Source organism: Lytechinus pictus, chromosome 17, assembly GCF_037042905.1.
Source record: "Lytechinus pictus isolate F3 Inbred chromosome 17, Lp3.0, whole genome shotgun sequence".
Classification (NCBI taxonomy): Eukaryota; Metazoa; Echinodermata; class Echinoidea; order Temnopleuroida; family Toxopneustidae; genus Lytechinus; species Lytechinus pictus.
In genome coordinates, this window is record NC_087261.1 from 14,074,008 (window position 1) to 14,146,096 (window position 72,089).

The 72,089-nt window shown below is 37.0% G+C and overlaps 3 protein-coding genes and 3 long non-coding RNA genes across 8 annotated transcripts in view; 1 reads left to right on the top strand and 5 right to left on the bottom strand.

Annotated features, from left to right (window-relative positions):
* Window positions 1–475: 475 nt before the first annotated feature.
* On the bottom strand, window positions 476–22,338 carry LOC129280271 (uncharacterized). Its single transcript, XM_064112226.1, has 5 exons — window positions 22,275–22,338; window positions 5,728–5,925; window positions 5,262–5,349; window positions 4,141–4,340; window positions 476–3,450 (listed from the first exon to the last, which is right to left on the bottom strand). Exons 1-5 carry the CDS (start codon window positions 22,336–22,338, stop codon window positions 2,819–2,821), a joined length of 1,182 nt encoding a protein of 393 aa, XP_063968296.1. The 3' UTR covers window positions 476–2,818.
* Window positions 22,339–27,580: 5,242 nt separating this feature from the next.
* Window positions 27,581–39,039, bottom strand: LOC129280269 (retinol dehydrogenase 8-like). Of its 3 annotated transcripts, none has more exons than XM_064112042.1 (4): window positions 38,945–39,039; window positions 33,341–33,473; window positions 31,030–31,123; window positions 27,581–29,487 (listed from the first exon to the last, which is right to left on the bottom strand). In XM_064112042.1, the coding sequence occupies exons 1-4, from the start codon at window positions 38,975–38,977 to the stop codon at window positions 29,151–29,153; spliced, it is 597 nt and encodes a 198-aa protein (XP_063968112.1). In that variant the 5' UTR covers window positions 38,978–39,039; the 3' UTR covers window positions 27,581–29,150. The 3 variants fall into 3 exon arrangements, with proteins under 3 accessions (XP_063968112.1, XP_063968114.1, XP_063968113.1); XM_064112044.1 differs by having other exon boundaries at window positions 33,341–34,524; window positions 38,945–39,031; XM_064112043.1 differs by lacking the exon at window positions 38,945–39,039 and adding an exon at window positions 34,256–34,321.
* Window positions 39,040–39,657: 618 nt separating this feature from the next.
* LOC135157181 (uncharacterized) lies at window positions 39,658–48,773 on the bottom strand. Its single transcript, XM_064112041.1, has 2 exons — window positions 48,684–48,773; window positions 39,658–45,585 (listed from the first exon to the last, which is right to left on the bottom strand). The coding sequence occupies exon 2, from the start codon at window positions 44,627–44,629 to the stop codon at window positions 43,430–43,432; it is 1,200 nt and encodes a 399-aa protein (XP_063968111.1). The 5' UTR covers window positions 44,630–45,585; window positions 48,684–48,773; the 3' UTR covers window positions 39,658–43,429.
* Window positions 48,774–55,118: 6,345 nt separating this feature from the next.
* Window positions 55,119–58,963, bottom strand: LOC135157325 (uncharacterized). Its single transcript, XR_010296329.1, has 2 exons — window positions 56,648–58,963; window positions 55,119–55,769 (listed from the first exon to the last, which is right to left on the bottom strand). It is a non-coding gene; the product is annotated as an uncharacterized LOC135157325 (long non-coding RNA).
* A 2,967-nt stretch (window positions 58,964–61,930) lies between these two features.
* LOC135157155 (uncharacterized) lies at window positions 61,931–65,272 on the bottom strand. Its single transcript, XR_010296196.1, has 3 exons — window positions 64,919–65,272; window positions 63,478–63,568; window positions 61,931–62,583 (listed from the first exon to the last, which is right to left on the bottom strand). It is a non-coding gene; the product is annotated as an uncharacterized LOC135157155 (long non-coding RNA).
* Window positions 65,273–71,789: 6,517 nt separating this feature from the next.
* The window catches only part of LOC135157156 (uncharacterized), a 3,321-nt gene continuing 3,021 nt past the window's right edge, over window positions 71,790–72,089 (top strand). The window contains exon 1 of the long non-coding RNA XR_010296197.1: window positions 71,790–72,089. This exon is cut by the window's right edge and continues 29 nt beyond it. This is a non-coding gene — a long non-coding RNA (uncharacterized LOC135157156).

Consider the following 72,089-nt stretch of genomic DNA (forward strand, 5'->3'; position numbering starts at 1 on the left):
GCAACTGCATGGTGGACCAAGTTGGCCCTTCTCGGCGACCAAAGACAAGGCAATCATGGAAATCAATCAATGCTTTAGGACCAATCACACTAACTTAATATCTTGCGAAGATTGCGGAAACATTGCATATGCTGTTGGAATGTGTTTTGGTCAGACATGCTCCTAATATACTCCAAATCAATTTGGAAATCATACATACATACCTAGATCACTATCAAAGTGGGCTTTTGCATGATTTATTTAGTAATAGTGATAAACCTAAAACAATAAACACTTGAATGCATACCGACGGTATTTTCAAAAGGTTTTGATCGCATCAATCATATGATGGAATTTCATCTGTAAATTTATGATCGAACTTGTGTAATGTCAATGGTAATTGACTTCTCATATTATCGTCAACACACTTTGGGGCATAAAGATCAGCTATCAGAATAAAAATTCAGTGATACAGGAGTACCTCAGGGTACCGAAGTTGGTTCATTTTTTTAATGATTATAAATGATGCCTGCAATGATAGCACCTTGTAACATTTTTATATATGTTGAAGAGTGGAAACGAGAAGAGATTGAGAGGCGAAAGAATACGAAACTTTAAAATATCACAGATATGTATGAACATAAGTATATATTTTACACATGGTATGTAAAATTGTACAATAGGCCTATACCTCAAAAGTCTGTATTGGCTGCCACATGCATAAGCCATAAAGAAATAAACAAAATCTTTGATCTAAATGGAAGACATTTACAAGTTTGGGATTTACATTGTGCATCCTCAAACAAACAGCTTAATCATTGGAGCTTTTCATGAATTGTAAAATACTAATTTGCTATAGTCCAATTTTAAAAATAGTCATTTCTGACCGATTGCAAGCCAAAGCAGACAAAGAGGAAGAATCAGATGCGAGGATTTTACATTAGCTTATAACATCTGTCGATTAAAATCACTGATAGAACTTTTTTTTATGAAACACTCCTCAGACCAAAATCGATGCACCTGACATTGACAGCATAGTATAACTTGGGATTTTCATATTTTACCAGACCATGACAATAAGGGTAAACATTGCTTTGGTTTGCAAGATAATGGGCAATAGTTTGATTACTATACAGCAGAGCGGCCTAGGATAATACAAAGGACGGCAGATTTGCAAATATTCCTCTCATGCATATCTGGACCTGTATTTTTTAATCAGCCTTGCTATGGCAAGCCAACAAAGCCAGAATTCGTTGTAAGGGTATCTGCATACCCCCGCAAGAGGATCACGCTGATGGACCGCAATTATGACAACTTTTGAATGTTTGTCATGATAATAGCTAACATGATTTGACATGACATTTGTATTCTAGGTGATTTTGTCACTGGTTTTTCGTACTCGAAATTAATAAGACCCCTTTATAAGACGGGTCCAAATCTTTTATTGCATATCAAATCAAATTAGCATTCAACATTCACACTGTCAGGATTTGTTTGACCAACAGTTGGTTCAAATATGAACAGGTCAACTGTTGATTAAAACAAAATTTTATGCCCAATGAATTAGGGTATTTCTTAATCAACAGTTGGCTGGAAGTCTGGTACTTATATAAGTTGGCTAAAAAGAATTCTGAGAGTGCGTGTTTTTTCTTCTTTCCGCATTGGTTCAGACCGCGACTTGTTGTCTGGATGGATTTTGCTTGGTCGATACTTTGAACAAAATATTCTGATAAAGAACGTTCATGGTTTTATACTTGTCGTACCCCCCCCCCCGAGAAAAACCACATCGTGCCAGCAAGATGAAAACAAAATTACAACAATATAATCTCTCGAATCCAATGGGAATATAATAAACCTGCTTCACCTCCATTTAAGATATAAAAAAAATCACAGATCTTTGATAATTAAAAAATGTCTCTGAAAGGGTTTGATAGCTATCGTACGTTTCTAATTGCAATTATGTATATTACAGAAATAAGCACATGTATCTACATTCACCACTATTACCTCATAACGAAAGACATAAACGGGAAAATTCCGGTAATCATTACAAACACTGCATATATATTTTTTGTTACTTTTTAGTGTATTTCAATTATCTATTGTGTAGCATATCCTAAGCATTATTCTTTTATTATTTTACATACATGTAATAGAGAATAGTTTTGATATAGTTATTATTCTTTATCATCAACGTATCACTGTTATCAACATCATCATAATCATCATCTTTATTTTTAAAAGATTATATTTCATTAAAGAGGATGCATGTACATATGAATTACTAAACTTGATGGCTACTTGATTTGAATATTTCAGCTGAAAGATATAGGAAAACAAACTAATTCGCTAGTCATAATCACGCAAAATCACGAAATTTCTCCTTCATAAACGTCACAGAACATAATCGGCAACGACACACAGACATGTACAAAATACATCATTATTCGGATCACTCTATCATATACTATAGTATAAACATATTCAATGCATAAACAATACTTGCTTTATAAATGCTTTAGAAATATATAAAATGTTCTTTGACACAACCATGTACAGAAAATTAATTCACTAAATGCATAGTCTTTATTTAATAATCCACGCTGGAACTGTTTCATAATTTCTGTTTAAACAGTATTTTTTCAGTAAATATCCGGAATATAATGTATATTGACGTATTTAATCGAGATTGTTGTGGAACAAACGCTCACAATGTAAAAAAAAACCCGAGCAATAACCCGAATATAACCATGTTTTCTGCGTCTCCAATGAGACAGTTTGATCGTCATTTTTGTGGAACGTCTCAGCAGTCGTTTGAAATCCACGTTTGTTTGTTTGTTTACTTCTGAACCTTGGCGTACAGGCCATCAAAATCATTTTCCTCGGGAACATCTTCTGGTGTTTCCTCAACGCGTTTTACAACGGCATAGTCATCCTCTTCGTCTAAATCATTCCTCTTGACCTCCGAGTACGGATCATCCGAAATTGCCTCTTCATGAGCCGTGAAATTACCGGACGAACCGACCGCCGAGTACCCGTCATCCTCGATCATCGCCTCGACCTTCACGCTGCCGTTTGAGTTGTTATCATGTGTCTTCCTTGACTTGTCGACAGCCGCGTAGAGGCCGTTGAAGTCGTCTTCCGTATCTTCATTCTCATCTGTTGATCTCGGGGAGATCGAATCGGGCATTGGGAGCGACATCTCCATGGAGTTTGCAATCAGCGTCGGTGGCGCCATGGCGTTCATTGCCGATCCAATGTCCTTGAAGTTGTATGTGCTCGCATTCTGCGCGCCAAATTCGACGTCGCCGATGTTGGGGTTGAGATGAACGCCGCTGGGTGTCTTGGTGGGCATGTTGTCGGTACGGCTTGACTGCGAGGTGGCCGATGACTTGCGGCTTCGCTGAAGAACGGCGAATTCTTCCTCCTTGGTGACTTGTCCTCGAGCTGATGGCGGACTCCAAAGAAGACCTGCATGTAAAGTTACAGAAGTTTTGTGAATGTATTGTTTGTTTTCATATTTTATGTACTCGTATAGAAAGTTTGTCATCAAAGACCTATAATTGTCATCATCATCATCATCATCAATGATCATCATCAACAGCAGTAGAACCCGCACCATCATCATTGTCATTATCGTCGTCACCAGTTAGGAGAATCATCATATTTACCGGTAATTACTTAGAATGATAATTCACAGACATTGTTCGTCGTCGTCGTCATCATCATCATCATCAGTATGATCAGCATAATATCCATTCACTAACATGCAGTGGCATCAACTATGCAACAATCGTCGAACCGCCATCATCCTAGTTATCAACACCTTGCTATTAATAGGAATAACATATAACCAACACGATCATTGTCATCATCATCATCACCATCATCATATCCACATCCCCATCATCGTCGTCATCATCATCATCACCACTACTACCACAAACAACATCTTCAATATCACCACCACCACCACCACCATCATCATCATCATCACCACCACCATCATCATCACCGCCACCACTACCATCACCATCATCATCCCAATCCCTCTCGACCACTATAATAGTATATCTTTACAGTTATCACCATAGCAACAACCAGCACCACCATTACCACTTCTGGCTACTCCCCAACCCCTCTCACAGTAACAACACCTACCATTCGGACCGTGCCCATTGGTACCGTTCCTCGACATCGTGCTCCCGTTGGCCCCCATCGGTATACCCATGCTATCCATCTCGATTTCAGTCATGCCGTGATTGACGTTACCATCCCTGGTCGAACCTCGGGGTTCATAGTTGCCGTATTTGTTGGAGCTGGCCCTCTTCTTGCGGATACGCCTCGAGTCCCTCTCCGCCCTGTACGATAAGAAGAGTTCATGGGTAAGGCAAGATAAAGAGAGAAAGAAAGAAGAGGGAGGGGGAGAGTGTTAGCGAAACGATGGTGGGGAGAAAAAGAAAAATATCATATATTTCAACATGTTCAACAATGGTGTGACTTGATACACTTTTGATGAATTGACGTTCAAACGCTGAAACGTCATTGGATATTTTTTAGTTTTATATTTATGACTTTAAATATTTTTCTTGATATTAAATTAGCGACTTAAACTTGAACTTTGTGAATATTCGCCTGGTCTATTGTTGTCTATGTGGTATTTGTAATCACACTAAGGGTTAAGCACGCAAATGTTGTTGGACGAAAATGAAAATCTTCTTTAAAGGAGATCTTTTTAAAAACTGTGATATTGAATATTCGTTGATGTTTAAATGTTACTTCTTCGTTGCATATTGTCGATAATCATTTGAACACATCCAAAAACGGACTTAGTCCGACTTTATTTTTTTTTTAAATCACTGATGATAATTCCTGGGGTCCATTTCATAAAGCTGTTCGTAAGTTAAGAGTGACTCTAAGAACGACTGGTGATCCTTTCTTACGCGCTAAACCATCGTCAATGAACCTACCCTTTACCACAAAAAAGGATCCCCAATCGTTCTTAAAGTCGCTCTTAACTTACGAACAGCTTTATGAAAACACCCACCTGATCGATTTAAATACGGTATTGCAAGAAACTAACTTTCATTCCAAGTTAAGCGTATAGTTTACGTCCTTTCATTAAATGCATATTTAAAGAAAGGGTTGGTTTGGTTTAATTGCAAGTCAACTTCCTTCCCTTCCCTCTCTCCATTATGCTTGACTTTACGCTTGATTTCCAATTGAGCGTAAGTTTTTTACAATGTCCCATATGACTGCTGTAGCAATGACTAGGGTATTACCTTCTTTTCCTCAACCAAATGATGGCAAGGACGAAGACGATGATTCCAACCAATGCGACGACGATGGCGATAACGAGGGATACAACGTCTGTGAGTGGTAAAAGAAAACACGGAAAGCTTTAAGCAGGCCTTCTGGAAATTATACGCACTTTGGAATGAATAATAAATGTATCATTTTCCACACAAGGTGGTGTTATATAGCAGGCATCGCTTGTACTTATTTATGTATTTATTTTAACACACTAGACTAGGCAAGCTAGTGTTTTGTCAACATTATTGTCTGACAACTTTCATTGACCTTGATTGGCTGAGAAGCACTGTTACTATGGTAACTGTCGGATAAAAAATCCGACAAGTCCTTTCATGAAATGCTCCCATTTTTTTTAATACAAATAAAACTAGAGATGACACTCGTTTATAAAGTCTGATTAATCTTATCATACGAATCGATATTAATTGTACACACCTAAATCACACGAAACACTGGGTGGATTCCAACGTATGTCATTGCTGATGTCGATACAGGTAATAGTAGGTGGGTTGTAGTTTGCTTTGTAGCCGGTGTCACAGGTAAAAATAAGAACATCGCCTGGGCTGTAGATCGCAAGAGTCCCGTTGTGACGGGTACCAGAAACGGGTTGGGGTTCATTACAAGCGGCTTGAACTGTGTGAGGTAAGAGAGAAAATACTACGTTAGTGATAGGGAGTGGAAACGAAATCGTAAGAGGGTCTCACACTAAGCTCGGTGCACACTACACGATCCGATGCGATCCGATTTCCAAAGACACTGTAATAACATTTGCTAAATGAACATTAGAGACTATATCATTCCAGGTAAATATTTTTGAAAAGTGGTATGAAAAACATCAGAACCACCGACGGATCCGGGGGGGGGGGGGGGCACAGCCGGCCTGTGCCCCCCCCCCCTCCTTGAGAGGAACAATTAAAGTTTGTAATGTGAAAATGCCGTTAAAACAAAAGTGCCCCCCCCCCCCCTTTGAAAGTGAAGAATTTTTTTTTTCGTGGACGAAATACCCTTAATATTTGGTTAAAAGCCTTTTTTTTTGCTTGTCAATTTTTTTCGTGGACGAAATCCCCTTATTTTTTGTTAAAACCCCACTTTTTTTGCTTGTCAATTTTTTTTCTCGGGAAAATGTGCCCCCCCCCCCTTTCGAAAATCCCTTGATTCGCCCCTGATCAGATCCAATAAATCGCAATGGCGTCATCATCGGCTACGACTTGAAACCGATCTGGACTTTACTCCGACCACACGGCTAGCAGCAAAAAAGCAGAATTCCAACTTTAGTATTCCGAGCACCATGTCGAACTTCAAATAAGATAGATTTACTAATTGGAAGTTTCATATTTAATGCAAAATGCGATTTGTTCGAAAATCGCATCGTATTAGTCGGATTGAATGCGACGGGATACAGTGAGAGTCGGTCAAACACGGCTGTGTGACACACTTGTCCGTTCTGCGTCGATATTGTTTTAGAACGGTTCTTAATTGTTCGGTCTACAACGGTCCAGAGTCGTCGTTGACCCTCAAGACCAACACTCGACTGCTCAAGGCGAATGAAAGCATGATGGCCATCTGACAGGCGCGTAGCCAGGGGGGTGGTGGGGGCGGTCGCCCCCCCCCCAAACGTCCCCAAAAAAAGAAGGCAAAAAAAAGAGAGGAGAAAAGGAAAAGGGAAGGGAGGAAAAGGAAAGAAGGTAGCTTTGTGTTTTTTTTTCTTTTTATTCTTTTTTTTTTCTCAAAAGAGAAACTCCTTCACTTTTGCTCTAAATTTATATATGAATTTTACTTCCGCGCTGCGCGCGGTTAAATGACGATATTGAACTTCTCCTTTGATTCCCCCACCCTTTCTCTAACCCTGTTTTTCCACCTCAGCTATATGTGTTTGTTGCCAGTTAAAGTTCAAATGTATACATTAGGGCATGGAGTTAGAGTAAGGTTGTGCCGAAGTATATGAAGTTATCTTTTTTTTAATTGATGGCGCAACTTCTGGTCGGGTCGGCTCCGGGCGGGTAAAATCTTTATATCAATTTCTGCCGTCATCTCCATAAAGTCAACTTCTCCCGCTTTTCAGCTCATTACTAAACAACCATAATTTTGGGGCAAACAGGTTCCTAATTTAAAAAGAGGAAGGTATAAAATTTGTGTCGTATTAAATAAAAAAAAGTACAATATATTTTTTTTATCAAATTCTATTAAACTTCATGTCCCTGCACATTCATCTCATGTCCTGTTTTGCGCCCTCAGTTTGAAATTTTGAATGACACCTAAGTTTCTTTATAATTCAAAATGAAGCGCTTCAGGATAAGTCAAAGAAATTAGGCATCCTTTTTTTTTTATATAATTTCAATAAATTACAGAAGTTTCAACTTTTTGAGCATTATTTTCCTTGTAATGAAGTTCAATAATCTTAGAAAATCAATTGAATTAAAGCCGATGGGGTATTAGAGGTATCTGCATTTGATGAAACGTCCGCCCTTTGAAATTTCAGAGTTTCATTGCTGTGCGCGGGGAGGAATATTTTCCTCCCGGTATATACACTTCTTCTCCTCTGTTTTGCGAGTTAGAGATATGCACTGTCGCTAAATTGTTTGTAATCAAATCTGATCTTTCCAAGGGAAGTATTCAATATATCTTTGAGAATACCCTTTTCTCGGTACCCTTTTCATGGCCAAAAAATGATAAAACACTTTGCGCGTTTTTGTGCGTTCGCAATCACTTTTGAAAACAAGGTTCATGAAAACAAGGTTCAAAATAAAAAAAAATAGTCAGCTGAATTGGAGCTGATATAGGCACTAGAGACAAGAGAGACGGCTCCTTTTCATTGTAATTTATGAAACACCAAAAGCTTCGCGCTTCGCACGGGAGGGGGAAACTCCCCCTCCCTGCACCCACCCCCTAGGAAGCGCGCTTCGCGCGCTCTGTAAGTGTTGGCACGCTTCGCGTGCATTTACCGCCCCTTCCAAAATGAAATCCTGGCTGCGCGGTTGCCATCTGAGGAGCATTTCTTCATACATTTTTGTCCATCAAGTTGTCGGATCTGAAAAATTTACTTTTATTTGATTGACTGAGAATCAAAATTACTACCGCAACGGTAACTGTCAGATAAAACAAGGTTTGTCTCAGTGGCGTACAGATTGGGGGGGGGGGGGGGGGTAATTGCATAATTATGTAAAACTACATGATAAAAGTTACATTGTTGGTAACTATGGTAAAGGACACGACCGGGAACGATTTGGGCAGTGGTCCCAGGCAGTTCATGGTTGTAATTATTTTCTACAAGACTGTTGTGTGTTACCTAGAGCATGTAGAGTCATTATAGTTAATCAGTAAAAAAAAATTCCTGGCAACTAACATATCGAAATGCCTGAAGCCATTTAATATGTTCCAAGTTCTTCCAACCATAAAGACTGGGACCAACCTCGAAAATCCCACTTTCAGATCCTTGAAATATAAAGGTTACAATTAAACGTAGTGCAAATATACATTATCATTATATTGATTATATCCAAACACAATGATAATTTTCCTCTTTTCATCAAATTCACCGATTTGGAAGGCTGGGGATCAAAAGGCCCATTTTGAGAGAAAAGTCAGAACGCATTCCATAGTACTTTTTGAGGAGTATAATGTGAATTAGTGTTTGTTTGTATTATTCGACATTAGAAACTTGCTTTAAGATATTTCATACTGTGTTTGGAATTAATGTAGATATATAGAAGCTCTCGACAAACTGAGTTTTTATTTCATAGTGAGCTATAAATGGGAAATTACAATAAAAGTAATGATGATAATCATGATGATTATGATGGTGGTAATAGTAGTAATGATATGATAAAGCTGATGCTAATAGTAATACCCTGCTTGTCGTTTAACGGTTTCAGAGATATAGCAACGTCAATCTGGCGCTGTACAGTGGCTGCAGGGCCCACGATAAATTGGGCAAAATTAATTTTGGAGTATTTCTGTTTCAGATTTTTAGCTTGAACAATAAATAAATGAAATATGGATTTGATGATAATACTTATGCTGATTTCAATAATGCTGAGAAAAACCCGGGATCTTTTGAAAGGAGTGGGGGGGGGGGACAACAACCAAGTTTTTTCTCAATCGAGTTACAGGCATGGCAATGGTAACAGAGTTACACGAAATAAATAAATGAATAAATTAATAAATAAAAAAGCAAAATACATATTTATCTCTATATTATGTTTCATTTGTGTGTAAATAGTGTAATTTAAACAATATTTTATTCCTTAATAAACACACAAATATAAAATAATACAGTTACATGACTTGACGACTTCCTCTCTTCTTTATGCTCTTATTTCGTTTTTTCTTTCTTTCTTTCTTTCTTTCTTTCTTTCTTTCTTTCTTTCTTTCTTTCTTTCTTTCTTTCTTTCTTTCTTTCTTTCTTTCTTTCTTTCTTTCTTTCTTTCTTTCTTTCTTTCTTTCTTTCTTTCTTTCTTTCTTTCTTTCTTTCCTTCTTTCTTCCTTCCTTCATTTCCTTCCTTCCATCTTTCTATCTTTCCTTCTTTCGTGTTTTCTTTTCTTTCTTTCTGTTCTTTACTTTGCAGTTCTCTTATTACCCTAGTCTAAAAAAAATCAGCGGGGCGATGATCCCTGTCTCCTGGTTGTACCGTCTCTGGCAATCTTCCAACGATTCTCAATACTGAGGTACAATTAATATGAACAAAAAAAGGCCATGCAAAACAGCCAAGACTGACGAAAGAGGAGTGAGAGTCCAGATCTATATAGCTAGTTCGACGACTGATCAAAATAAGAAGAAAAAAAAATTGGTAAACCTGCGTGGTAGAATAAAACGAAGAAAAACGTTGAAAGGTTAGAATTCCCACAGTAATTGTTCCGGTAAAGAACCAATATTGGGGCAGGGAGGTTTTCCCCGATTCCCTTACTACTTGAAGCACCCATACGCACATAACGCTGTCATTCTCTCGACTGTTAAAAGTATTTCGATAAACATTATTCATTTAACCATTGATTCTCTGTGCTTTTGTGATGAACACGTATATCAGCACTTTTAAAATCCCGCCTGATTTACCAAAATGGATGCTCAAGTATAAAGCCAATTTTGACATACACGCAATAAAAACACGAGTATAAAGGCGCGAATATTCAACGCGAGAAGGACCCCCCCCAAAAAAAAAAAAAATAAAAATAAAAATAAAATAAAAAAGGAAAAGGGAGAAAAACTGGAGGGAAAATCGGAAAAAAAATCTCGTTTCGTAAAATATCACAAACTGGGAGAAAGTGCGATTTAAAAAAAAAGTTACCACTAGAACGTTTAGTTATTTTTACTTTTAATGCCTTTATGACTGGATTATTACTGCCCGGCCAAATACGATTTTATCATCGACTCCATTTCGCCATTTGTTTGTTATTGTTCTACGAGAGCAAAAAACCTATATATATGCGCATCTTAGTTTGAACTGCCTTTCTCTCGTTACGTGCTGGCTTAACAAGAAAATGTAACGAATCCTTTTTAAGGCTCTGTAAAAAAAATGACAGAGATTTCAAGCAAAGATTACCGACAAACTGACAATATCATATATTAGGTGTACATTCTAGGCACTGTCATGCATGTCTTCAGTATTGTGAGGAGAGAGAGAAAACAACTACGCTCCATTTGTGCCGAAATACATTTTAATTTAGAATGGCGACATCAAATCCAGGCATTTTGATCATGTTCATAATAGCCGCTGAGCAAAACAAAACGCAAACTTTTTTTTGGCACAACACAACCACAAGATAGTAAAGAGTACAGTATACATTTTATTTTCTTCTCTCTTTTTTGATATACCACGATATAGGCGCGTAAAACATGAAGAAGGCGTGATATTATATATATTAAAAAAATAACCTTAAAAATGATGTGGCATCCAATGCATTCAATGCAAACTTAAGGAAATTTGGCAAGCATTTATTGCAGAGTGGTGGGCCTATTTTTATGGTTACTCCTCAATCAATTAAACATGTAGGCCTATAGCTACATTGGCGCATTTTCTCTGGCATAATAGAATTATGACCTTCTTCAACAACACCTCCCTGCGGACCATATTCGGTTCGATCACTAATTCAGGGGCAGTAATTCAGTCAGTGGGTATGGGTCACCGCCACCTGATACTATTCAAGTAGTTAAAAACCGAGATAAGGGGGGGAAAGAAGAGAAATCTGGGGACCGTTTCATAAAGCTGTTCGTAAGTTAAGAGCGACGTTAAGAACGACTGGTGATCCTTTCTTGTGGTTAATGATATTCACCATTAAATGTTCATTAGTGATTATTTAGCGCGTAAGGAAGGATCACCAGTCATTCTTAAAGTCGCTCTTAACTTACGAACAGCTTTATGAAACGGCCCCCAGGAAAGTTTCAAAGAATATATATATATACATATATATATAATATGGCTGCACAATTATCCCTACTAGCATGATTTAATTTTTTTAAATATATATTTAGAAGAAAAAAACCGTCACCTCCAGACTCCACGATCATGTCCCAATTTAAGAATACCCTCACGCCGCCCTCCTCTGATTTAAAGTCTATACCATAATGTGGAGGGCTAGATTTATGGCACCACTTGTAGGGACGTAGAGGTACATTAAACAGGCAAAAACAAAAGAGAAATTAAGCGAAGAGAAACAGAGCAGAGGGAATTAAAAACATACAACAAAACAAACAGAAAAGAAAAAAGGAAGAAGATTGAAAATGCACATCGAAAGTTCAATCTGAAGTTCAAATGCTTCTTCCATCTGAAGAAGCAATTGTAACCAGCGACACTGTTTTGAAGGAGACTCAAAGGTTCGAGGACGCCGTTTATCCCCGATACGCCTGCTTTAGGACCTTTGATTTTACGCGGGATTCCACATCAGTGGCCAATAAAGAATTCTACCCTTTTTTTTCCTTTTTATAAATAAATGACGTCCAACGAAATGCATATCTTTTGTTGCAGATTTTTTTCCCCAACACTAACACGTGTCTGGGGCATGACGATTGAGCATAGCTGACGTTTTAGGTGGCAATAACATTTCTGAATAGGTTTATATCCTTAAAATGCCGCAGAACACTTTGCGTAATAGAAATGGGAATGCATAATCAGTGTTAAATCATGCCTTATGGGGTAGAAAGCTATTATGTTTACGGGGCGTCAATGAAAAGACTGATAGTGTAGGAAAGAGCGAGTTTTAAAACAATATTACTTATAAAAATGTTCGATGTACAATCAACTGCATAATGTTTGTCTTCAGAACGATGCTGTTATACTACTTTGTCTCTTATCATCGTTATATATCATTCACATTTTTTCAACCTGTAATCATAGAAAGGCATGCATTACATTAACGTTATTACCCCCCTACAGATTTGGAATTAAATGAAGTATTATGATTATGAAAATATTTGACACATTATGAAAACATTTGACAAAAAAACTTCCACTTACATGCACATGTATGCCTAACTATTTTTTTTCTGATTTTAGATCACCTTGACATCATTTAAAACTAGTATTGATGAAAACGAATACTGAATGGAGCTGAAAATAGCTGTGCAACGTCACAACTAATTCACAGTATGGTATATTCGAAATATCATGAATATATCGACCCAGTCATAAACTATAAACAAGCGTTTTGGTTATAAAGAGTAATGTAAATATAAGTGAACTTAAAATGACCATGAAAAGTGACAGCTCCTCATCCCACGTTTGACACGCCTGGCTAGTCTGTGAAAAGGCCCACTCTAAATCCACATGTTTGCATAAAATAGCCCGTGCGTATATGCAGTAATCACGCCATTTTCCGTAGGCCTATATGCGAGCAATACATGTATCTCTCGTTCCTATATAAGAGTAAATTCTGTTACCTAATTTCTTCATTCTGTCTACTTTCTTCATACTTATTGTTATGATTATCTAAATCATCATGCTAATAACTACTTTTAGATTATGGCAATGATCATTATCACCATCATCATCGTCGTAATCATGCGTCATCATCATTTAGTAGGCCTATCGTTATATCGTCACCACGTACGAGGTGCCGTGGCCGATTGGTCTAAGGCGCCTGACTAAACATGAAAAGTCTAGGGTTCGATTCCCGGCATCTATGCCCGTGAGCAAGGTTTTCAATTATCAGTGCTCTTTTATCCTGCTTTCAAATAAATAAAAAATGCTCCATTAGTAAAATATAAATAAACCTTTTTCCTTCGTCACAATTAATAGCTTTGTTGTTAATACCCCTTTTACATGAATGACCAAACCACTTCTACAAATTACACGCTATATTTGTATCAAGATTTTCAAATCAAAGCAAATTTGGAAACATCCATACGGGCGGCATAAAGGTATATTCCGATAAGAAGTGATACAGTCCTAAACAAGTGGCTTTATTTTTCTCTCAAAGAGAAATATACATATCATAATTTATTAGCGCAAAACCCAGCGCACTCTTATTCAATACTATGATTTATTTTTATTTTTGTACTTCTTTTTCCCCGATACTCTTTTCTTTTCATTTCCTTAATCCATCACGTGGTGGCACTGCCCTTGATCACACACACCACAAAACATTACTTCATGTAGAATTGGAGATCACTATAAGATCATTTTATGGGCGGATTAACTCAATATTACCGTAATGAGACAACATGCAAATCAAATTGACTTTTGAACTCTGAGATGGTTTGTCTCAAACAATGTAATATTACTTTCCATCCAATTTGTATAGCTTTGGTGATAAAGAAGTCATTCCCTGACCTATAATAAACTGAATGATTTTTTAAAGGAATCAAACAAACTCTAAATCAGTGGAGGACTATAGAAATATTTTATATTTTAAAATATAAAATACACAAAATATGGATGTGGGGCAAGTCGACTCCCTTACTGTTGCTTGCATTACACCGATGGTGTGAAAACAAGTGAACAATGAAAAAGCTGAATTCTTAGGTTGAGCTTGCCCTTTAAGCGTTTTATATAAATATAAAAATAACGCATCAATTTTGACAAAGTGTCAATGATGCTGACAGGGAGGAGAGAGACATGTCCTGTTTAAAAGAATTTGTCAAACTTTCTTGCATATTTGACATTATACCCGCCCATAAAGTCTACATAATTCTATCCCTTCTGTGCTCTTACTGGGGAAGCATTATAGTCACCCAAACACCAATGGCAAACATCTGATGTCCTTCGTTGAATACCACATCAATAAAGAAGATGCAGTTTTAAATACCAACAGGGGAAATCAGCAAATAGAAATGACCAATATTTGTTCGGATCGCCCCCGGACGGGCGAAATCTTTGAATACATGTAGCTTAGGTGACAGTGGGAATACGGACTCTGCAAGGCTCAGTTATCAAATATTATTATGTTTGGTTACTTTTTTGATGGACAATATTAAGAAGTTTTATTCGGAGAGGGTAATAGTAATAATGACAATAGCTGGATTTATAGAGCGTTTTTATTTTGCCAGCGGACACAAAGCGCTGCTATTAGCTTTTACCCCGACTATAGCTCGCCTACCTTTAGGCGCACAAGCATTCGAAGAAATTCTTCCTACCGGGTATCCATTCACCTCGCCTGGGTTGAGTGCAGCACATTGTGGGTAAATTTCTTGCTGAAGGAAAACACGCCATGGCTGGGATCGAACACGCGTCCTTCAGATTGAAAGACGAGAGTCATAACCGAAGACCACGACGCCCCGATAACTGGTAGTATCATAATCGCAAGGGGCAGATCGGGGGAGGGAGGGGTGCCCCCATTATCTGCCAATAATAATGTGATTTTCGACAAAATTACGGGGCTGTAAGCCCCGCCTCGCCCCTCACTGCCAGTAACTGTGCATCAGTGTGTTCATGAACCTACATGTGCCATGACATAAATATTGGTTAGAATAATCATGATAATAAAAAAGACCAGGAACTGCCGGTGTTCATGAAAACTTAAAGAATAGGGTGGATGGGTGGTATGAAATGTCCCCTATTCTGATCGCTCAATATGCTTCTGACGTAAACCCAACATAACTGTCGAACAATGTTCAACCTGCTTGAGGGGAATTTCTAGCTAGACCCATACCCTGTGCTCTGTGACGTGCGACGAGAAAACATGTTCTCTTATTCCAATTTAATGCACAGACTTTTGCAAGGATAATAGAAAGCGGAATGCTTCAGATAATTTCCCCTCCTAAATCATGGTTCTTGAAAACAAAAAATCTAGGGAAAATGGCCCCCGCGTGCATGGATGCACTGTGAGCTAAACCGGCAAGTAAAACTTTCTAGCCGTCTCTTTTTGCGTACCTGGGGAGTGTTTCATCAACATTTTTGTCCCACAAGTTGTCAGATCCGACATCTTTCCTAGATTTTGATTGGCCGGGAGGCACTGTTACTATGGAAACTGTCCGACAAAAAGGGACTTGTCGGATAAAACGTCCGACAAGTCCTGTCAAGAAACGATCCCCTGATATTTCAGTTCATGTGTACATTTATTGTTGTCGCTGATATATGTAGAAGTCATGTTGAATTATTTACTGTTGGGGTTTTAACTTACCCCGCAATGCTGTGTAATACTGCAAATTTACAAGATCAAACAGGAGACGTTTGAAAGTTCAACATGATCAATGGCTCGCTCATGAACAGTCAACAGATACGTGTTATCTTTCTATAAAAATATATGTTTTTAGACTTCAATTACTGTCTGAAGTACTCGGCATTTCTTTTTTGCGGTTAATGCTTCCCTGTTGAACAAATGAACACACCTTTTCTGTTTTACAACTCCTCCTATTTAAGTTTTTCTCCTCTTCAATTTCTCAATCATTTAACTTTTCATATACATTTCTTTTCTCCATTTCTCTCACCCTTTACGTCTCTCTCACAAACGTGAAAACAACTATAAATATATATATTCATTACATTCTCCTAAACCTATACGCAAATATTGCCATGAACACTCTTCTACGCTTGTCAAGGGCGTATCGGGAAAAAGAAATACGTTTTGTTCGGAAGTAATGTTGCGAGACAGTGACACTGATCATAAAAATTAATGCTCATATTGATTAGCTTTCTGCATTCATCATGATCAACGTACCATACTGAGTTGATTATTGAGATAGTTACTTTGCATTTTCTCATGTGTTTGAAAAACAAGTCAGGAACAATTATATAAAATCATCAAGATACAGTATGCTATAATATGCTACTGATCACGATCATCATGATCATTATGGTGTGGTGATGGATGTTTTTTCCTATAAGCGAATAAAATGAAATCGATTGTTTTCCAGGATATTATCAATGAATACAAGAAAGAGAGAGGAAATTAACCCAGTGTCAAAACAATTACAAAACATTCATGTAAATTTATACATGTAGATTTATAATTCTGGAATATTTATTACCTCTTGTAGGCCTTCATGTTTCATTGATAGGACAAACTGCTCGAAACATACATGTCGTTTAAAATTAGATATAAAGAAAAATATTGATTAACCCCTGAATCAACACTGAACATCACATCAACCGAATTTGTCGACGAGTATGTACTCTTCCATTTATCAGTGCGTGCTTCCCCCCCCCCCCCCCCCCCCCAGTCTGGGAAAATTGAAACGAATCCCAGTCTTGCAAAGAAACCATGAAAGATAGGAAAAACAAAATCGCACTCTGCAGGTTGTCGAAGTTTGACCTCAAAGTGATGCCTTTTGTGACGAATTCGTGCGCGGAACGCAGGCTCTGTCTGTCGCAATTCTTTCACGTCGAGGATCCTTTTGTTCAAATTTAGAAAAGGAAGGTAAACACATTCCAAATCTGCACGGCCAATTGCTGACTGTTCCCCCTGCTTCGGCTGGCACCAAAATTAATGAGGAAATACTTGGCTAAAATATGATAATCCACAATGTTGCAGGCAGAAGTGTTGGAAATGACTTACTATTTTCCAGTTTGGAATATCTTAATTTTGGTCTATGCACTACTCTGGTGGAAGCAAGTCAGATACTGACTTTACTAAATGTGAAAAATTACAAAAGGTAGAACATACATGTATCCAAGGGTAGAAAATATTTTTGAGTGGCATTTGATTACTTTGAAGCCCTTTAAATGTCGTAATTCTACAACTCGCATTCTTTGATAATCGGGTAACCATTTACCCATATTGATGAAATGCAGCCCCGCCCCTCTCGCAAAAAAGAAGACCTAATTAATCGTTCTCAAGCATGCACTTACGCACGATGCCCATCGATACGCCAGCAGGAAGGCCTTTTCGTAGATTGCGGACTATGTACGTGTGATCTTGAGTAGATTCGTCGTCAAATTCCAAGGCCGTTTTAAAATTTGAATTCACACATTTCTTGCCGTGCAGATTAAAGTATCTTTATCTCGAGTGTATCAACAGTTAGCACTCTTTATCGATGCTTTTTTTTTGTGTTCACATTCATTGACAATAAATAGATGGGCCTATTTGCTTTTCAACGTGGTGACGGCATTGTAGTTACAATAAGAACTGGCGCGAAAATATTTAATGAAATATAAGATAAGCTTTAAACTCTCAAATGAAAAGGGAAACCCGCTATTGAGTAAATATAAAAAGGCATGATTGTTCGGAAAATAGTTACAAAAAGGCGTGTTTCAAGAGTAAATATTCACCCAGCATTTTGTAAAATTTACACATTTAGAAATATCTTACCAATCAAACATCTATTTTCCCTTTAACTTTATATTGGTCAAATCTTTCCGATTAATTTCAGTTTTCGGTCAGGTACTAAGCTAATCAATTAATGGAAATGGTAGACCAACGCTATATTCAAGAAATGTGCTATCTAATTAAGATAGATGACGTCTTTAACTTGTGACTACCATTGGCGGCGGAAGCCAAACAATTTAGGGGGGTCCACCTGAAATTTTGGGATGGACACAGGTAAAAAAAAATTGACAAGCGAAAAAGAAAAAAAAAGTTATACATTTTTTTTAGGGGGGACCGCCCCCCGTCCCCCCCCCCTGCTTCCACCGCCTATGCTATGGTGACTACATTGCATCTCTTTAATGTTTAGTGTCGTTTTCATTAAGTTTTGTTTTGTTGTGTCTTTTTTTACGAATCTCATATCAAGCATTATACAAATTCTTGAATGCATATGGCCTGGCCAATCATTTTTACCTTTAATGCTTTGCATTACACTGTACACTATAAAAATGAAAGATTGGAAAGAGGTAAGCCACTCTTTAAAAGGGATGAGGAATGACAGCATTTTTAATAAAAAGCGGAAAACGCTATCCTTTTCCACCCTTTTAGCGTTTTGTGTCTTTAGCGTGTAGATGTAATCCCGATTGGATGTGAATAAACCAAAACCTTATTTAAACTTTTGCTCATTTTCACAAAACTTTCTGTTTAATGAACAATATGGAGGCTATATGCCAACGAAGGAAACGACAACATTCCAATTTCCTCTGCTATTGTAGTTTTGAAACATAAAAATAATAATTGCAACTTTCTACAAGATCTGTCCTTCAAACATTGGAATAACCATTATTAATTTTACTTGATCTGATGCTTTTAAGAGCTTCTTCATTGTCAGTTCTACAAGGATATCTACGCTGCTCACGTACATGTATAACATTTTATGGAATTAAGAAAAAGAATTAAATGTAATTAATGTTGATTGTTGATACATCCGATCTCTATTCATATTCTTTGTTGATTTTTTTTTTAAATAAGTTGTACGCTACATGGAATCCTTCTGATCATTGCCCAAAGGCTCCAGCGGCCATCTTGCAGGGGAGGGGGGGGGGGAAGAGGCCCTAGTTCCCTCTCAAATTTGGGATACATATGGGAGAGGGCTGTCTCGTCACCCCATCCCTCCCACATATAGGGGCCCCAAACTCTCACGAAATCGTCTCGCATGGCCAAGGATGTTAGGCCTACCATATATTTTTATCACAAAATATTCCAATAAATCTACAAATTCACTATTATCATAGATATCCATGCTGGAATGTGTCTTAAATGTAATTTTTTACATGTAGCTTTTTAATAGTGCAGGATGTCGTCGGGGGACGTCTCTTCCGCGTTTCTTTTGGAATTATAACGACCCAGCTGGAAACAAAAGATCGATTTCTCACCCCAGTGTAAAGAAGGTCATCAATGGTAAGTCTTATACCTGTCCATTAAAAAACCTTTTAGATCATGGCAATGGTGTTAAGTAAAACCCCATAAAATCAATAACTCTGACGATGTAAGCATGCAAAATTGTTTGGAACTTGAAGGTTATAATCTCACAAGGTATAGGTACATGTAACGATATTGACAAGCCTATTTAAACGATTATCAGAGGATCATGATTTATTTGAATTTGTTCGTTACATTCATAATGAAAGTTACAGTGTATGTCCTCACTATACAGACTGAACAATAAGATCATTTTTTTCGGTTGTGAAATAATGTTGATGACGATAGTGATGATGATGATAGTGACAAGAATGGTGACCATAATAAAACCAATAACCATAATGGTGAAAACAATAATGATAATAATCATGATGATGATCGTACATAGATGGTGATGATAATGACGATAGTAATGGTGACATACATGTATGTGCCGTGGCGCCTGGCTATACATGGAAAGTCCGGGATTCGATCCCCGGCCGCGGCACCTATGCCCTTGATCGAGCAAGGCATTTAATCTACAATGCTCTTTTATCATGCTTTCAAATAAATGGAAATGCTGTATGCATAGGTGTGCACTTAATTGTCTTTAAAAAATAATGATAAAAGAAAAATAATAATAATAGGCCTAATAATGACAATGATGAGTAGTGGATTATGATATCAATAACAGTAAAAAATTACACCAATGTGATTATACTGATAAAGATAATAATAGCAACAATTAACCCTTTTTTATCATTATTACCATATTCATCAGCATAAGTTTAATGCCAATATAATTATCCAACTTTATTTGAACAACATCAATATCTTCGGCATACTTCATCATCATCATCAACAAAACTAACAATATTTTTAGCCACTTTTTTTTTTTTCATTTCCAACGCCATACGAACTTTTCATCCCAATCATCAACGCCGCCACCGTCATCTAAATTATGTTGCTAATGATGAGCAACCATCTTCATCTTTATCTTATTTTTTTTTTCTTAAAGGAGGCGGAAAACACTCGTGCTCATATAGGCTGATTGTGTTATTGTAGTATCCACTGGCGTAAATCCCGGGGGGGGGGGGGGATGGGGGATATATCCCCCCCCCCACTTTTCGAGGAGGGGGGGGATGGCCTGTACAAACATCCCCCCCACACTTTTTACGAAAGAAATGAAAAAAAAATCACAAGAGATAATTGTTTTATTGGTGAAAATTCTTCCAAAAATACCGCTTAACAAATAAAATAATATTATTGAATCATAAAATGCAAATAAAGAGCCAGTTCACCATTTCCAAACGAAATACTTCCAATTCATCAATGTTGGGGTCTTTGGGAAGGGATTAAGATGGAATGTCAAAAAAAAATTAATGTAATCTCTAATAAACCATTAAACCATCATGGGGTAAAAAAGATAGTAATATTGGAGGGGTATTTGCCATATGGACATACAGTGGCGTAACTACAGGGGACATGGGGGGCACACCCCCCCCCCCCCCCATCGGCTGACCAAAAAAAAAAACGGGGAAAGGGGGAAAAGGGGAAAAGGAGAAAAGAGGGAGAAAGGAAGAGAAACTTAGTGGGAAAGAAGAAAATATTATTCATTATAATGTTATATTATATTATAATTATGTTAAGTTACATTACATAAGAAACATTTTTATCATAACTTTATGAAACATAATTTGCCCAGGGCCTACGTCTCAATTGTTCCTGGTGCTCGCATTGTCTGTTTAACGAGATATATAATCCTGTTGTACCAAAACATCCCGTTTTCAAGTCAATATAAACCAAATATATTTCCTAGCACTTGAGTTATCATTGTTTTATGTAGTGACATATGCTTTTTTTTTCATGACTCAAAAGTGATTGCCCCATGTTAAGGTCTTCGTATATATGAAACATTTCCTGTCCGTGATTACGTTCGCATTTTTCATGGATTGGTGAGATATGTCTACTCTTCATGAATTCCTAAAATCAGTCCTTAAAATGTCCCTTCTTCTGATCTGAATATAAAAAATTTTCAGCTCGCGCTTCGCGCTCGCATCATTTGGTTAATGAAATACGTATGGTCCTGGTTAATTCCTACAAAGAAAACTTAGAATGCCCCACTTCAGGTCTGAATTATCTAAGTTTTCAGCTCGCGCTTCGCGCTCGCATTGTTAAGCGAGACAGGTACCTATCATGATTACACAAATTTGATTATAATGTCCCTTTTTAGGTGTGAATATAAAAAAAATTCAGCTCGCGCTTCGCGCTCGCATTATTTGATGAGTGAGATACATATCCGTTTGACATTGTCCTTAAAATGTCTCTATTAGGTCACTCACTCAGTCATTCAAAAATTTTGCTGGTGCCCCCCCCCCTCCATGCCGTGACCCACGGTACGCCACTGTGGACATATCAATGACAATTCCTTGCATATCTAAAAACATGATTGCAAAAAAATGCCAAAATATTTCAGTCATCCCCCCCACCCATCAACACGGATTTACGCCAGTGGTAGTATCCATTATGTATCAATGATGATGGACCTCTCTCTCTCTCTCTTAACTGATCCCTCCACTTCTTTGGAGATTCCTGGAGTCCAGATAAAATGTGAATGTATGTAATCACAGATCCGTTTTAGGTTATTTCAAGAGACGTAGAACGGGAGGTATGGATTTTGTGAAGAAAAAGGAGGGATAGTAGGAGTAAACTTTTGTGAACTTCAGATGACAAGCAATGATGGACTATGTTAAAATCATTTTGTAAAATATGTTTGAATACTATTATGGAATATATTAATAACGCATTTAAGACATACATGTAAATACATTTTTTTTTCGTTGACTTACCATGGCGCCACGTAGCAGCGAAGAAGGCATACGTTAATATCCCGATGGTTCTCCGACGATCCATACTTAATATCCTCCCTCTTATCGTTCCAGAGAGAATGTCCTTAGAAGGAAAGTCGTGCCACAAAACACAGTCCTTTGAGTCCTGTCATGAGGTCTTTTTTTCTCCCAACTTTCGCTTACGGCAATTACATGTACTGGTTCAGACTGGCAAAGAAGACCAGTACTCAAGTTCTTGCAAAAACAACAATGCACATGGAAGACAGCGTAACGTGTACACAGTCCACACAGAAAGAATCAAAAGAACCTGTTAATTCATTTCATAATCAATTTGCACGCCCAGATTATGATAACATGCACGATGACTGCATGCTTAAGCTATTTCTCTCTCCATTGCTTGCTGTATGTACAGATGGGCGAACACCCACACTCCCTCGCAGCCCAACACAATAAAACGTTTTGTTATCTCATGGGCGCTTTAGAAAAGGTGGATTTTCATATGCAAATGCCTCTCTCAAAAGGGTCCCATGGTCTCGCTCTGTTGACTCGCAACCGATCACACAGTCTCCATCCAACGAACGCAGGACTCATTTTGTGCCCCACCAAAGGTCTAGTCCTACCCTTTTCTTTTATTGTTTACCACCACTCCTCATGATTCATAAGGTGCGGTTAATACAATGGCGATATATGGGAGGTGAGTTAATCACTGTTCCTAATAATAGATCTCTTGAGAAAAGTTCATTAAAGAAATATATTTTGCCTAAACATGCCCAATAGATGCAGGCCTATATAGAAGGTTTGATTTTTGTATTACTTGAGGCGCTTCCAAATGCATTAATTTATTAATTGGCCCTTTGGGTTGTTCTTTTCTTTACAATTTCTTTACAATAACTTCACATTATATTGTACGTTTCTCATAATTATGTTTGTTATGTTTGTATTATTTGTCGTAGGGCCTCCAATTACAAAAGTATGTATACAAATTACTGATGGAGCCAGCCTATTAAAATAAGACTTTGAATAAATAAGTAAATAAATCTGGTAAACTATAAATTTCTCTGAGTACGTTTTCAACTTGAGTCCAGACTGAATGACGTCTGATATTAGTAGATCAACGATTAATGGCATTGAATATCCCTTCAGTAGTGGCTGCAAAATAATTTTAAAGTGTGTGTGTGTGTGGGGGAGGGGGTAGTGAATATACCTCTCACCCCCTAAAGGGATGGGTATCTTATATTACTATTTCGAGCGCGAAGCGCGAGCAGATAATTTTTTATTTCCTGATCTGGAACTGGATTGTTTAAGCACTTTTAAATAAAGGAAAAGCTGCGTATATCAATAAATATGCGTGCACGCCAGGAAGTCATGTGCTGACCATGATTTAAGATTGAAACTTGACAATGCTTTGCTTAATTGAAAGACAGACAGACATCAACGAGGTTCCTTGGGGTCTATATCAATGATCAACTTAACTGGAATGATCACATGAAACACATCAGTAAACCAATTTCTCGAAATATAGGTATACTGTATAAAGTTAAGTACCTTGTACCTTATAAAATACTTACACGTTGTACAATACTCTCATTCTACCTTATGTGTCACATTGCAATATTCTATGGGTAACATCAACGAGTGTCACAAACCCAATTCTTTTGTTGCAAAAGAAAGCAATTCGCATTTGTGCTGGAGTTGGTTACCGTGATCATACACGCCCTCTCTTTATAAAGCTGCAATGTCTTACTGTTGATGATGTCCATTTTCTTCAAACTTCCCTTTTTGTGTACATGTATCGGTTTAATGCCAAAATGTTACCTACCTGCTTTTCCAATATGTTTCAACAAAATAATGCTATCCATACCTACCACACAAGACAAACATCTAATATGCATTTGTATAACCCTCGCACACTGTTGGCTCACAAATCTATCAGACATTATGGACCTGATGTTTGGAATTCGATACCTACTATTACTAGGAATATATTATCAGTGCATTCCTTCAAAAGTGCGGTAAAACGCATATTTGTCTCTAAGATGTAGACACATTTTATTGTGCTGTACATTTTAAACTTAAAGATTGATATAATTTCAATTATTATTACGCCTCACACACTCCTTGTAAATATTTGTAAATAGTTGTGGAACATAGTAATTTGTTTATATTTTCCCCTTCTTTGTGTAATCATTAGTTTTTACTTTTCAGTATTGTTTTTTTATATTCATGTATGTATTTCATATATCCAGAGGTCTGACAACAGCTCAAGCATCTGCTTATTTTGTCATACCACGGCATGTCTGCAGCCTTGTTATAATCAGTTATGTTAATGTTATGTTAATCATCATAATTATACATTAGTATTATGTAAAACTTAATGTAATCAATTTTGTGATGGTCACACAATGTACATTGTCATGACATGCAGAAACAAATAAATAAATATAATATAATATAATATATATATATATATATATATATAATAATAAATATAATATATATGAATTAGATTTAGACCATAGAATTTAGACCAACAAACATAGAGGGCAGCAACACACGTGTGTTACTGCCCCAAGTGTGGTGCTGTCCTCTACGTTTGTTGATTTAGACCTACAATCTGGACATTCTAAATATTTTTTTTTTTCATCCTGAATATAGATAACGAGAACGCAAAACGTGAGCTGAAAATAACTGGTATACTCATCTGAAAAGGGAGCACTATACCAAGCACCTTGTAGGAAAATTGTAATGTGGATAAGGATCGCAAATGATGCGAGCGCGAAGCCTGGGATGATATTTCTTATCATTATTTTGACCTGGACTGGGCCATTCTGTTTAAATAATTCTATTTTCATATCCCACTTTCTTAGCGCGAGATGACACTTGTCGGTATTCCATTCTGAAAATGGGGCAATTTAGTTATGAAGAATTCAATAATGTTATTATCTTATCAGCCTAATGAGAGCCCGAAATTTGTTGATAGTTTATCTTTGGCTGAAATTCTGCTAGATGATGAAGTTTTCCACAACCTGAAGATTGTGGGTTTTATCTCTCAGGTCAGAGACAGCGAGTACCCTTTTTAACAATTAGACGGACTTTGCAATGATCAGTGATAAGCTACATGTTTTCCATTGGGAAGCTGAGTTTGCAGACAGGTCTGTTGATGAATCTTGGCTCTTTTTTTTCAAGCAGAAGTTACATGATGCTGTCGATAAATACCCCCAAAGACTGACTCAAAGAGGCGTCAACGAAAGACATCATGGATGGATGCAAAGACCCTCGACCTTGTGCGGGAGAAGCACAGACAGTATAGAAAACTGCGTGATATGTTAAATTTATTGATTCATTGATTCATTCATTTATTTCCACACTTCATTAAAAAAAAACAATACAAACAGTGTAAAGATGGTATTACAGAATACAGTACAATATATACATATGAATATTCCAATGCATAAAGAAAACATACACTACACGAAACAATAAACCAAAATCTGAACAATACTTAGATCAGACAAGAAGAGAAACAGTATATGTAAATGTGGGGGATCATTTAAAAAGTTAAAAACTTAATACATAATCCCAATTTTGTCAATCAATGTTTGAGTTTTGCAGAGAGAGACTAGGGAAAAATGTAATCGAGGTAACTTAGTCTACGGAATTGAAGTTTTTTGTAGAAGAAATGATTTGATTTTATATTTAAATACATTAAGGGATAGTGAACTTTTTACATCTTCAGGGAGACTGTTCCAGAATACAGGTCCATTACGAATAATTGACTTTCGGGATAAGGATAATGTCCCAAATGAAAAGCTAACCAGATTTTACTCCAGTATTATAATACTGAATATCATAATTTTTACAAAATAAAGAATAAAAAAATATTGGAATCAATTTCTTGTAGTATAAATACCTAAATATACCAAGATTATAACTATATAATTCATACACAGGCAATATTTTAAACTTAAGATAGAATGGAGCAGAGTGAGCTCTGAAACCAAATAAGATATCATTCTGATTACTCTCTTTTGTAAAACTAAAGTTCTATCTAATCAATATTCATCTGAAGACCCCCAAACAATAATTCCATATCAATTTAATATTATCATATCGCAATTATGAAATTCTCTTAATGCTTTTAATGCTTTATAACACTTTTAAAATGTTATAAAGCATTAAGAAAATATTTTGTGGGACAATTCATGTTAAAACACCTATATTTCTAGAAATGAGGGAGTTTGCCGTTTATATATCTTTTACTTGACTTCGTTGGCAACGAATAATAAAAATAGGAAATATTGGATAATGATCAGAAACATAACAGATAAAAGAACCATAATAAAGGTTACATGAGTTATTAACAAACATATTATTGATTAAAGTTCACGAAGTTTGAGACTAATTAGTGGGGAAAAATGACATCATTTCAAGAAATTCGTTAACATAATTCAATTGATCCATCTTTTTTATATCAATAATGTAATCACCCAAAAATATACAATATTTCTTCTCACAGTTAACCTTTTTAACAATATTGGTAATAGCATTAATAAATCAAATGATTGGTTTTTCAGGGGGTCTATAAACTATATGAGGTTTCTACCCAGGTTAGGAATTTCAATAAAGCAACTTGACATGTATCACAAAAAATATTAAGATCGCATCTGTTTACAAAAATCAATGCTATTCTTTATAACAAAACCAACACCACCACCATGTCTTTTATGACGGAATAATTTGACATATCTATAATCTTTAAAAGTATATTCTGGTGCAGTGTTCTCTTTTATCGAAGCTTCAGAAAAAGCAATTACATCGAATTGATGATGTAATGAATATAGTAACGTCTCTATTTCAGAATAATTTCTATTAAAGCTTCTACAGCAGCCATTCTCAATTACTTTTTTTGAAGCGCCACATTTCTTGTTGAGAATCTGTAATGCTCCACTATCCATTACGCAAACCAGCAATGTATCAGCAGAGGGGTCCAAAGGCCCCTGGTGGGGTCGAGGGGGCAGAGCCCCCATAAGTTTTTTAATATAATGCCTTTTAAATTGCCCAGAGGGGCTCTAATTAATATCAACAGAAGAAATACAAATGCCAACAAACTATATTACACAATATTAATATTAAAATAAAAATGACCAGTGACTTTTTCACAACATACCAATGATACCACTAGTTCAGACTGTTCTGCACCAGATCTATTGGCTTAAGCAAGTGGCGTAATGAGTAAAAAAAAATGAGGGGGGCTAGATATGGCAGCTGAAGCAAAAATATTGAACTTTTCAATACAAAAACCTATATTTTGACATAATATTAAGAAAATAATATTCCACTCTTTCCCTTTCCTTTTTTCTTTCCTTTTTTTTTTTTTTTGTCTTGGCCGTGAACCACTTGGGGGCCCCCAATCCCCACCCCCATCTGTACGCCAGTGGCTGAATAAGTTACGTTCCCAGATTTTGCAAGGGCTGAAATTTAGGCGTTTCATTGCACTAACGCCCCAAACTGCCCCTCTTTCTCTACAACTCACGTGCAGTATCATTCATTCAATTCGTATTAAGCAAGAGTGCATGCAGGCAATCACGGCAGGCAATACATCTGAGCATAATGTATTTCACTTTTACAACTTCGGATTTTAATCGGCTCCGGAATCAAAGCTTGTTATGTCCCATATTCATAATCTTTTATGATCAGGATGTTCTTTGAATATCATACTATTTGATGTTTAACTCTTAACCAAAACGTATGCTCTGGAAATGCAAAATTTGTCGCCGTTGAAATAGAAATCCTACAAACGGAGTTTTCAGATCACTTGTGTGGGACATAAACTTTGTACAGCATAGAATAAATAAAAAAGGAGAACACCATCGATCCTCCATAACAGGGGTTATCGAGTGTTAAATTGGACAAAATCTGAGGAAATCAATTAGCAATTAAGTGTCAAGTAAAGAGTTTTTGTTTTCTCTTTGTATTAAAATGATCACCTAATCCTTATTTCCAGGTTACTAATAAATACATTTTTTCTCCCCAATTTTCCCTTATTTTTACTTTATTTTATACCGGCTCCCGAGCGCCACTCCGCAAGGCTCGGTGCGCCACAAATGGCGCGCGCGCCACCATTTGAGAATCCCTGTTCTACAGTTAAGGTGCATATGAAATTTATTTTGAGCAAACATAGCAAGCTCAGTCCTGAGATGTTCATGGATTAATTGACACTCACTCGTCATCATTTCCATTAGAATATTTCCTCAAAAGAAGATAAAGAAGGAAGTAAAAAGGGTAAAAATATATGCAAGTAATTCAAATCAAAATATGATGTACAAACATAAAAATTGCAAAAGCAATGAAAGTTAAAAAGTAGGAGCACTAAATTCCTATAGTCAAGGAACCACAATTACATTGAATTAGACCAGAATTTGTCAGCGTATAATGTAGCAAAAATGAATAATTTGAATATGTCATACAGGGATAAATGTTAATAATTTATAGGGAAATTTCTCGGCCCACCCATCCAAAAAGGTATTATTCATTATCCAGCATATATTATTACCCTGTAAAAATCTTCTTTTTACAGGGTAATAATATATGCTGGATAATGAAGTATTTAATGCACAGAAGAAAAAAAGAAAATAACAGATTTATTCTTTATCAATGTTATGATATAACATTTTCTGCAATTCGGGTCTGTTTAAAAAAGACCCAAGAATTCATTACATAAAATTTGTAAGGTTCCATACAACAAATACCAATATTCTGTAATATTAAACAGTGAATGTAAGATCACAGAGTACAATAATTAAAATTACAGGTGTGTTCTAAACTCTGTTTCAGGAACTTCTGTTAAATTTTTTTAACAGTGTAGATGTGTAGAAATCAGAGCATTCTCTGCGAACTTGCGACAGCTTTCTCTCCAGTCATATCTGCCAGCCCTGCTTGTACGTTCTCGTAAAATTCCTCTGCAAGGAAATGCCTCAACACCGATTTCTCTAGGTCAATACACCTTGTCATTATGGCCTCGGCGACAGCATCAGACGTGACTCTGGTGGGGCCCCCGGTGGGGCCCTTATCTGCGACGATTATACCCATCAATCTTACGAGCTGACGACGATCGTTTTCTTCAATGGAGCCATCTTGGAGTAGATGTTCGACGCTTTTTACTGGTTCTCTCAGTAGATGAGTTTTGACTCCTCCAGGCTCGACGAGACAAACTCTAGGATAAAGAAAAACGAGGAGGGGAAATGCTACAAACAGTTTGTTTAGCTGTACCTGAATGTTGCAGGCAGGAGGACGTGCGGCGATATCTTGATGTATTTGTCAAATCTGGAGGGGAGGGATCGGGGTGTGACAGAAGAACTTTTCTCATTATCCCAAGTGTCTGTAGAAACTTTCAAAGTTCCATAATCCCTTACCCCCTGTCGCCCACCCTCCCCAATGTCCTCACCCCTCTCCCATGTCCCCCTTTACCGTGAATCACCTCCTATATGGCTACGAGTCTTTCCCTAATTGTTAGAGTGAATTAAATGAATTTTATATTATGCGTGGTTTTGTGTTCTCCATCGACTAGATAATGCTATTGATATTCCGGAGTTACGGTGATTCGTTTTGCTCTCCTTGATGTCGAATGCCGATGGAATGACAATTCTCTCTAAAAAAACACTGTAATAATCCACCCTTTCCCAAGATTGCAATCCTCCATCAGAGGATCTCTTCGTGTCGCGTAAACCGACATTTCTTAACCATGGTTGGCAACATTGGACGACATAAGAAAGCCGGAAGAAATGATGTCAAAGTTTGAGATCCCCTTCGAACTCTTAATAGTCAATATGCTTCCATTTTCATAATACCCAATCATGCAAGCCTGCGTGATCACGGTGTTTCGCAGGCGTACGAAACTCTGTAAAATATTCCTTTGGTAAGTCCTTGATCACTGAGTGGAATGACGCCATTTTGGCTCCCTACGTCTACGAAACTACGCGAATATTTCAGGAGTGTTCAAAATATTCGAGTGAACGATCAGGGCAGTAACAGATCAAGTTAGACTGACGCCGATCATGCTAATCTTTCATGCAATTGCCTTGCCCAACTATACAACAAAGAAAACGAAGAAATATCGTGATTTGAATTTATCGATTTCATCAGATTCCCGGAAAGTACCCACAATTAACCACAAGGACTCATATATGAACAAAGCTGTCGCTCGCTACCTTTCTCAAAATAGACTAGTTCGTAGTTACTTCATGGACAATTTTGGTCAAATGACCTTTCATTTCTTTCATTATGATAGGCAGATTTCAAAGCAAGATATTACGTAAGCTTGCCATGCATAGCAGGATGAAGAAATTGAATAGACCAGGTGACTAGAATAGCACACCAATGAACACTTTATGAAGGTGTTTGTTGCATTCCTACTTTGAATGCATAGCATGTTGCACTATGTACTTGGCAAACTGTGAAATACCAGTCGTTCGTGGACGCACTGTTGTTTTTTGTGGATGTAAATGAAAACCACAATTTAAAAGAATATATGAATAATCAAGACATCAAAGTTGGTGCTTACCTCATTACATTTTAAACCACCATGTCACTTTAGTACAAATGACCTTCCTCTGATCATGCGTAGAATCTTTTGATCATGCGAAGAAAAGAAATACGAACTGGTTTATACCATGGTGTTTTTTTTTCATAAAACATGTAAAAAGTCGGGTTACGCGATTTCCGGGCCACCTGATTGTTCGAAGTAGGCCTGCCTCACCTGATATTAAATGCACGTAGACCAGCAGCAAGGGCCTCAAAGTATCCTTCCAATGCGAATTTGTTCGAGCTGTATACTTCAAAATAGGGCCATGCTATTGAAAACGAAAGAGAGAAGTGCAAATTTCAATCAAGATTCTCCTTCAAGAAAATTAATCGAGTTTTTAAAGGAAGTTTCATTTGTAAGACTATAGAGAACGCATTGAGAAATATAGGCTAAAATAATATAGACCCGGTACGGATATATCTTTCTTAAAGATAACCAGTGAATCCTCCCACTGGGCATTTTACCCGATATTACCCGGGTTGTAACAGGTAATAACGTAGTAATTACCACGGTAACACCAGTGGGTAGTAACGGGGAAATAGTAGACCAATCTTTCCCCGTTATTACCCGGACCCGATATTACTCCATTTACCCAATATTACCCAGTATGATGTAACCGATATTTCCAGCATTTTAATGATATCACCACCTCATATTACTCTGTTTACCCAATATTACCCAATTAATGTCGGCTCATTAAAAAAACAATTAGTGTCATTAGGGTCATTGAAGCACATTTTTACAACTCCATACTCTAAGCCATTTCATCTTATCCTATCCTAAAATCCTACATCCTAATCCTAATCCTATCCTACACCTATCCACCAAACCCTGTCATTTACTTCTATATATTGAGCGAGTTTACAACACTTGACAAATTATGGTTAAAAATTATTCAACCCTAAAACATTTTTCTAAAATTAATGTCATGTTTATGACTAATATGATATATAAACTACACATTTTTCTGAAAATTTTCTGGGTGGAATAATTGCATAAACATAAACACATTAATTATTACAGCTATATTAGCTAAAATTTTGGCCATTTATTGTAGTAATGAATATTCATGAGTAACTAATATTCCCAGCATTTTCCTGATATTACTCCATTTACCCAATATTAATGGGTTCCGCATGGGTTGGAGGTCTCGTTTCCATCTGAGTCCTATCTGGGCACCATGTGGGTTCAAGTATATGTTTTCATCTGGGTTCCATGTGGGCCCATATGGGACCCAGATATCCCAGATAAGAACCGTATGTGATCCAGATACTTTGCTGTCTGGGAATGGAAGCGTTTCAACATTACCCATTACCCCTTATCAACCTGTTTGTAACTGGGTAAAATGTTGGTTTCATCAGGGTGATAACAGTAATTTTTTGGACTTTGAATATTTCGCTGGGATTGCTGTAAGATTGCTCTTATTACTAAAGTTTGCAATGTTATAACCAATCAAAGTCATTCAACATTACCCTTATTACCCCTCATCACCCTGTTGTAACTAGGTAAATGTAGGTTTCATCAGGGTGATATCAGTAACAGGTATCAACAGGAATTATAATTTCGGTAATAACATGGTAATAACGGTAATATTTGGTGTTACTCAAATTTCCGGGTGATATTACCGGTAATAACCGGTAAAATTGGTAATCGGTAACAAATTGCCCAGTGGGCTACGACATATGTAAGAAAAGACCTAAGTTCGTGGTGGCTTCGCCAATAACCAGGGCTCAGGAGCCAGCCATATTGATATTTTGTCAGAACACATCACATCTACAACTTTGTTGAACCTTTGATACCGTATTATAGCTTTGCGACAACTTTCCGGGACCTCATGTAAGGTTAGTTAGTGACTTTTAACAACTTTCATTTAAAAAACACTGGAAAACAAAAGATGGGGAAAAAATTTTACAAATCCTTGGAAAAAAAAATTATTTTCACTTTTACTTGTTGAAAATATATAAATAAGAAAATCAAAATGACATCTCAAAAATAGAATCTGAACATCTCAAGTTATATTTTGTATTCAATAATATTTTGCAAATAGTGTTGTTTTTTTCACGGATATTCACGTTATGATCAGAAAATCATTATTTTAGTCTTTTATACAGACTTGTTTATGTCATTAGGAATGTCTGTGTCGAATTCGACAATGGATGAGATCAGAACTCCTCAACACCTTCGAATTAGCCCAATCCTAATAGAGATAACGTAGTGCTATTCAGCAGTACTGTGACCCGGGGGGCCACTTACATTGACGAGTGGATACCATGCGCGACCAAAAAAACACGTAAAAAGGATGTCTTTTTCACGATAGGGCACGTTACGTACGTAACGTGATAAGGGTGTCAAAAACACAAAAATAATGAAAAAAGGGTATCTATTTCGCTAGGACAAATACGTGTTTAGGGTGCTTTTTGAGACCACATGGTATCCACTCGTGAATGGAAGTGCCCCACCCCCCGGGTACTGTGAGAATATCTACCTGTTCTTCCTACTATACTTGAGATGACGATGACCTTTCCCGCCTTTCTTCGTTTCATCTGAGGTAAGACTGCCTGAGTGAGTCTAATCGCACCAAACACATTCACCTTGAACATCTTCTCCATCATGTCCCTCTGCACCAGCTCAGGAATATTGACGGAGCAAATACCGGCGATATTGAATTTAACATGTTTAAGGTTTAAGAGAAGAATAGCAAGGGAGATTTGATGAAAAATAGTATTACATCACATATGCATATTTTACAGTCTTTTCAATGTCTAAGGTCCCACTTACGTTGCGAAAGGAAGCCTTCATTTTGGTAGAAAATAACTTTCCCGATGGAAGGAAGGGTTTCACACTGTGGAGGGGCTCAGAATAACACGCAATGATGACCTCACACTTTGGATATCTGCACAATACGACTGTTCATAGTGTATTCACATAGTTGGCTTTGTGTACACGTCGATATTCAATGGGTTCAATTTCAGTATTCTATCACTTTGAAGAGGATTTCATGTTATGTTCCACACAGCGGTCACATTGTAGAAGACTCTGAGTTCTCTCCAGGACGGGTGTGTAAAATTTATCTTGATTTCTTTACCGTTAGTTATTTCTTTCATATATATTTCTTATGAAGCAATCGAATTGTAAATATTCACTAGTGTGAATCCATAGTCATGAAAAAGCCCTTTGAAATCTCCATTTAAAAGAAATATAGACCTACTAATCCCATGTTACGCCGTTAAGAATTAGTCCTAAGACACTTGGTATAGTCAGTGTCGTTAACTGTGGTCATACCATGTCAAAAACATCTTTAAAGTGCTTTTTTCCAGCACGGCAGCAATCTTTCTTTTCTTTGGGCCTGTATACATGTATTTTTTTATATGAATTACAAAACGAAAAACAAATGACTTACGAAGGATATCTATTCTCCCGTATTCTGTGAGGGTTCTCTCAACTACAGTTGTGATGTCAGTATCCCTCGTCACGTCTAATTCCTCAATAAAAAATTGTTTTGTTTAGAGCGTCCCCTACAGCAGTTACCAAATCGTTTTTCTCCGACATCGCGATAATGGTAGCGATGACGATGTATCGCTGATCGGGGTCCAATGAGAGACGTATAGCTGTGGCAAGACCAATACCCGCTGAGCAGCCAGTCATGAGAACGATTTGACGAGACATTTTCTTTACAAAGAAAAGGGTTGGTAGATTGATTTTTCAAGACATTCTCATAAAACCATAATAAGTATAGTACTGAGGTCGAACTTTGAACAACAACAAGAATTAATACCCAAACTTCTGATTTTTAAAATTAATATGCCATGTCTTTTAAAGGGCTTTCACAATCGCTCTTGCGACCATTTGCGATCATTTCCCAGGTAACAATACAGCGTTGGACAAACGTTGGATCAACGTTGGGAATTTTTTCCCAACGTTGCCTCAACGTTGGCAGGCAAACGTTGCATCATCGATAGAAGTGCACGCGCATACATCGTCAGACCAACAACATTTCCAACGTCAGTTCAACGTTGTCCAGCAACAATGTTCCAACGTTGTCTGGCAACGTTGATCCAATGTTGGCTAAATAGTAAAATACAACATTGCTACAACGTTGGTAAGCAACGTTGCATCATCGATAGAAGTGCACGACCATACATCGTCAGACCAACAACATTTCCAACGTCAGTTCAACGTTGTCCACCATCAATGCTCCAATGTTGGTATCATGTCGGCAGAGTCATCAATAACAGCGTTGCTGGGCAACGTTGAAGCAGCGATGGATGTGCACGTGCATACATCGTCAGTCCAACTATGTTTACAACATTGGTTGAACGCTGTCCCAGCAACAATGCTCCAACGTTGTCCGGCAACATTGCTCCAACATTGTTACAGCGTTGTCACAACGTTGCTCCAACATTGCTCAAACGTTATTCCAACGTATGGCAGTAATTAACAAAATGTTATTTGGTTTCAAGGTGAAGTCCACCATTACAACTCTATACTCTAATCTTTATCATGTCTTATTCTATCCTAAAATCCTACATCCTAATCCTATTCCTATCATCCTACACCTATCCAATGAATTCTGTCATTGACTCCTATATATAGAGCAACTTTGCTATACTTGGCAGAATACAGTTAATATCATTTTCCACACTTAACCTTAAAAATTTCACTTAGAATAATATGTTTTGATTATAAATGATATGGTAATGGAGCCACATACTTTTCTGAAACTTTTCATGGTGGAAATATTGAATAAACATAAATACTCTAATTATTATAGCAATATTACCTAACATTTCGGTCATTTACTGATGTAATGAATATTCATGAGTGCATAATCATTATGTCCAGATGAGGCAGGTATGGCAGCGTTGGTCCAATGTTGGTCCAACGTTAGGTGACGTTGATCCAACGTTGGTCTAATATTGGTCCAATGTTGATGGAAAGTTGATTCAACTTAGGTCCAATGTTGATGGAAAGTTGATTCAACTTTAGTCCAATGTTAGTCCAACGTTGCCGTAAACGTTGATTCAATGTTTATCTAATATCGGTTAAATGTTGTTGTAACATTGATTCTCTGTTAATCTAATTTTAAACAAATCCAATGATGTGCCATCTCCATCAAACAGTTTTCAACACTGTGCCATCATCATCTGTAACCTGTTCATGATTCTGTCAAAAAAACATTACAACTATTATTACAGCTATTCATTTCTTTTCATTCTTACTGTTACAAGTCTTTTCACATAATTAAGAGGAATCAAGACAATTACGTGTGATATTTAATTAGGCCTTTGTAGCATTCAAACTTTTTTGACATCCTCTTTTTCTCAAACAAGACTAATACAAAAAAAAAACATATGCATATGTAATAAGAATTAAGATGTATTACATTTTCTTGCGAGTTGCAATCTCTGTTTCTGTCTACAATTGTTTGATGACTCGGTATGCAATGCCAATTGCAACGTCAGTAATCATCACAAAAACTCACATGTGTAATTGCAGTCTCTCAGTACTAACAAAATCTAAAAAGGAGGTCGCGTAACTAATTGGCCTCACTCAGAGTAACGTAGCTACGTACTGCCTACTGTAACTAAAGAGAGCCTCTTTCTGGTTAAGATAAAAGTCAACTGTTATCTCAATATGCATGGCCATGGCCTAGTCTCGCTCGTGCCATAACTCTTAAATGATATTTCAGCGTCAAGTGTAAGCATGCCCCCGGGTGGGGGGAGGGGGGCACTCGACAAAAAAGTGGTAGGGGTGTGCCGCGGGCGAGACAAAAAAACGGGGGCCTTGGAGCGGGCTTATTGTAAAAAGGAGGGTCCTCGGAACGGGCTTTGGAACGACAAATGTTTGTAAAAACGGGGGTCCTTGGAACGGATCGCCAGCGTGTGAATTTGTATGCATCCCTATGGAACGGGCATGCGTGCATGATGCAGCTAGCTCGGCGGCACGGCCGCCAAGTGCGCTCGCGCAGAGGCGATGGTCGGACAGCGCTCTCTGCCGCTTTTCACCAAAATTTCAGCTTATTGTAGCCGAAACGGCATAACGAAAAATATGCGAAACATTGGAGCGGATTTCTTTCTTCCCTTTTTCTCGATAAGAAGAAAATGCTATGGAGCGGCTTTCTTTGTTCTTTTTCTCAATAAGACAAAAATGCTATGCCTAATTGGAACGGAAATTTGAGTGTAAAAATGGGGGTCCCCTCCGCGGCACATACCCACTATGCATTATATACTGAGTGCCCCCCCCCCCGAGCATGCCTCACGTAGCAACTACATGTTTGACTGCAGTTGGAAAACACTCGGTCCAGACTATGCCAGGCAGGACCGACCAGGTCAATTCAAGCCAGCGTATATAAATAAGGCAGGAATGCCAGGTAGCAAGTCATTGGGTGATTTCAAGTACGGTGTACGGTGTTGAGAGCGCGAAAGGGCTGCTGAACTGAGCTCCAACACCACGTGTAATTAAATTTAAGATACTTTACGGAGATGGTTCGTCATGTTCGCCCCCTAGCTGTTCGTGAGCTACAGTTCATCATACACCAACACCGAACTTTAAATCACGATTCTCCCAATTCCTGGGGGTCGGTGTTACTGAATGGGGAAATTGCATGTAGATCATCAACACCATGCAGCCGCAGTGCAGTGTTGGGTTCAGCAGATGACAATCAACACCAGCCTTCAACACAAACTGCCAGAAATACACCATATTTTCCAAGGTAAACATGGTCAATCTCAACACCAGCCTGATTCAAGTACGGTGTTGTCACAACACCAACACCAGATTTCAACACTGTACGGACTTGAAATTATTGAAATCACCCAATGGGCCGTATGCATAAAGACAAGCAATTGCTTATAAGCAAATGCTTTAAGCAAAAGCAAGAGCTGGTCAAGCAAAAGGGCAAGTTCAAGCAAATGCTTAAATTCGTATGCACAAGCTTTTGCTTGTGCTGAAACCTTTTGCTTGCACTGCCTAAGCAATTGCTTATAGTTGGACAAAGGATCGTTACGGTTGTGCGAACATCGCACAGTAGGACAACGACGCTTCGTTCCCGACCTGGCAGAAGTATTTTTTATTACGCAAATAGGGGGAAAACAGCGCAGAGCATCAGGGGGGTTTCTGTGTAGATCGATGGACAAAAATTGCCGTAAAAAGTCTAAAATAACAGGAATTTGATTAGATATGAAATCACAACATAACCTCTGGAATATGGAGCTTGAAACGGTATGAAAATTTAATCCTTAAACGAGAATGCCATGAGTAAGCAAGAGCTCAAGCTGGTCTAGAGGTGCTTGAAAAAACGCAAGCAATTGCTTATCAAGACAAGTAAAAGGTTTCTTTTATGCATACGGTTTTAAGCAATTGCTTGATCTTTAAGCAATTGCTTGCGGACATCAAGCAATTGCTTGTGCTTGCTAGCAAAAGCATTTGCTTGCAAGCAATTGCTTATCTTTATGCATACGGATTCAAGTAAAAGGCTAGCACAAGCAATTGCTACTTTTTATGCATACGGCCCAATGACTGTTGCCTTGCCCTTGGTATCGCATACTCGTTTCCACTCAGTGTTAGTCACTCACACATGCAAGTTAGAGGTTAGTTAGTATGGACATAAGTGATATAGTCCCCAAATCCAAAAGTGGGATTTATGAGAATCACACCTACCAGAACGCATGAAAATCACTTCCTTTCTCCAGAACACAGTCCCCAACTCTCGCACAGCTAGCTCTGTAGCAAAATGATAACACACACAAATGAAACACACACTGTATATAAACACTTGGGTTCTCTCCCTATTATATACTCGTGATACAGTCCCCACTCAACGGGCAATCAAGCTTGATTTTCACGGCGATGGGGACAGTTTCAACAGTATAGTATACTGGTACTCGTGATCCAGTCCCCACGCTATGGGATACACAGTTCACTTTGCACGCAGTGGGGACAGTTCCAGCAGTATAGCTATACTTGTACATACCACCATGCAAACCTTCAAACAACATCTGACTCAGCTCTACGGGGAGCCTACTCAACGCACCGCCAGGCAACTTCAACGCGACGCAGTCAAATCAGCCAAGCTTACCAACCACCTCACCTTCCTCAAACGCTGCCGCGACTCCGACATCATCCCGCCAGGACTTCAACTAAAGTCATCCGTTGACACACCGAAAGCCAGACGCATCCTGCACCAAGCCAGCTTAGACCTTATTCGTAACTCACCCCGCCGTCTACTCACCGCGTCCGCATACCACGCCAACTCGTTTCCCGCCAAAACCGCCGACCCACGCACAGAGCGCCACCTACGACGTCAGCCCGCCGTGACCGCCGGCCCAGCGCTTTCCCCCACGTCCGCACGAACGCCATAAGTACCGCCGCACGCCAAGCGAACACTCACTCCTGAAGACGGACAGTCAACCTGCCCGAAACGTCGAGTCTCTCTACTCGCCGACTCAAGCCAGCACCTCCTCACTAGCTCTACTACTCAAGCTGTTCTCAACTCATCAATCTTTCCTGGTTTACAGTCCTTTTCAGGACTACTTTCAAGAAAGAATACTCTATATATGATATAGCGGAAGTCAAAATTGTGTGTCGGGGGGGGGGGGGCTTAACGGAGAAAGAAAAAAAATAGAAAATTATAGTAAACAACAGTTCAATATGTAAAATCACTTGAATTTAGGGGGATATATTTATCAGCTATGTATTAATTGTTTACCTGCCAGTCTATTAGGATTACCGCTATCTATTTCACATGAGACGTTAGAGGGCTTCCAACGGCCACCATCCATACAGGTAATAGTCGGTAAGATAAGATAAGATTTATTTTATTTATACACGGTTAAAAAGCCCAAAAAGTTCACAGACTGATTTCCATTGGGGCCGTGTGGAACATACAATTGACAAAGTAAACATTTTAAAATCAGTGTATAACGATGGAACAGAAGCATCAATGTAATATTACAAGGCAATCATTGAAACGTGAAGAGGAGGGGAGAAGAAGAAAAAAAAAGGAAGAAGAAGAAGGGAAAAGTGAGAGGGAGACGAAAAAGAGAAAAGACAACAGAGAAGATAACAGAGGAAGAAAAGAAGAAGAAGAAAAAGAATAATAATGATAGTAAGAAAAAGACGAAGAAGTTATATACCGTAACATCAATAACTTACAACATGAAATATCTATCGGTAAATTGGAACAAAGCGGTGCATACATGGTAATAGTAAATATGTACATGGTAAAGTAAAATGTCAAAGTAAATACATGTTTCTATAATGGACAAACGAGTACAAGAAAATGAATACATGATTTATCAATGATAAAAACTAAACATACAAAAATGTCTGGAAAATGTATGATAACTAAAAATGCACTGAAAATAATTATAAAACTGATATAGTTAATACTCATGCCATATAAAAGCAAAACATATGAAATGGTTGGAAAATAATACATGTTCTGGGGACAGAAAATAAAAATTGTCTGTTGATGTTTGATAAACACAATTAAACAGAAAAATAGTCATTGTGATCCATATCACACATATAATCTCTTAAGACCTGTTTTGAAATTGTGTTCCGTTTGTGCCGCTTGAATATTCGTGGGCAATGAGTTCCACATACTGGCGCCTCTGTACATAAACATGCGCTTTGCAGATTCAGACTTTATTTACATTATTTACAAATTGAGATTTCCACTTCTTGTGTTATGTGATCTTTCTTTAAGGGAAAATCTATTGATTAGATATGAAGGGGCTAAGTTATTGAGTATGTTAAACATCATTATTGCAACACTTTCATTCCTTTTCTTTTCAAGTGTATCCCAATTTAGTTCATTTAGATTATCGTTTCCGGATGAATCCCAGGCGGTATTATTGAGAACGCGAGCTGCCCGATTTTGAATCTTTTGGAGCCTATCTTTTAAACATTTGCCGCAATTTCCCCATACTATATCACAATACGACAAATGAGATGAAATCAGGGCGTTATAGACTAGAATCATTGTATCCTTGTCAACCATACTTCGTATCGATTTTAGCATAAACAAACCGCTACTACATTTCTTTTGCACATTTTGAATGTGTTTTCCCCATGACAGATTTTCATCTAAAATTACTCCTAAATGTTTACACTGTGTTTACAGTGTTTACAGTGTAAAATTATTATTACACTGGGTAACTCTTGTTAGGGGGGTTCCATCAATGTGAATATTTAGCAATTCATCTTTGAATAGTTTCAGTCGATTTCTAGTTCCTAGGACAATATATTCAGTTTTTTTATTTTCAAACTAAGCTTATTGTGATCAAGCCATCGTTTCACATTTTGCAAATCTTCATTGATTTTGTTTTCTAGATCAGAGTAGTTGTTACTTGCATAATATAAAATAGTGTCATCTGCATAATTACATACTTATATTGCAATTTCTAAGAACTAAAGGTAGATCATTAATATGTAAAATGAAAAGAAGCGGCCCTAAAATGGACCCTTGAGGGATTCCAGATTTAATGGGTAAGAAATCAGATGATATACCATGCACTGTCGTTTTCTGGCATCTTCCATATAATTAACTTGTAAACCATTCAATTGAGTGATCCCCAATTCCATATTGCTTTAATTTCTGGATAAGCAATTCGAAATCAACCGTGTCGAATGCTTTTTTTAAGTCTAGCATGACAGAGCATACTATTTTGCCTTCATCAAAGCTTTTTAGCCATTCATCTGTTGTATTGAGTAATGCCGTTGCTGTAGAATGTAATGGCCGAAAGCCAGATTGGTAGTCATTATTCAAATTGTTCCTGTTCAAATATTCATACAATTGATCAAACACTATATGTTCTAGTAGCTTAGATAAAATAGGTAATATGGAAATTGGCCTGAAATTAGAAGGTTCATTTGCACCGCCTTTATGTAAGGCACTAACTCTTGCCTTTTCCACTCCGTAGGTACACATGCAGTAGTAATAGACATATTTATAATATGTGCCAAGGGTTCAGTTATACATGGTATCGCTATCTTTATAAGTTTCATTGGTATCATACCACATCCCATCGCTTTCCCACTAGACATTTTCAATAATTGTTTCTTTATTTCACTTACAGTTACTGGGACAAGTTGAAAGATATGAACTAACGAGTGCGGGTGAAATTGCATTGCATTATTATTTTCATTTGCAGACCCTGTACTGTCGATTGTATCGGCAAGTCTAGGGCCTACCTTTACGAAAAAATCATTCAATGTCTGTAATTTTTTTTAGACTCATGAATTTCTTTCTCATCAACTATCAAGCATTGAATTTCTGTATTTTTATTCTTACGTGGTATCAATATGTTAAGGTTTTTCCACGTGTACTTCACATTTCCTTTTGAATCTTTAATTTTCTTTTGGAATCTTTTGCGTTTGTTTTGCTTTATTTTGTAAGTGACATAATTTTTACTCTTTCTATAAGCTTTCCAATTTGCACGCGTACGCTTTCGAGTCGCTTTATCTTTCAATTTGTCTCGTTTACGAATTAGATCAATAATTTCAGTATTTATCCAAGGTTTTCGGTGTTTCTTAATACGGCTTTTCCTAATAGGGGCATGAAAATTACACAATGAAGAAAATATTGTTTGGAATTGAAGAAGAGAATGATTAACATCACTAAATGTTTATACACTTTGCCAATCGATGGCTTGTAGATCAGAAAAGATTTTCATCGAAATTCTTATAAGTTCTATAGGTTCTATACACATGCTTTGAAGATGGTTTCCGGATTTTACCCCATTCAATATAAACAAGGGAGTGGTCGCTCATTTCTATGTGAAGGACGCCACTTTCGACAACTTTCATACAGTTAGAGGTATAAATTAAATCAATGAGCGTGGATGAATGAAGAGTTACCCTTGTTGGTTCGTCTATCACTTGAGTAAGAGAATAATTCTGGCAAATATCAAGTAATCGTTTTGTATAACAAGACAATGGGTTTCCGTTGATATCACAATTGAAATCTCCTAAAAATACGACATCCTTTTGTTCTTCATCAGTTTTTGATAGAACGTTCTCAATAACATTAAACAATTCAATGCTTGATCCAGGTGGTCTATACCATGCCAAAACAATTATAGACGATGAAGTTTGTTGTTTTACTTCTATAGCTATAAGTTCAATATCCTTGTTCATAAGATCGGGTCTTGTGGCTAAGCTTATTTTCATTGACGTATACTGCCACTCCTCCACCTTTGTTATTCCGATCTTTCCTATAAATACAAAAGTCTTTAATGTGTAGCTGTTCATCATGTATATCACTGCTTAATCTAGTTGAATTCAATGCAAAGACAGGTCTAATTTAAGATCTTCAACCATAAGTTGTAGATTGTCGATGTTTGATAATAAAGTTCTTATATTTAATTGTGCTATTCTAAGCCATGTTTCTTTTCCTTTATATGACATGATCTCATTTCTGTCTGACATTTGTTCAGAGAGATTCCACCGTCGGGTTCGTAGGGTGGAAATGATTCATTATCCATATGGTCCTCAGGATCATTTTCAACGGAATTAATTTTCTGAGTGGGTTGTTGATCTAAGATTGAAGTGGATTCATTTGTTTGGTTATCTATTGGTGTCTGGGGTTCAAGAGCTTCCTTGCCGTGGACAGACAATCTACCCAGTCTCTCGGAAATTCTCTGTTTGCTGCTTTGCGTCGAGACCTCGGATAATACTCATTCCACGGTAAAGGGGGAGGCTGGTTCATCTGATTTCCTCGTTCAGGATCGATTGAAAAGTAACTTCTGGGATAGGGAGCGAATTCTGGATCAGCTTTTGAGCGTGGTAATTCGCTATGATTAAAAGGTGGGAATGCCTCATCATAGTTTTGTGACAAGTTACGCAGGAATCGAATGATGTTTTTCGCGAATGCAATTATTCCCCGCCGATTTAGGTGTACGCCATCTGCGTTCAGATGGAGGACAGGGTCGATATTACTGTCGTTGATTACCGACCAACTACGCTGATTGGCTGAAAGTTTAATTGCGTCATTCACCTCCTCAACTTTAGCATGTTGACGATTCGTCTCATTTAACCTATGTATGATTGTTGATACAGCAATTGATTTTACACCAGGGACTTGATGGACTTGATCAAGAAGTGAGAATGTCTTTGCAATTATTTCATCAGACTCGTCACTTTTCAAGTTGTTCGTCCCGAGATGTACGATTACTTCGCTGTCTTCGCATTGATGTGCAAGATTACATGCATCACTGCAGGCGTTTTCTATTTTGGCTCCATTCAGAGTTTTACAGATTACCTTTTTCCTTCGTGAGAGTTTAGATGGTCTGATCTGTTTTGTCATTGAATCTCCGATGATTAGCACGTCTGCTTTCATTCGAGTCTTTGTTAGGGTAGACTTATCATGGTGTTCATTTATGGTCATTGGGCTTTCAATGTTAGACGTTTCGTAATTCTTCATCACGGTGTCTATTCCAGTGTCAATGTTAGTATTATGAGAAGCATTGTCATCTGCTTCGATTCGACTGTTCTTCGTCAGAGCGTGAAGTTTCTTTTGTTTGATTTTATACTCATTGAGTTGATCTTGTAGGGGAACGTTGACAGTTTGGGGTACTTTGAAGACTAGGTCTTCATCATATTCACGATCGTTACGTTCTTTATCCCTTTTGTTTGTATTCTCGTCTTTGGCGGGAGTATCGATTGACTTCGAGTTTACATCTATTGATTCATGATAATGCTGGTCGTCCAATCTAGATGCAATGTCAATGATTGCGGATTCCAGTGATTGCATTTTATTTGGCAGATTCATGCAATTTTCACAAACTACATTGTTACTGATTGTCACCTCCTTTTTACATATCAAGCAACTTCCAAAGTCAATGCTTTTCCTAGAATTTACGTCCCATTTCGTGGCATAGTTGATTTCATGTGTTACCTCTTCATGCTCACTATGAACCAAACTAAAATGGCGGCAGATTGTACGATTCAAGTTAGGGTAAACTTTTACCAGGTTATTTTCAACAATTTAATTGTCTATGTCTGAATCACTGCCGGGCAATCCTGAGTCATAAATAAGCTTTATAGCAAAACCAATGCTCGAAATTGTTATTCCTTGAGAAAGTTTGTATGTGAATGAGTTTGTACCTGGGTTGCCTTTGCATTATTTTGTTTGTGGTAACACTAGGCGCCATAATCCTTCCGGAACATAAGGCTGTATAATATCACGCAATATTGATTATTCCAAGGAATTAAACAAATTCCAGGTTGATGATTCCAACAAACATACGGAGTAAAATACCATCCACATAAAATAAATAGGATACAAACGAGTTTATCCTGTGTTATGATTGAAGAAGTTTATCGCGACGATCAAAGAAGACCAGCACAGTATTGTACAAACGGGACTATGGCGCAGTATAGTTCCCACAGAGTACACACAAAATAATTAGGTCTCACTCAAACAAATTCCATAACTTCGTCATATTCACAAGTTTGCCAATCCTGATTGCACAAGAAGTAGAAATACGATATATTCTACACAGATTTAATCGTATGATTATAGATGGATATATATAACAAAACAGCAAAAATGACTATACATTCGAGCAAGAAACTGTAAGTCACCGTTAATGCTTCAGTTGCTTCAGGTGGTTCGAAGTTGACTTTGAAGCCGGTGTCGCACATAATTTCCAGAACATCACCCGGGCTATAGTAGATCGCCATGAGTACCGAATCGGGGTTGCGGTTGACTGCAAATGGTTTGAACTGATTAAAACGAAATGTTTGTATCATACCAACTTTAATACATTAAATCACGATTTTGTCACGGGCGTAAACACTTGACTCAACCCTATTCAAGTGTGTGTGGGGGGAGGGGGGGGGGGGGCGTGAGTACCTCTCAACCCACAAAAAATTTTGCTGCTTGAATTTAGGCCAGTGACTCGTTCCTCATCTATGACGTTGTGAAAGAGATAGGTGTGGATGTGTTAAAAGAAGTCGTTTTCCTATTTTCGGAAATGAAACACTTTCCGAAAGGTCATGCACGCCCATGTTTTTTTTGTTCAGTATGACATAAATAATTGCGCAAGACAAGGAGAATTAATTAAACGGGGTGAATGGCCAACGGTGCGCATTAATTGTCTCGCATTTACTGTGTGTTATTTCTAGTCTTAAAGGGGAATCCAGCCTTGGCCATAAAATGTTGTGTTGAGAAGGAGAAAAATAAATTAAATAGAATGACGAAGGTTTGAAAGAAATCGGACAAGTAATAAGGAAGTTATAGCTGCTTTAAAATTGAGATCACTAATAGTATGTAGATTTCAAATTGGCAACTGGGTAAGTAAATTATGACAAGGGGCAAGGACAACTTTCCCATAGGCCATGTACTTTATTATCAGGGTTCTGTGGTTTTCTCCTAAGTACCCATTCCCCTGGGGCAGTAATCTAAATATAATCCAGGTAGTATATTGTTTTATTTCCTCATTAAAGAAAAATATAATTTGAAATAAAACTTTTGGGAAAAATGACATTTTAGCCATAATATGTATTGGAGTACATGGAAGAGTAGTCCTTACCTTACATCACTATGACATCCCATATGCGGCCAATTTGAAGTCTCCATGGGTATAATGATTACCAATATTTACAACTTTTTAAAATTCATCACTTTTTTGTTGTTTGTCCAATATTGATCAAACTTTCACCTATCAACTTGTCTGATTTTTCTTTTTCTTATATAAACAAGTTTTTATTTGGGTTGGATTCCCCTTTAACATACTTTTGAGATAACAATTTATTAGTACTGAGTATAAATTAGCGTATCATTTTATTTATGTTTTATTTATTTTATTTCTGTACAGCCGTTGTGGCTCTGTGAATAAGTCTTAGGACTTTGAACCACACGGTCCTGGATTCAAATCCTTCCGCAGCTCTTGCGTCCTTTGGCAAGGCGTTTATCTACATTTGCCACACTTCACCCAGGCATAGTAAATGGCTACCCGGTAGGAAAGAATTCCTTGAATACCCGATCAGGGTAGCTGTGCTTAAGCCGGGGTAATAGTAGTATGCACTGCTTTGAAACATTTGTATTAAGCGCTATATAAATTTTGCATATTATTAGTATTATTACTATTAATATTATCATGATCTAAACTATTTTGTGAGAGGAAAGGTCACCGTTTCGCTTGGTAACATAATTATTGCGATATGAATGCATTGAATGGTGAATCGTTCAAGTGGGCCCATATTTATGACAAGACTACTGACAAGAAAGGTGCATTATGGGTACTACACCTGGCTAGGTATGAATAGATGAGGACTCGGATGAGGCTTTTAAGGATGCTGCACGCCACAACTGGGCGTTGCATCGCGTTATGGAGTGCACATGTAATCAAAGCTACCTGTGGACCTGTGGACGACCTGATGCAGAGGTTCGAGCCCTGAGCCCCGTTGTACAAAGAGTTACGATTGATCCGATCAAACATTACTCTATGGAAATCCATCAGTGTCATATTTTTGTCTACAGGAAATTTGCAAAATGTCATTTGTAATAAAAAGAGAACACCCCAAATTGTCAAGAAATCAATGAATTTATGTATATGGATTTCATATCTAGATTTTTTTAACAAACATGCATTTCATATGTTGACTTTGCTGGCTTTCCATCGTTGCAATTGATTGGATCAATCGTAACTCTTTGTACAACGGGGCCCTGGTCACATCTATCGGAAGGTCTGTCCCAAACGTTAATATTAGTTTTTACAACAGCCACGCTGATGCTTTCTGTAGCGTAGAGAATCTGTTATAAAATGCCCTTTGTGAATAGTCGAGGGTCGGTGAATTGATATTTTCCTCCACAAAATATGGGACTTTAGGACATGATAACTGCGCGAATTCACTAGGACGATTTTCAATCCACGGTTCAAACATATTTCATCCTTGACTTAAATGAACATAAAATTACTTACACGGCATGGTGGAAACTGTACCATTGACCGTGGCCGATGATGTCGTACTTACAACAGTAGTCGGCGTTACTGTTGTTGCCGATAAATCTTAGTGTGTATGGAAGTGCAATTGAGTGAGGATAATTATGGTTATTATGTAATAATTATTTAATATTGACTGGCCTTGAGGGAACATCAAATATATTGTCCACAAAAGAATCATATTGGCCCGAGTCTTTAGACGAGTACGTCGTAATGGTAAAGTGCAGAGCCTAGACCCTGATATTAACATGACATAATATAAGTTTATTTTTAAAATGAATATTACCATTATTATGATTTTTTTCTAGATATCTTATTTGGATAATAAAAATATTGACTGGCTCTTCTTTTGATGCCGAAACGTCATTGAATATTTTTGTTTTATCTTTATAAATTCAAATTTCTAACTTGATATTGAATTGGACTTGGACTTTGTGAATGTTCGCCTGGTCTATTGTTGTCTATTTAGCTTCTATTAAATGTTGTTGGACGAAAATGGAAATTGTCATTAAAGGAGATCTATTTCAAAAGTGTGAGATTGAATATTCTTTGATGTTTAAACGTTACTTCTGCGTTGCATATTGTCGATAATCATTTGAACATATCCAAAACGGACTTCGACTTTTTTGTTTTAAATTACTGATGATAATTCCTGATGGATTTCAATATGGTGTTGCAATAAAATAACGTTCATTCCAAGTCAAGTGTATACGTCCTTTCATCAAATGTAAATTCAAAGAAAGCGGTTGGTTTGGTTTAAATTTATCAATTGCACGTCAACTATCTTCCCGTTATGCTTGACTTTACGCTTGATTTTCAATTGAGCGTAAGTTTCTTTCAATGTCCCATACGACTGCTAAATGAGGATGGTATTACCTTCTTTTCCACAACCAAATGATGGCTAGGACGAAAATGATGATGCCAACCAATGTGACGACGATTGCGATAACGAGGGATACACCGTCTGTGAGTGGTAAATACAAAAGCCGAAAACTTTAAGAAGGCTTACTGGAAATTATAAACACTCTGGCCCGTATTCTGAAGTCGGGTTTAACTTAAACTCAGGTTTAAAGTTGTGGTGTAAGTATGGACAGCCAATTGTTACATAAATCACTAACGGTATTTCAGCTCATTTGGCTCTGCAATCATTCATAATTGTCTAGGAAGTATATATAGATTATTGTCTTCACCATCGATGAATCAGGAAAGAGCACAGTAAACATAAGAAACGTACAACTTAATAAAAAATTTGATACTTTTGGCTTCCCATACTTAAACCACAACTTTAAACCAGAGTCTAAGTTAAACCTGACTTCAGAATACGGGCCTCTGGGATTAAACAATGTATCATTTTCCACACAAGATGGTATACAAATAGCGAATAGGCATGAGTGCGATGGTGCGAGATTTCGCATGAGGTGAAAGAAAGATGCTCTATTCAACGAGGCGTTAGCCGAGTTGAATAGAGCGTTTCTTTCTTTCACCGAATTATTCATCATGAAACGGGCATTTAATTTTGATTATTATTTTTTCTCTCTCTTCTATTTGCCACTTGTTAGTTTTTTCTGCCTTCCCCTTTCATGCTTCTATCTAACAGCTCTTCTGCCCCCTCTCTACTAGCTATATCTGTCTGTTCTTGGTAATTTTTTTCTTCCCTTTTTCTCTTGATTCTCCTCCTTTATTTTTATCACAAATTTTCTGCCCATGCACCCTCTCCATTTATCCTTCTTCCCTCTATAGCCATCTAATGGCTCTTGGAAATTATTCTTGCCCCTTTTTCTCTTGAATGTCCCCATTCTCTTTCTTTAGTTTTATCCAACATTGCTTCTGCCCAACTTCTCTCTTTATCCCCCTCTCCCTCTCATGTCATCCAATAAATCTTGGCAATTATTTCTGCCCCCTCTCCTCTTGATTTCTCTCTCTCTCACTTCTGCCAGTTCTTTTCACCCATCTCGTTCTCTTCGTTAAGTGCTGAATTTGTATTCGCTCACTTTGCTCGGAGAATCCAATTCTCTTTCCAATTCTGCCTTTCTCACTACCTCCTTATGTTTTTAATATCTTTCTCCTCTTCTGCCTTTTTTTCTATTTGCTAATAATAAATGTCAATATGAGCAAGTCAGTTAATGGCATAAAAAATTGATTCCATGGTTTCAAGAGTTTGATGTGAACAATATTTATTTCTGAGCTGTGGCAATAAGAAATGTGATAAAGATTCTTGTTAAAAATACAAGAAATGATAGATAAATATACTGCAGAACAGCACACAAACAAAATAGTACTGAAGTGGTGTACAATACATGTATATTTTCAGGAAATGAGTTGACTCCACAAGATCACAAGTCGTCCATAAGCCAAACGTAATCTTTACGAAAAACCAATCTGAAGCTGAACTTCATGCAGTTACAGCAATAAAATCAACTTATTTGTGTCAATTAACTGCATAAAATCATTAAGGAATACCGTTCATCGAGAAGTGTAAAAACATCTATATTTAATTCGCATACTGTACCTATCCAAAATTTCACAGCATGTTATATGTATGCTGTACTAGTATGAGTTTGAGCAAATATTGAATATCGTATGATAGAATCAACATAGGAGTACAAGGATTCGGAAGTACATGTGTGTATTATTGTGCACGTAGAGTATACTGTAGTTTCCTTTAAACTTGGAACATATTTAAACTTATCCCACCAGTAAAATCAGTTAAATAAAAGAAAAATCAAACAAAACATAGATTGTAAAACACTGAAAAAATTTCACTTTCCATCATAAACAATTATAGGTACAGTACATCCTGGTAAGTATGCAAATGGGGAGCATCTGCCTACAGGTGCAACAGTACTTCAAAATATAAAAATGATATCTAATTAATGAGCACTAATCACAAGAAATCTAAATGAAAATGTGATTAGAAAAAATAATTGAGTTATTGAATTCCAAATTTTGGCAACTTTTTCTGAAAACAGCTTTTTGCATGCCATGAAGAATATGCAATAGGTGGGCTGTACATGTATAATTCCTGTGGTTGTATTCCTCTTCCAATACTTATATAATTTCAGTGTTTTGTTTGTCAGATTTGCCTCTACTTGTTCACATATTTTTCAAGCGTGGAATATGTACATGTATTACTTAAAAAATAGTGAACATATACATGTACATTTCAAGGTATGTATAGACTAATACATTTAGCTGCTTTCAAATTTTCACGTAAAAGTATTTTTTGAGCGACTCAAACATCCACACCACAGTCGCACTCAAAGTCAAAGAAATTGAAGCATATTAATTATTGCAACTTAAAACTCAGCTCTCTACACGAGGGAAACTCAATCTAAAAAAAAATGTTAAAAAAAAGGCCTAAAAATAATCAATTTGAAGTTAAAAATTAAGCCCCCAAATAAAACATTTATTATTGATGGCTACCCTCAGCCCGGCATGCCCACACATCTACACTGCAAATATTTTTTCACATTTCGGGGGCAGGAGTGAATCGCCCCGAGCCCCCACCCACGTAAAAGTATTTTTTGTGCGACTCAAACATCCACACCACAGTCACACTTAGTCAAAGAAATTGAAGTATATTAAATTATTACAATCTTAAAGCTCTACACCAGGGAAAATAAAAATAAAAAATAAAAATATATATATAAATATTTACCCCAAAAAAAGGCAGAGCCTATGCGACACTGCCAAGCTTCAAGCTCTAGTTCACTCTCTCACTCAGTCAAGCTCAGCTCTTTGACTGTGCACGCCCTCTTCCATTGGGGATTCGGGCTGAATCCCACCCCGCCAGTTTAGGCGGCCGAGCTACGTAGAATTGCGATGAAGAGCAGCGGACCGTTCATCGGTTGTTCGCTTCTTGCGACCAGAGAGAAAAGGTGAAAAACTTTAACAAAACCGTGCAAATGCACCAAATTTTATCCCTGTGATGAGGAAATGGAGTTAATGGAATACAAGAAAGTCCATCTTCTGCGATAAAAGTGGTAACTTGAGGAGAAATGATCACAAAATCAAGTCAGTTGTTGAGCGGGGCCGAGCCGAGCACCGACACAGTTAATACACGCGCGCCTATGGGAATCGCGAGCTGTCGAAAAACGCCTAAAATTACACTTTTTTTTTTATGTCAGCGAAAAAAAAGTGATAGAAAGTGAAGAACATTACCATCAGACCATATCTCTAGAAAATCTTTACAAGAAATTTCGAAATGACGGAAAAATCTCGTAATGGGTGGGACAACTCGGCCCGCGGTCCGAGATGTCCCGTGGTCCGAGTTGACCCGACCCCGACGAGTCCTGCGCTCTGAGTGACACGCTTGGGACCCGGAGCTCCACATCATGATCATCGTCATGCACATGGCCTGGGCTGGGTTAAACAAACATTATTTATTTGAACATGACACAACCAGTATTCATTCTAATTATGTTCATCACTTTCACACGCACAGGGCCAGGCCACCCACCCAGGCCAGGGAGAATCTCTCTCGAGCTCTCCCTCTTCAGTGTCACTTGATAATATTCACACAAACACAAAACATAACGGATGGGACCGAAGGTCAGTACTGACTACTACTGGCGTGCAATGCGCGATGCGTGAATACAAAACGACTAAAACCTATCTTTAAACTCTTATTTTATCGATTATTTGTGATTAAAGTACCACTTACTTGTGAAATGTTTTTCCTGACCCTTTCACGAGTCGATTAGTACAGTTGATTGCGGCACAAGAAGGCATTTTGAAGGATGATGATGATATCTTTCATTGTAAACATGGTAAAGCACGTACGATCGGATGCTAATTCTTTTCATGCGCTATCCAAGATGGCCGCCGGCTCGCACCGGAGGAGCCAATCAGCTGCCTTTATAATCCTTCTACCTAGTTAACAATTCGTTGGCAGTATTGCGTATTTAGCAAAGACAATACCAACGAACGTAGAGGGCAGCAACACACGACAGTGTTGCTTTTAGGAAGGTCCACTCCGCTCAGATTTTGTGACCACTTAAGCCCCGCCCCTCACTCAGCGCACTTTTTTGGTAGATTGTAGAGTTGATTTTTTTTCGTTTGTTCAATTTTACTATTTTTTATGGATACTGAAAACTCCAGGAAATAATGTAAATATTCTTTAATAACTGTTCATTTATTTTTGGAAAAAAGTAAGACAAAATGTAATCATGATTCTTGTAGTTTGCACATCAATAAACATACATAGTCTGATGACATTGAATTACCCAGGCCCCCGAAGCTCCGCCATTTTGTCGGAGACATTTGGGCAAATCCTAAGCCCCCATTTGCATACACATGAATAATTCATCAGTTCGCTGCTCCACACATCCCAATAGACTCTTTATATGACGAAGCAGAAAGTGGAGATCAGCGTCACGCATGCGCATTGAGCGAGGTCAACTTTGCGTTAATTATTCATGAAATTTAATATATTCATCACGTGATTAATCTACTTCTTACTACTATTGACCAATCAGCGTTCTTCACTACAATGAGTCATCATGCATGCATCGTTTTTCAATCCGTGCATAGAATGCAGTTTACATGCAACGTACACTAGCCCGCAGCCTGACACTTTTCTTAATCTTGTTTAACCTGCAGATGGGGGGGGGGGGGGGGGGGTGAATCAGCTTGTTTTTATCTTCTTTTTAACATCGGTGTAAATGAAAGGGGAAGATATTTACGAACTAGTTTATTTCATAATAACAATACGCCAATATAAATAATAACAATGTATTTCAGTTTGAACGTTTCACTTACTGCTTTTAATTGTAATTTGGTTCTTTCATTTAAAAAAAATATGACCTTTCTCTGCTGTTCTCCAGATCAGAATCACTAGAGGCATGTTTCACATCGCAGTGTAATCGTTAGTAATGATATAGTAAGAACAAATTTTGAATCCAAAATTTCTTTAGAAAATAGGATTGGATTTAATTAGAACCTATTTATTTTCTGTAATTAATAGTGTGTTTTTTTACGCTACGCCTTCCCAATTATTGATAATGATCATTTAATTCTTTTTTTTGGAAGGGGGGGGGGTAATCTAATTTATTTGTGTTCACTCTTTTTAAGAGCACAGATAAGTGACATGTCATTACCAAACTTCATCAGTTTCAGGCAGGGCGGATCTAGGATTTTTCCAAAGGGGGGCACATTTTCCCCAAGGAAAAATTTGACAAGCAAAAAAAAAGGGGGGTCTTCACTTTCAGAAGGGGGACTTTACATTACAATTTTTAATTGAGCCTGTCAAATTGGGGGGGGGGTGCACTGATCGGCTTTGCCCCCCCCCCACACACTCTGATTGGCCTAATCTTTGTCTTTAAAAGTCATATCTATTCATCTTATTCCTCTTCCCCACTCTTTATAAATTGTTTCTCCCTCATTTATCCCCGCCTCCTCTCAAAATAAATAAAGAATAAAATGGCCCTTTATGGTTTCTCCTTGTGGGTAAATTGTCAATTGGCTCTGTCCACTCTCTTGTGCACCCTATGCCCCTTCACATTATTATTATAATACATTATCTATTCTTTTAATCTCTCTTCAGCTCTCTCTTTGCCATATCGCACTTTCATTATTAAACCACACACACAACTTTTTCTCTTATATTTTCCACCTCTCAGCTCTTCTCGCAATTCATTAAAAAAAGAAAATACACTGGGTGATTCCAACTTTGGCGTTGGTGTTCGTAGCACAATTTAGTTCTTCCTTCCTCCAAAACCTAATGTGAGTTTACAAAAATAATTCAAATCACATTAATAGCTCAACATCAAGTGAGATGAATCTATGAATCAATTTGATTGTAATTTTGGTGCTGTGATGATGATGTAAAACTTGTAAGACGCCACACCAAAAGTTTAAAAGCAAACTTGAAATCACCCATGTATCTTTCTCATTAAAAAAAAATATATATTTAGAAATTCTCTATCACATCTACATAACAGCCATGGATCAAAAATTCTTTAAGGGGGGTCTTTTGCCCTCCACCTTAAAGGTCCTGGTTCTCAAAAGGATTGTTTTCTATCTTATTTTCAAATTTATTCATTTTTTTAAAAATATCTTTCTATATTATTTGTTATGTTTTTTAATGGGGGTGATTTTTACAGAGAAAACCTGCAACTACCACCCCCTCCAACCTTGATCCATGGCTGCAAAATGTAGGTCTCATTACTCTTAAATTTATGCTGCTTGTTCACTATTGCTCGTCCATTAATTCTACTAGTACTTTCAGTGTCTCCTCAAATATCTTGATTCACCTAAACTCTCAGCTAAAAGAATTATAGAAGACTTGTTAATTCAGTGACAATGACAAAATTATTATTTCAATTCATTTTATTCCAAATACATAAATCAGGTAACAATTATTTTCCTCTTGAGTTTAAAGATCAAATTTTGATCAGAGCTCGTTCCCATCTGCTTAAGATGAAATGGTGTGAAAGAGACTACTGTCCTCACAAACACAGATGCAATGTCACATGCCCCCCCCCGAATTCATTGATCATTATTTTTGTTAAAAATTCTTCATTGCCAAAATTGTTACACAATTTCATGTGCATATTATAGTGCTGAATTATCATATTTATTCATCATTACTGTTATGTCATCGTAATGAATTTATTATTCTAAGTATTATTATCATAAACATCATCATTAACTACATCCATATTTGTAAAAACTACTGCTACAATCAGCAAGGATAATTACCCCTAAAATAACCCTATCCCTCTTAAATTGTTTGTGGGTTTTGTTTGGTCAGTGGTGAGGGGGAAGCGGTTACAATACTCTATTGTAAATACATGCAGTAATTCAGTTTGATATAGGATGTTTGGCATATTGTCAATGCATTATTCCCTAATTCTTCCACCAGAAAATTATTATTGGAACTAAAAAAACAAACCCTTAATTTGGTCTTGTATTTCTTGAGTCTCTAAAACAAAGGATGTGAAGCAGAGTCATGTTCCATATCTGTTGAAAAAAAACACACACAAAAAGACAGAAATGTTAGCAATTCAATCAAGCCATCATCAAAATAAAAAGAAATAAAAAAATATATAAAAGCTTAATGAAATCACAAGCCGAATGAGTCGCCTTTACAAAATCTGGTGTGGATTGAAGAATTCATGAGTGGGTAGGAAGCAAATAAATTGATTACAAATGACTTTCCACTTGCTTAGCCTATAGTATAGTATATTCTGATTTTCTTATTTAATTTTGACAAGCTAGATCTACCGGTAGGTGATATTAATTGTCCCGTGAAAATATGACAGGTGAAAATGAAAATGGAGCCTGTCAAAACGACTCCAGCCTAGTCTCTGAGCTGATTTTCTTTCCATTTACTCAATAAAACTTAGATCTTGGTCTACCGTGTGAGCCCCCCCCCCCAAAAAAAAAAGGGACACCTCACAAAACCCCAATTTAAGGTAAAAATATGTCATGAACGCATATTATATACCACTAGAAAGAGTATATTCTCCCAAATAATTTGATATCATATTCATGGTTGGATAGTCAGTATGTATTCTTTGCAGAGATGTAGATTTTGATTTGCACCGAAATAAGGTATGGCTAAAATTAATGACTCCAGATGCCAATGATGTCAAAATCTATAAGTTAGCAAAATTTCAAAGAAATTAATTTGTGTATTGACACTAAAAAGAATTTACTAAACAATTATCTTGTAAATTATTGAACATGGGTATTGAAATTTGAAATGGGTTTTAATATAACCATTGTAGGATTATGAAATCATTAACATCTGGAATCATTCTTGGATAAAGTCGTTTGGTATGTAAATACATGAAGTCATTCAGTTTGATATATAGGATGATTATTGTTTTTTTTACCTTTTTGAATCAGGAGGGTCCTGCAGCTTAATTTGGTCTTGTAATTCTTGAGTCTTTAAAAGAGGATGTGAAGCTGCATCATGTTCTATGTCTGTTGATTAAAACAATACACAGACAGAAATGTTAGCAATACAAGCTATTGTAAAAAAAAAAAACATAACACTTGGACTATAGCGTATTTATCTAGATCTAGTCATAGACTCTGACGTACATAGATCTGGAACTAAATGTAAGTAGATCTAGATCTACATCAAAAGTAGATCTAAATTTCATATTTGTTAAACCTACTATTCTGCGAACTTTCAATGTTATTGAATCATACAAGTGTTAGATCTAGACTAAAGCTGTCTTGACCTAGTGTCTTAAGTTTAAAATAGTTTCATGACATTTGCTCTGATGACAAGTGCTCCGATGGAAAATCTGCACGTTAGGCCAAACAAAAGCTAACCTCCAAAATTAAATAAACCCTTTGGCCTTAACTTAAGACCCTGACTGAAATAATACTAAGCCTATATAGATTCTACAGGTCGCTTTGACTTTGTTGTAGGCCTAGATCCAAGTCTAGTCTAGGTCTATAACAAGTTAGACCTAAGCTAGATAGGCTGGGAGGTAGAAATGTTTTCTTTTAGCTTTAACCAAGACCGGTAATCAGATCTACCGATGAATTAGGCCCAACTTAGACTAGATCTCTACTCCCCTCTAGATCTATGTTGCCGAGTCCGAGGCTGTCCGAAGTGGCGACGTTCAGACCCCGGGGTAGGCCCTACGACTACGTCTAACCATGGACCTACTAGCAAACTTAGACTTGGTCTAGATCTAGATCAAGGCGGTAGGCCCAACTTTCAAGTTTAAAAAAATAAAAGGAAACATAAGAACAAGTGTAGGCCCTAGTACCGTATTATTAGTAGAAATAAGTTTGGGAAAAACATCTTTTTTTACAAAATGATCGAGGACTAGACTCTGACTAGATCTACTCTAGAGAGTAGAGGCTACGGTCCTATTGTCTTGATATGTGAATTCAAAGGGACGGGTTAATGGAGTGAATGTCTTTCTAAACTCAATATGTCTAGCCTAAACGTTATCTAGATTCTAGTTCTTTTCATGCCTGCTGAGATCTTCGGTAGGAATCGAAATTTCAGAGAAACTCTCGCCCGAAAGTCTGGCGTGAATTGAATATACGAGGTCTCAAATGGTAGCAGATGGAGATTTACATCAAGTAATATAGGCTTTATAGAAAAATATAGCCACCATTTTTAGCTCACGACGATGGAAATAGTTTTGAGTTTTCGCAAGTCGTTTGCTTCCTAATTTTTCACTTTTTATAAACAAAAATTAATTCACGTTATACCCAGACATCTAAAGATCCCATATAACATCAGATCTTTTGATTTATTTTTGTAAATGAATTAACATTCAGCGTTAATCTGACAGTACTCACCGAAAATCTTTCAAGGAAATAACCTTCTTCTGTGCGGGTGACGTCACCTTTCAGCCCTTGATTAAGCCGAAGTGACGATAGGGGTCAAATTATGACGTACGAATTTCAATAGAAAAATACATTATTCATGAGGTAATGTCCAATCAAATCACAGTATCTTGCGAATACGCAAAGAAAAAATAAATGATTCATTAGCAATATGCAAATGGGGGCTTAGGATTCGGTTCAAATGTCTCCCAGGAGGTGTGGCCAAAAGTGGTACAAAATACGCTTATCACCATGGAGCTTCTATGGAGTATCTGTACGTTATATGCAAATGTTATTTAAATGAGGCTTTTCCGCGGGTGCTACCTTTCAGTCTATACGTATTTATTAGTCTATGGAATTACCTCTTTTCTGCTTAATTTCGCTGCCCCTACAAAGCTACACCAGCCAACACGAGAGCCAATACCTTGATCTTCTGGCATAGCCGCGCCGAAACTTCCGGGACACATCGGTGCGCGTACTGCGCAAATGCAATGCTGGCCGCACTAGCAGGACTGGCAGGATATCTAGACGCTACTCGACTTAGCCAGATATGGACTTGAACGATATGGACTTAATCTGTCATTGATGTGGCACTAACTGCCAGTTGCAACGATAAATGATCAAGGTTAGGATCCGAATTTTCCCCTACAGTGTAGATCGGAGTCTGAAAGTATAAAATAATTAATCGATATCCACGAATCCGACCCAACTTTTTTGCAAGACATCAGGCAGAGCTCGAATACGGCCACCAGTCAAGCTCAAGCCCAGGTAAGTCCTAGTCTAAAGTTAGACCTAAGTAACAGACCAAAATTATCTGGTCCAGTATCGAGCCATATATGTTTTGACGGGCCTTGACTTGTGAACTATCAAGAGACGAAGGTATATGTCACAGCTACTTTTTTCATTCCATAATTTCATCCTAATTTGTGCAATTAGCATGCGCAAATACCAGCCAACCGTATACCTACCTCTGCATCGACCGGCCGGCCGGGGCGCTGGCGCGGTCAGCCATGGCGCTTGCACTCAAGCGATGGCACTGTTGCTGGATTGTGTAGGCGCATTAATGTGGTGCAGCGAAACATAGATGAAGAATGTTCAACCTCACGTATATTTGTTATCATGTTGATATGCGAAAGTCATGAAATTGTTTTCACCACCACGTAATATTTTAGGAAAAATACAGAAATAAATATTGAATATTTTTATGCGTGATATTTGCTGTAAAAGTCTATCAAGTAAAATTGTTGAAAATGAGGAAATAAAAAAAAATCAACTCTACAATTTACTAAAAAAGTGCGCTGAGTGAGGGGCGGAGCTTAATAGCGGTCACAAAATGAGCTTGACTAAATCGGGGTGAAATTAGCAGATTGGTTTATTTGATGGCATAATCAATCCTGTTTACTGAAGAATTAAAAAAACAAAAGACAATAATCTGGTGATATTTTTCATTTTGAAATGTGGTAAATTTTTTGTCAATTGTTTTTATATTTTTCTATTTCTATTATTGGGATTTAGTCTTGTCATAATCTGTTATTTTACCTCTATTTTGTTATTAATCTCTGAATGTATCGCGTCGGTTCGTGGTTTCGTTGGCATGCCTACCAAATTGTGCGCGCACTTCATTTGTATGCGCGTATCGAGTGGACCTTCCTAAAAGCAACACTGTCGTGTGTTGCTGCCCTCTACGTTCGTTGGACAATACTAGACCCAGGCCCCCGAAGCTCCGCCATTTTGTTGGCGACATTTGGGCAAATCCTAAGCCCCCATTTGCATATACATGAATAATTCATCAGTTCGCTGCTCCACACATCCCAATAGACTCTTTATATGACGAAGCAGAAAGTGGAGATCAGCGTCACGCATGCGCATTGAGCGAGCTCAACTTTGCGTTAATTATTCATGAAATTAAATATATTCATCACGTGATTAATCTACTTCTTACTACTATTGACCAATCAGTGTTCTTCACTACAATGAGTCATCATGCATGCATCGTTTTTCAATCCGTGCATAGAATGCAGTTTACATGCAACAACGTACACTAGCACCGCAGCCTGACACTTTTCTTAATCTTGTTTAACCTGGAGATGGGGGAGGGGGGGGGGTGAATCAGCCTGTTTTTATCTTCTTTTTAACATTGGTGTAAATGAAAGGGGAAGATATTTACGAACTAGTTTATTTCACAATAACAATACGCCAATATAAATAATAACAATGTATTTCAGTTTGAACGTTTCACTTACTGGTTTTGTAATTTGGTTCTTTCATTTAAAAAAAATACGACCTTTCTCTGCTGTTCTCCAGATCAGAATCACTAGAGGCATGTTTCACATCGCAGTGTATGTTATTAATGATATAGTAAAAACAAATTCTGAATCCAAAATTTCTTTAGAAAATAGGATTGGATTTAATTAGAACCTATTTATTTTCTGTAATTAATTAATAGTGTGTTTTTTACGCTAAGCCTTTCCAATTATTGATAATGATCATTTAATTCTTTTTTGCAGGGGGGGGGGGGTAATCTAATTTCTTTGTGTTCACTCTTTTTAAGAGCACAGATAAGTGACATGTCATTACCAAACTTCATCAGTTTCAGGCAGGGCGGATCTAGGATTTTTCCAAAGGGGCCGGGCACATTTTCTCAAGGAAAAATTTGAAAAGCAAAAAAAAGGGGGGTCTTCACTTTCAGAAGGGGGACACACTTTACATTACAATTTTTAATTGAGCCTGTCAAATTGGGGGGGGGGGGGGGGCGCACTGATCGGCTTTGCCCCCCCCCCCCCCACACACACACACTCTGATTGGCCTAATTTTTGTCTTTAAAAGTCATCTCTATTCATCTTATTCCTCTTCCCCACTCTTTATAAATTGTTTCTCCCTCATTTATCCCCGCCTCCTCTCAAAATAAATAAAGAATAAAATGGCCCTTAATGGTTTCTCCTTGTGGGTAAATTGTCAATTGGCTCTGTCCACTCTCTTGTGCACCCTATGCCCCTTCACATTATCATTGTAATACATTATCTATTCTTTTAATCTCTCTTCAGCTCTCTCTTTGCCATATCGCACTCTCATTATTAAACCACACACACAACTCTTTCTCTTATATTTTCCACCTCTCAGCTCTTCTCGCAATTCATTAAAAAAAGAAAATACACTGGGTGATTCTAACTTTGGCGTTGGTGTTCGTAGCACAATTTAGTTCTTCCTTCCTCCAAAACCTAATGTGAGTTTACAAAAATAATCCAAATCACATTAATAGCTCAACATCAAGTGAGATGAATCTATGAATCAATTTGATTGTAATTTTGGTGCTGTGATGATGATGTAAAACTTGTAAGACGCCACACCAAAAGTTCAACAGCAAACTTGAAATCACCCATGTATCTTTCTCATTAAAAAAAAATATATATTTAGAAATTCTCTATCACATCTACATAACAGCCATGGATCAAAAATTATTTAAGGGGGGGGGGGGGGTCTTTTGCCCTCCACCTTAAAGGTCCTGGTTCTCAAAAGGATTGTTTTCTATTTTATTTTCAAATTTATTCATTTTTTTAAAATATCTTTATATATTATTTGTTATGTTTTTTAATGGGGGTGATTTTTACAGAGAAAACCTGCAACTACCACCCCCTCCAACCTTGATCCATGGCTGCAAAATGTAGGTCTCATTACTCTTAAATTTATGCTGCTTGTTCACTATTGCTCGTCCATTAATTCTACTAGTACTTTCAGTGTCTCCTCAAATATCTTGATTCACCTAAACTCTCAGCTAAAAGAATTATAGAAGACTTGTTAATTCAGTGACAATGACAAAATTATTATTTCAATTCATTTTATTCCAAATACATAAATCAGGTAACAATTATTTTCCTCTTGAGTTTAAAGATCAAATTTTGATCAGAGCTCGTTCCCATCTGCTTAAGATGAAATGGTGTGAAAGAGACTACTGTCCTCACAAACACAGATAAAATGTCACATGCCCCCCCCCCCCAATTCATTGATCATTATTTTTGTTAAAAATTCTTCATTGCCAAAATTGTTACACAATTTCATGTACATATTATAGTGCTGAATTATCATATTTATTCATCATTACTGTTATGTCATCGTAATGAATTTATTATTCTAAGTATTATTATCATAAACATCATCATTAACTACATCCATATTTGTAAAAACTACTGCTACAATCAGCAAGGATAATTACCCCTAAAATAACCCTATCCCTCTTAAATTGTTTGTGGGTTTTGTTTGGTCAGTGGTGAGGGGGAAACGGTTACAATACTCTATTGTAAATACATGCAGTAATTCAGTTTGATATAGGATGTTTGGCATATTGTCAATGCATTATTCCCTAATTCTTCCACCAGAAAATTATTATTGGAATTAAAAAAACAAACCCTTAATTTGGTCTTGTATTTCTTGAGTCTCTAAAACAAAGGATGTGAAGCAGAGTCATGTTCCATGTCTGTTGAAAAAAAAACACACACAAAAAGACAGAAATGTTAGCAATTCAATCAAGCCATCATCAAAATAAAAAGAAATAAAAAAATATATAAAAGCTTAATGAAATCACAAGCCGAATGAGTCGCCTTTACAAAATCTGGTGTGGATTGAGGAATTCATGAGTGGGTAGGAAGCAAATAAATTGATTACAAATGACTTTCCACTTGCTTAGCCTATAGTATAGTATATTCTGATTTTCTTATTTAAATTTGACAAGCTAGATCTACCGGTAGGTGATATTAATTGTCCCGTGAAAATATGACAGGTGAAAATGAAAATGGAGCCTGTCAAAACGACTCCAGCCTAGTCTCTGAGCTGATTTTCTTTTCATTTACTCAATAAAACTTAGATCTTGGTCTACCGTGTGAGCCCCCCCCCCCCCCAAAAAAAAAAAAAGGGACACCTCACAAAACCCCAATTTAAGGTAAAAATATGTCATGAACGCATATTATACCACTAGAAAGAGTATATTCTCCCAAATAATTTGATATCATATTCATGGTTGGATAGTCAGTATGTATTCTTTGCAGAGATGTAGATTTTGATTTGCACCGAAATAAGGCATGGCTAAAATTAATGACTCCAGATGCCAATGATGTCAAAATCTATGAGTTAGCAAAATTTCAAAGAAATTAATTTGTGTATTGACACTAAAAAGAATTTACTAAACAATTATCTTGTAAATTATTGAACATGGGTATTGAAATTTGAAATGGGTTTTAATATAACCATTGTAGGATTATGAAATCATTGACATCTGGAATCATTCTTGGATAAAGTCGTTTGGTATGTAAATACATGAAGTCATTCAGTTTGATATATACCGTAATATAGGATGATTATTGTTTTTTTTTACCTTTTTGAATCAGGAGGGTCCTGCAGCTTAATTTGGTCTTGTAATTCTTGAGTCTTTAAAAGAGGATGTGAAGCAGCATCATGTTCTATGTCTGTTGATTAAAACAATACACAGACAGAAATGTTAGCAATACAAGCTATTGTAAAAAAAAAAAAAAACATAACACTTGGACTATAGCGTATAATCTAGATCTAGTCATAGACTCTGACGTACATAGATCTGGAACTAAATGTAAGTAGATCTAGATCTAGGCCTACATCAAAAGTAGATCTAAATTTCATATTTGTTAAACCTACTATTCTGCGAACTTTCAATGTTACTTAGATCTAGACTAAAGCTGTCTTGACCTAGTGTCTTTAAAATAGTTTCGTGACATTTGCTCTGATGACAAGTGCTCCGATAGAAAATCTGCACGTTAGGCCAAACAAAAGCTAACCTCCAAAATTAAATAAACCCTTTGGCCTTAACTTAAGACCCTGACTGAAATAATACTAAGCCTAGGCCTATATAGATTCTACAGGTCGCTTTGACTTTGTTGTACTTGTAGGCCTAGATCCAAGTCTAGTCTAGGTCTATAACAAGTTAGACCTAAGCTAGATAGGCTGGGAGGTAGAAATGTTTTCTTTTAGCTTTAGCCAAGACCTGTAATCAGATCTACCGATGAATTAGGCCCAACTTAGACTAGATCTCTACTCCCCTCTAGTCTAGATCTATGTTGCCGAGTCCGAGGCTGTCCGAAGTGGCGACGTTCAGACCCCGGGGTAGGCCCTACGTCTAACTCTTTAAGTTAGATTAACTTAGACTTGGTCTAGATCTAGATCAAGGCGGTAGGCCCAACTTTCAAGTTTAAAAAAATAAAAGGAAACATAAGAACTAACTTTAGTGTAGGCCTAGGCCTAGTACCGGTACCGTATTATTAGTAGGCCTAGAAATAAGTTTGGGAAAAACATCTTTTTTTACAAAATGATCGAGGACTAGACTCTAGATCTACTCTAGAGGCTACGGTCCTAGTATTGTCTTGATATGTGAATTCAAAGGGACGGGTTAATGGAGTGAATGTCTTTCTAAACTCAATATGTCTAGCCTAAACGTTATCTAGATTCTAGTTCTTTTCATGCCTGCTGAGATCTTCGGTAGGAATCGAAATTTCAGAGAAACTCTCGCCCGAAAGTCTGGCGTGAATTGAATATACGAGGTCTCAAATGGTAGCAGATGGAGATTTACATCAAGTAATATAGGCTTTATAGCCACCATTTTTAGCTCACGACGATGGAAATAGTTTTGAGTTTTCGCAAGTCGTTTGCTTCCTAATTGTTCACTTTTTATAAACAAAAATTAATTCACGTTATACCCAGACATCTAAAGATCCCATATAACATCAGATCTTTTGATTTATTTTTGTAAATGAATTAAAATTCAGCGTTAATCTGACAGTACTCACCGAAAATCTTTCAAGGAAATAACCTTCTTCTGTGCGGGTGACGTCACCTTTCAGCCCTTGATTAAGCCGAAGTGACGATAGGGGTCAAATTATGACGTACGAATTTCAATAGAAAAATACATTATTCATGAGGTAATGTCCAATCAAATCATAGTATCTTGCGAATACGCAAAGAAAAAATAAATGATTCATTAGCAATATGCAAATGGGGGCTTAGGATTCGGTTCAAATGTCTCCCAGGAGGTGTGGCCAAAAGTGGTACAAAATACGCTTATCACCATGGAGCTTCTATGGAGTATCTGTACGTTATATGCAAATGTTATTTAAATGAGGCTTTTCCGCGGGTGCTACCTTTCAGTCTATACGTATTTATTAGTCTATGACTAGACCGAAAGCTGCGTGCGCGTTCAGCACAAAACAAATGAGACAGGCTCCGCCTACCGCGATCATTTGAAGACAAAAATAAGCCCTCATTGACATTCATGAGCGTAAATATATTCATAATCCGGCCTTTTCATTGGATAAGAGCGTTATCAATACGCGATTTCCCCGATTCTCTGTCATCGATACTAGTGGTATCGTGTTACAGAATTAATTATTCAAATGACCTCATTACGTCATCTAATTTATTCATTCTGAAACTTTTCTTTCAACACGAAAAATTGACCTACGAACATTCCGGTGAGTACGTATAAATTGATATAACCACATGAATTCAGTGGACTATTTACACATTTCACACTGTATTTTATGATCTTAGGTATTATTTCTTTAACTATTAAGAGAGTTTGCTATCATTCTTCTGTTAAAGAAAAGCAGAATTTGGTCTTTAACTTGAAATTGAAGTTAGATTGTCATCGTCGCCCAGTGCAGCCTGTATGTTGCATACAGTGTTGTGGTTATGCCGCTGTGTTAACCAAATGTATTTTGTACGGGCTCCTAGCCGGCTGGCCCCGGGCATCGAGAGAAAATCGGGCCGGGAGCCCACGATTGAATAAAGCAAGAATGAAATTGAAGATTATTTTTCTACACTGCAACGTTAGATCTAGAGGGAGATCTGTATCTATCTTCAGTAGATCGAGACTCAGTCAGGAATAAACTGTGAAGCGGAGTGTGGAAGAAGATATGCCTGTCATTGTATCAATCAGTTTCGGTTTCACTTTCAGATCAAATTAATTTTTCATAACATTAACAAGTTAGGCCTAACAAAGCCCTAGGCCCTAAGCCATACATTTCAATTTGTATAACTTCGTCAGGCTTCTTCTGCATTTAGCCCCCACCCATTTTAGCTATTATTGTTATTCATAAATATAGTTAGGCCTAACGTTAGACTCGATCTTAGAAATAACATGCTGCTCTGCATGTTTGTTTTATTCAATAGATCTAGAAGATCTAATTTCTAAAGTAACTTGGTTAACAGAGAATCTAGTCTTGAATCTTATTAGGCCTAGGCCTACTTTACTTTTAATAATTATCCATCGATGTAGATATAGGCCTACCCCTAATTCAAATCTAGTCATGATTCATCTAACTTATACTTTCCCTACCCTTAACACGTACCCCCAGGGCTTAGAATCTCGGTCTAAAATTTAGGCCTAGCTAGATCTAACTTAGGTCTGGGTCTAAACTTCTCCATTAACATGTACGAGTATGACTGTCAGTGTCAGTGGACCAAGGACAAATCTAGATCTACTCTCGGTCAATAAATAGCAATAAATGTTTAGCCAGGAATAAAAGTCAAACATAAAAAATTTCTAAATCAATATAGATCTAGGTTTAGAACCGAAGCTTTACTTTCTAGGTCTAGATAGATCGAAAGTCTATCGTTAGTCTAGATCTAGGCTAGACCTAATTTAATACATGAATGCAGTCGCACAGCACTGACTGAGTCTGGTTGGACTAGATCTATACTTTTTTACAAATAGATCTAGACCTTGTGCATGAGATTATGAAATTATGTTGTTAAAATGAAATGAAATAAGATTCGGAAATAAAAAGTTGCAGATTTTTTTGTGGGGGGAGGCAGACGTGGAAAAATTAAGAGAAACCTGAAATTCAGAAAGCGAGGGCCAGACAGAAGCCACCAATATTATTACCGAGGGCCGTTTTTTGCATTTTCTAAAGTAAAATTGAAGGGTTTCATGCAATTCTTTTTTATGACAGTTTTCACATTTAAGCTCCCACCAAACCCCTCCCCCCTACACTTAGAAAATTTATCCCTAGAATAAAATAAATTCCTGCAGCAGAGTCTCGAGAATGCCTGTAATCTTACCAGATTATCTTACATTATATCATGTAAAATTACAGGAAATTGGTATTTAATGTATGGAACCTTACAAATTTCCTAGGTTAAACACAATTTTCCCCCTTTCAAACAGACCTGTTCTGTTAAATTGTAGAAAAATTCCTGTTTTATGAATTTACATAATGATTCTGTAATTGCTTTCTGCAAAATCTTGATTTTTCTTTAAAATCAGGGTTTTTTAACGGTGTACATACGGCCAAGAAAAAGATCACTTATTATTCTCTCTTTTCTTTCACAAACAGGTTGATTTTATAACAAAAACAGTAGAGGTCTTCCTATGGTTAAAGATGATGATCATAAGTGCATGCATCATTTTGCAGATTCTCATCCAGGTATAAAAGTTAAACTAACCCATACAAAATTACAGATACATTACTTGCATTGAATGTTAACCATGTTTACATTAAATGAAAATAACCTGAGCCACTAAGAGGTAGGATCTATACTGAATATACACTTCTTATATGTACAGGTTCTCGAGTCTAAAATAGAACCAATGCCAAAAGCTATGTACCTTGGGCAAATTTATTAAATAAGGTCATGTCCTTGATCTAGTATTGAAATGACCTTTTTATTTCCTGTTTGTTTATAAACAAAGCAAACAAAGCAAACAAAGCAATATTTATTTTTAATGTTTTATCTTTTATAGAATTCATTTTAATCATTCTTTAGTGTGATATTTATATTTCATATTTGTAGATTTACGATTTTTTTTAAATCTTGTTATTATTTTACATTTTGTCCAATAGGATGATGCAGTTTTACAATTTCCATGGAGGTGATTGATGATGATAAATAATTGGTGAAGTAGGCCTGATAGAACAGAGACTGGACCACAAAGAGAAATACAACCTACAGCAGTTATATGAGTGAGTGAGTTCAATTAGTGATTATTTTTTATAATGGGGGTTTTCACAATTTTTTTAGGCAACAAATAGACCTGCCTCTGAAAAAACCATTTCAATTTTGTTTTTAGATTATAGTTAGTGTCGTTTTATTTGCAGATCAGAATATTCTGTGCAACAAAACATATCAATTTTAATTCTGACTATTATTTATAATAATAATATAGGGTATTTATATTGCGCACATATCCACCTTGTTAGGTGCTCAAGGCGCTCCTATATTACCCTATATATATATATAAAATTTACCTATATATAAAATTTATATATGTTTATATGTTTATGAGAAGTCTCTGACATTTTTTTTTATATAGAGTACATGTAGTTATAATGGAGAGTGGTATGTAAACTGTATAGAAAACGTTTAAGCGATATGCTTTATAGAAATACAAGTTAATGATTAGTAGAAGTAAGATTTCCTATGTTATGTGTTATAGTCTCACTTTTCTTAAAACATTTATGTTTTACAAATCATGACAATTTTAATTTAAATTCATTGATTTTATTTCTCTATTTTTTCAATCTGCAGGACTGGTGTAACAGATGTTTTCATTCAAGAAATCCAACAATTCGAAATTGAGAAGTCTGACTTAGGAAGCACTTGTTGAAGATGGAAAAAGTTTTTTTTTCAAGTCCATTAAAAAAAAAATTATCACAACCCCAAATTCATGACGTATGAAATTTCTTGTTGATTTTCATTAAAACTGGTTGCAAAAGGAGAAGCTACAAACATACAAATAGGAGCAGCGGAGCGAAGTTGAAAGGGGGGGGGGGCACAGGGAAAATGCCATATTACGTGAAATTTTTAAAGAAAATCCAATTTTGTGATAGATTTCGACAAAATATTCAAAATGATGTATTTCACCCTTTCCTTTCCTTTTCTCTTTTTTTTCTTGGTCGTGATTTTTTTAAGGTGGGGTGCAAGAGTCCTTCAAGCCCCCCCTCCATCTGTACAAAACTGCTTATCTACCCCCATCCAAATGAATTATTAAACTTAATGCACAAAGGATTTCCTTCATAAGTATATTATGGAAATGAGAATATTGTTGTTTCAAAGGGCACTCGTCAAGGTGACCATAAAACGGGTCCTGAGGTGAAAGGGGCAAAGAACAAGTTCTTTAGGAACACTTTTCTTGGGTTAAAGGGGGAAGTGATTCGAGAAAGGGCACTTACAAGTAGGCGAGGGGACACTTTTTAACACATGAAACGGGCCCTCAGATGAAAGGGCACAGACCACGTTCGGGGGGGGGGGACATTTTTGGGGTTAAAAATTGCATACAAGGAAGAGCACTTGGTAACACCTAAAACGGGTTCTCGTCAGGTGAAAGGAACACGGTACACGTTCGTGAGGGGGCATTTTTCTTGCATAAAAGGACACTTTTCAGTGCTTCAAAAAGTATGGGGAACTGTGCCCCCCCCCCCAGGATCGCTGCCCCAGCATACAAAAAAAAACATTTTCTTTTGGTTTAAACATATGCTTAAGAAAAAGGTAAAGCTTAATCCTCTGATACTGTGATATTTTTCTGGCTAATTAATAAAATTCACTACTAACCAGAGAATTCCTTCATGTCTTTCATTTGTGTTCATATTCAAAATTCAAAATGAGATGGAGATCGAGAGAGGGAAAGAGTGATGAGAAAGAAATGGAGGGGCACATATGAAGAGATACTAGTAATTTAGAGGGGGGGGGGGTGGTAAGAGAGCGAGAATGTGGGAAGTAGGAACAAAAGGGGTGGAAGAGAAATAAGACGAGATTTATGGAAACCAGGAGATAGATAACAAGTGGGAAAAGAAGAAGGAAATGTATGAAGAGTTTTGTTGCAAAAGGGGTTAGGGCCACTTTGGACCATTCCGAGAAAAGCCATGTTTTTATTCTCACTTATTGCAATATTCTTTATGAGAAACTAAATTGTCATTATACTACCCTATCATGTGAACAGTGAACATAAAATTGGGTATAAAAGAAATCTACCTGTCTTCAATTTTTTTTCTATATACTTCAAAAAAATTATCATTGTGTACCTAACCCCTTTTGCAAGTAAACTGAAGTGAATCCAATCTCTTCTGAAAAAAAGTCATTTTTCTTTGCCAATTCCATTTACGTTTTCATTTGAATCTAAAACTTTCTTTGGTATCATCGGAGTGACTAAAAATTTATAGGTTTAGAGACAAAACAAAATTTATGAAGAATGGACCTAACCCCATTTGACAAATGAGTTCTTCAGAAGAGTTTAGTTATTAGTGATTAGGTCCACTCCAAGAAAAACTTTTTTAATTCTCCCTTATTGCAATATTCTTATGCGAAACTGAATTTTCATGATACCCTACCATGAGAACATAAAATTGGGTATAAAAGAAATATACCTGTCTTCATATTTTTGAAGATATTATTTTCCAAAAAAATTCTGCGTGGACCTAATCCCTTTTGCAACTAAACTGAAATGGACCTAACCCCTTTTGAAAAAAAGTTATTTTTCTTTGCGATTTTAGATCAATTTTTAATAGGAATTTCAACTTTTCTATGGTATCATCTTATAGAGCTACTAAAAATATATACATTAAGACAAAAAAATCAAGTTTGATGAAAAATGGACCTAACCCCTTTTGAAAGTGAGCTCTTCATAAAGGCGGCACAAAAGAACTTGAGTGGGAAAATGATTACGGTACATGAAAAAAAAACAGAGTAAGAAATGCTGGAGAATAAAGGGGATAGGAAACGTATTAAACTTGATAAACTGGGGCCCGTTTCATATGAGTTACAAACTACTATGGTATAACCAACATATCATAATCAAGGTTACCACGGTGATCACAATAATAGCGATGTTTCAATAGCTGTAATTCATTATGAAACGGACGCCAGATGAAGAAAGCAGGCACGGGGATCCATGAAGGAGGATTTTTTTTCTTCTCGAAATTTGTAACAAGAAATGTTTTCTTTTAGTGGTGAAAGTTATTTATTTTTTTCAGTAACCATACTCAACCAGCGAAAATTACCATCAAATTGTAACAACCGTGTTTTGCCCCCCAACCCCACCCCCCCCCAAAAAAAAAAAAAAAAAAAAAAATTGGGGTCAGTACAATATTATTACAGCCCCTTTTGATCTTTCCGCGGTCTCTGCCGGCTATTTAGAGTCGAGATTCTTTACATTTGTTAAAAACCAATATTGCTGTATATCTTAACATGTGACATTTTTGGAATGGCAAAAGCACTGGAGACCTCTTTACCTAACCACGACTTGATCTACTCTTTTTAATCTTCCCTTTTATACGGTAATTAGCATAGGCCTATAAGACGTAATACAAACAATGCTTTGTTTTTAAGTGATATCGCTTGTGATATCGATACTTTATAGAGCGCAACGTATCGCCTCAGATTTGCGCTTGCTTGATTCGCTGAATCCTTCGCGTCACGAGCGCGTAACAAAATGAATACATTAATGAATTTGCCAAGTTGATCTTTGTCATTGCGCTGATGTGCGTATTGTCTAATACACGTACAAAACCATAGTTGAAGAGGGAGCATCGTACGAAATTAATATTAATGAGGGCTTATTTTAGCTTCTAATGGATTAAACAAAATGGCGGTAGCTTCGGGGGCCTGGTATCATAGACTAATAAATACGTATAGACTGAAAGGTAGCACCCGCGGAAAAGCCTCATTTAAATAACATTTGCATATAACGTACAGATACTCCATAGAAGCTCCATGGTGATAAGCGTATTTTGTACCACTTTTGGCCACACCTCCTGGGAGACATTTGAACCGAATCCTAAGCCCCCATTTGCATATTGCTAATGAATCATTTATTTTTTCTTTGCGTATTCGCAAGATACTATGATTTGATTGGACATTACCTCATGAATAATGTATTTTTCTATTGAAATTCGTACGTCATAATTTGACCCCTATCGTCACTTCGGCTTAATCAAGGGCTGAAAGGTGACGTCACCCGCACAG

What these genes read in the sequence shown, in the direction of transcription:
- LOC129280271 (XM_064112226.1), bottom strand. Translation starts at nt 22,338, where the DNA reads ATGGATCGTCGGAGAACCATCGGGATATTAACGTATGCCTTCTTCGCT. An exon ending in CGCTGCTACGTGGCGCCATG is followed by an intron (nt 5,926 to 22,274) that starts GTAAGTCAACGA and finishes TACCTCACACAG; the next exon opens with TTCAAGCCGCTTGTAATGAA. An exon ending in ATTTGGTTGAGGAAAAGAAG is followed by an intron (nt 4,341 to 5,261) that starts GTAATACCCTAG and finishes CTTATCGTACAG; the next exon opens with GGCGGAGAGGGACTCGAGGC.
- LOC129280269 (XM_064112042.1), bottom strand. Translation starts at nt 38,977, where the DNA reads ATGATGTCGGAGTCGCGGCAGCGTTTGAGGAAG. An exon ending in AAGTATAGTAGGAAGAACAG is followed by an intron (nt 31,124 to 33,340) that starts GTAGATATTCTC and finishes CGTTTTCAATAG; the next exon opens with CATGGCCCTATTTTGAAGTA. An exon ending in CTACGTGCATTTAATATCAG is followed by an intron (nt 29,488 to 31,029) that starts GTGAGGCAGGCC and finishes TCTTTATCCTAG; the next exon opens with AGTTTGTCTCGTCGAGCCTG.
- LOC135157181 (XM_064112041.1), bottom strand. Translation starts at nt 44,629, where the DNA reads ATGAATCTGCCAAATAAAATGCAATCACTGGAATCCGCAATCATTGAC.